At 45.0% G+C, this 72089-nt stretch overlaps 1 protein-coding gene across 1 annotated transcript; it reads left to right on the top strand.

Annotated features, from left to right (window-relative positions):
• Nucleotides 1–12885: 12885 nt before the first annotated feature.
• On the top strand, nucleotides 12886–53039 carry GPR139 (G protein-coupled receptor 139; the record flags this gene model as incomplete). Its single annotated transcript, XM_081256200.1, has 2 exons — nucleotides 12886–13009; nucleotides 52105–53039. 2 exons carry the CDS (start codon nucleotides 12886–12888, stop codon nucleotides 53037–53039), a joined length of 1059 nt encoding a protein of 352 aa, XP_081112326.1.
• Nucleotides 53040–72089: the final 19050 nt, after the last annotated feature.

Here is a 72089-nt window from a genome sequence, read left to right on the forward strand (position 1 = left end):
AGCCCTGGAGTGATTTAGGGCAGGGGGAACATTGGTTTGGTGTGTGAGAGTTTGATAAAGGAAATGATTGGGGGGTATGGGATCTGTATCGGTTGGTTTGTATATCAAAATCACACTCAGAAAGAGTTGTTTGCTATTTCTAGGAATTAGCTAGCCCGGAAGGGGCCATATCTCTAGCATCAAGGCCCTAGATGTCAGAACATCAAGAATATAGAAAATAAGAAAATATAGCCAATACATTACCACATAGCAAGGTTTCCATAATTGATATCTATAGTATTATCTAATAGAGAGATGGGGGCAATGCATCCTATTTTGAAGAATTGTGAGAAATAATTGTGCAATGTATGCAAAGAACCAAAACCATAGGAAGTCCTCAAAATTGTTATTTCTTTCCCTTTCCTGCTACAACACATTTTGACCTCTAATGCTGTATTTAGACCAGAAAATATCCTATAGCAGATGGGTTCTGACCTGCATTTTAAACTGAGAACAAAGTTTCACCTTCTACAAACCAAATCAGCCCTGGCAACTGATTTAAAAAAAAGTGTATTCATCATTGGATGTGTTGCCACCATGTTTGACCCTCTGACAGTCACTTAAAAAGTAGCAATGACAAAAGGACAAGGGAAAGAGAATAAACATGTGTTGAGTATATTCTATGGGCCAAGCATTATGTAAGACAAACATTATCACAATGTTTCCCCAAATACAGTCACAAAAATGCTATGGTCTGACCGTTGTGCCCACACTTCAAATCCATGTGTTGAAATCCTAACCCCCAAAAATGATGGTGTTAGAAGGTGGGAGCTTTGGCGTTGATTAGGTCATAAGGGTGGAAGTCTCATGAATGGAATTAGTGCCCTTATAAAAGAGGCCCTACAGAGCTTCCTAGCCCTATCCCATCATATAAAGACACAATGAGAAGGCTCTGGCTGTGAACCAGGAAGTAAGCCCTCACCAGTCACTACACCAAATCTGCTGGCACCATGATCTTAGACTTCCCAGTGTCCAGAACTGTGAGAAATAAATTTCTGTGGTTTATAAGCTACCCACTCTTGTGGTATTCTATTATAGCAGCCTGACAAACTAAGACAAGAGACTATGGGGAAGATAATTTTAGAGGTTCATATACCCCATACTAAATGACATTGAATCACAAGGAGAAAGAGTTCATTCCTTTCCCATCATTCCAACTGCAGCAAGGGAAAGTCTCAAATGGGTGCTAGAATACCTTTAACACCTCTCTAACACTTAATAACAATCTCCCCTTTCAGCAAAGAATGAGTTAAGCCTTAGACTCAGAGCCTTGGCAGGCGACAACACTAGCTAGAATTCTAATGACATTAGTTTTTTTCCCCTTTGATTTCTTAAGTGATTTCCTTCTTTATGAGCAAGAGAGGCTAGTTTGACTATAAGTGATAAAAATTAATTTAAAAATTAATTTTTAATATCTAATTTTTAAATAGAAGTATTTCTAAGTGAATCAACTTAAAGAAAAATACTATGTAAATAATAGTACAAGCAGCAAAAATCATGCACATGGTACTCAAATTGTTAAATTTCAGGAAATACTAGGTTATTTCTTTTGTCTTAAACCTATGAGGCAGAAGCCTTATTTGTCTCTGGTTTACCTGGAAACTGGAACACAGAGAGGAGAAATGACTCAGCCAAGGTCACATAAGCCTCTTCAAACAGTTCCTTCAGGCTCCAAAGTTTGAAATCTTACAACACTGATAGGTCATGGTGTTTATTTCCAGAATCAGAAGTTATCAATTTGGGAAAGCCTCATATGTATCTCTTAAGGAAGCTCAGGGACCTGCCGGCTTTAGAAATTAGCAGCCAGGTGTCTGGGTAACCCTCACCTGGGAAAGCCTGGGCAAAGCACTCCATTCTCTCTTTAAGTCTGCTGCAGCTTCTCCTCTCACAGCACAGCTATAGAGAAAGGCAGAGCAATATTAGAACCAGACATTACATTGTAAATTTGTCTCTTACATCAGTAATGCAGAGTCCCTGGGATGACAACCCTGATCTGGAGAAGACAGCCTTCAATGCTCAGGTATTCAGGACACTCTGAAACTTTCCCTAGCAGGACAGCTCTTTCCTCTGCCCCCACCTAACCTGGTCCAGCCATTAGATGACCTACCTACTGGCCTTTCTAGCTGCTCTGCTTCTGTGCCCATTGCTGCGTGGTGGAACTGGCCTTATCTGTACATTGATGAGTCATGCTTTCTGTACATTTCAATGTTTTATCCCTGCGGGAAAGATTCTGGTAAATACCTTCACTCTCACTGCTCTCAATACCCTGTGCCTCCCTCTTAAGACTATTTCTAAGGCTCTTAAAGAAAATTGAATTTTTGGCAGTTATAGTGCAGTGATTGGAGGAAAAAAAGCTCAAGAAATAGGGGAATGTTCTCATGATAGATGGCTGGAAAGGATATTCTAACCTTCTCTTCTAGTTTGACAACCTGAGTGCCTGGAATGTTCTAGGTGTTATATGGTGTGTGAGAATTCTTCTCTTCTGTAACTCTACAAATCAAAGGAAAATGACATTTGGTAACTTTTTATTCATACAATACATAGACGTGATGGTAACTCTACTGTTACTGTCTCTTTTGAAGCCAGCTCTCCATCGTGCCAAGAATGGATTCAGCTTTGAGTTTTAAACGCTGCGTTTGTGTTCCAGCTCTGACACTAATACTGTGTGTGGTCATGGACACCGCACTTGACTTCTCTGGACCTCCATTCTCTCAACTGTAAAGTGGGGGAATTGGATAGAATTCTCTCTGTGGGTCCCACAGCTCTCAAGCACCAGGTCATCATGGGCACATTGCTTCCTCTCTCTGAGCCACGGATTTCTCATGTGCAAAATGAGCTAATTAAGCCCTGGCCACTTCACACAGTAATGATGAGGATTCAAATAGGATGGTTTATGTGACCACACAGGCAAACCTGGGCGATATTGCGGGTTCAGCTCCAGACCACAGCAATAAAGCAGATATTGCAATAAAGTGAGTCACACGAATGTTTTTGTTTCCCAGTGCACATAAAAGTTGTTTACACGATACTGCAGTCTACTAAGTGTGCAACAGCATTATGTCTAAAAAAATGCACATACCTTAATTAAAAAATACTTCAGGTAAAAAATGCCAACCAACACCTGAGCCTTCAGCTAGTCGTTATCTTTTTGCTAGTGGAGGGTTTGAAATATTTCGAGAATTACCACAATGTGACACAGAGACACGAAGTGAGCAAATGTTATCAGAAAAACAGCATCCTGGTAGACTTGCTCAATGCAGGGTTGACACAAACCTTCAGTCTGTTAAAAATGCAGTATCTGCGAAGCACAGTAAAACAAGATATGCCTGTACTTGGTTAAAAGTAAAGTCCTATGAATTATGAAGTGTTACTGTAATGAGAACAAAGAATCTAAAAATATGTATATGTATAACTGATTCACTTTGCTGTACACCTGAAACTAACACAGCATTGTAAATCAACTCTAATAAAAATTATAAAATAAAATCTTCGAATTCTAAAAAAAAAAAAATCCTTGGCTGATCAGTGCGTGTCCTTTAAATGAAAGGGAGGGTTTTAGGGGCTTTTTTGAGAAGTACTCCTCACATCTCTACAGAGCCTTATTTAGACCATCTTTATGTTTGGGAGATTTTTTTTTTTTAATTGTGGTGAGAACATTTAACATAAGATCTACCCTTTTAACAAAGTTTTAAGTGTATAATACAATATTGTTAACTATAGGCATGAGGTTAAAGATAATATCTCTAGAATTTATTCATCTGGCATAACTGAAACTTCATGCCCCTTGAGTAGCAACTCTCCATTCCCATCCACCCCCAGCCCCTGGCAACCACCATTCTACTTCTGCTTCTATAACGTTTGTTCTTTTAGATACCCCATGTAAGGGGAATCATGCAGTACTTGTCTCTCTGCGACTGGCTTATTTCACTCAGCCTAATGTCCTCCAGATTCATCCATGTTGCCACAAATGGCAGGATTTACTTCCTTTTTAAAGCTGAATAATATTCCGTTGTATGTGTACACCACATTTTCTTTGTCCATTCATCCATTGATGGACATTAGGTTGTAGCCACATCTTGGCGACTGTGAATAATACTGCCATGAACATGGGCGTGAGGAGATATTAGAGGGCTCACAAGGAAGCTGGAAGCCATAGATCTGGGAATGAGCAGGAAACATGAATCACAGAAATGGACCCAGAGCAGGTGAGTCCTGTTGGGCCGTCCCCACGGAGATGAATGAAATCTACCTCTCCTGCCCATGTTCTACTCATTCAAGATTCTAAGCCCCAGAGGACAGAGTCTAGTTGACCAAACTGAGGATACCTGTCTGCCCCTGACTGTCCTGGCTCAAAGGATCTGGCCTCTTCTGCTTCCGTAAAGGGTTGGCAGGTGCCTGAATTCACTCTCCTTCTGAGAACACAACCAGCGGGGAGGCTCACTCTCTAAAAGGGAATCAGGATGTGTTAAAAGGGGAATAAGATTCTGCACAGCCCCTAAATGTGAAATAACCACTGCCCAGAGACTACTTAAATGCTTAAAAAATCACAATGTGTCACTCTCAGATATGACTTCTTTGTTTTACTTTTTGCCATTAAACACGTTTCCCCACCTGATAGGAAACAGGTTATTTGGCGAGACAGACTGGTTTTGTTTCTTTCCTCCAGCTCCTCTCTCTTTTCTCCTCTCCTCACTCCTCCTCTCACTTCCTGTTCCTCCCCTCCTCTTTTCTCCCTCTCCTCCAACTCACTTCTGTCAGGTAAGGTGACAGGAGCAAAGTGAGTCTTAAAGGCTATTCAGAAGTCCCACGTGTCTCTCTGAAGGAGAGAAAAGACTGTTCTCCTGCTTCAACATTCTGGTCAATTACACCCTCCCTCAATCTACCACCCACACACACCCGTACAGACACACACACATGCCCTCCCTCAATCTAACAACTACAGTCTAACAACTATACACACATACACCCATGTGTGCACACACACACACACATATATATAAAGACATATACATGTGCAGGTACATCACACAGGCATGCGCACACATGCACACACATATAAATACCTGTGCATGTATACACGTGCATGTACATGTGCACAAATACACACACACACACACACACACACTCTCCTAACCCTCACCTCCCTTCCTCTCAGACAAAGGCCCATTTCCTTCACCTCATCAACAGCTATTCTTTGCCTGCTGATGAAATTTACCCAGCTGTGACTTGGACTCTTTTGCCCCCCCGCTGGGCTGTAGGGGAGAGAGAGGCATGCAATTGTGGAAATATTCTCTTCCTGCTCTGTGGCAGCCCCTGACCACTTGACAGGTCAATGACAAGCAACAAAAGACTTTATCCAAATTCTAAGAATCGATGCGCCCCTCAAAGAACTTAGCGCATGGCTGTTACAAGCAGCGCTGGAATGAATCCTCAGCAGCTCGCCAAGACGGCCTCAACCACAAGCCATGCCTACGGAGTAAAACCAACACAGCCAAAGAATGCAAGGAAAGCAAACAAGAGGCTGCAGACAAACTGGTAAGAGCTCTAGCAGAGCTGGACAACGGCAATGGAGAACCCGGAGCATCAGGGGAAAATGCCAGGTACCATTCTGACAGCTTAATAGCAGGGAAGGAATGGTCTTCTGCAACATCTCTAAAGGCTGGATGTCTAAAGAGCTGCAACACCACCAGGTGGGGTTGGTTTCAACAATAGCTTGTAATAACCTGCTTGGCCAAGAGACCTTACACAAGATATTTTTTCCTATATTTTACTATTAGAATTTTCAAAGATATGTAAAAAATGAGAGTGAAAACTCATATACCCATGACCTAGACTCTACTATTAATATCTCCTGCTTTAACACATATCTATCCTCCCTTCTCTCTAGTCACCAATCATTTCATTTTTTTGATGCATGCCACTCACAGTGACACACTTCACTCCAGAATTTCAGTATGCATGTCACTAACTAGAGTTCAGTGTTTCTTTATGGTTCATATACAAGATACTTTTGACATAAAAATAAAAGGGGGGTGGTTAGGGAAAGGGAGAGAGGAATAGGTGGAGCACAGAGAATTTTTAGGGCAGTGAAAATATTCTTTATGATGCTACAATGATGGCTAATGTCCTTATATATTTGTCCAGACCCATAGAATGTGCACCACCAAGAGTGAAGGCTAATGTAAAATACGAATTTTGGGTGATAATAATGTGTCATGTTCATCAGTTGTAACAAATGTGCCACTCTGGTGCAGGATGTTGATGATGGGGGGGGATCTACACGTGTGAGGGCAGAGGAGATATGGGAAATCTCTCTGCCTTATGCTCAATTTTGCTGTGACCTAAAACTGCTCTAAAATATAAGGTCTGGTTTTTAAATTAAATAAATCATTTTAAAATGAAACAAAACCTATGACTTAGCTATGACAGAGGACTAGCAAACTGGCATCCCATGGGCTGAATTCAGCTTGCAGATGTGCTGGTTTTACCTGCCCAGCATCTATTCCCATTTCTCCTGTTACAGAATTCCAAGTTTCCTTTGGATAAATGGTCTACCTTATCTCACAATCCATGTGGTTTGGGAAGAACTGACCTCTTCTTTTGGCTCCATCGCTGGACCCGTGAGCCCCACCCGGCCAATTAGTGCATTTGGGTCTGGCTTCAGAAAGCCAACTCAACTCGTGAGTTGGATTGAGATGGGCACATGAGAAGGGCTGGTCCAACAAGAGCAAAACTTCTATTTTAGCTCAGGTTACTAAGCTGTTAGGATACATCCAGGGATGCTGGAGTCCATCTTTTTATGATGTTGTAAGAGCCGGTATAAGAATGTGGCTAATCCAAAGCAAAGCAGAGCCCATTGGTGGAAAGGGACAAATACTTTTTGCTCCTGGATCCAGCAAGTCCTAAAGTTCAGCAAACTTCTATATTTTTCAGTTATGAGTTGATACATTCCTTTTTAAAATTCAAGCTGGTTTGAGCTTTGTTATATTGATTTCAATAAAAAGATTCCTGATGAATACACAGTAGTGAGCTGATCTGGGATTCACGCCCAGGTCTAGGTTCAAGGACCCACTACACAGCCCTCAGTGAGGTCCTACATTAAGGATTCAAAAAGGAAGGAAACTGACCTTGCCCATGAGGGGATCTGAATCCAGGAACTGCAGGTAACAGGTAATGCCTGAGCAGCAGTAGGGTGTGGTGTTGTAGAGGAGGGGGGTCTGTGCAGGGAGCTACAGGGGGTGTGCAGACTAGGAAAGGCTTCGAGGGTGAGAAGTCTGGAAAAGTGAGGAGGGACCAGCGGACAAGTTACACTCTTATGGGAGGTGGGGGACTGGGCAGGTCCGCACCGTGGGCCTAGGGTGCTCCAAGCTCCCTTGCACCAGCCCTTCCATCCTGAATAATTTCAGTCATAATCACTGTGTGTGTCTCTCTCCCTATCAGTCTGCCTGTCTTTCTGTCTATTCATCTATCCCTTGTCTCTCTGTGTCTCTCTCTACTCTCACTGTCTCTCTTTTTCTTTTCCTCTCTGTCTGGGTGTGTCCCCCTCCCCCTCCCCTTCCTCCTCCCCCTCCTCACACACTCGCTCTCCTATAACTGCTGGGAGGCAGTCCACTCCATCACCATCACCACCAGAGTTCAACACAACATCAGTTCTCACATGTCCAACTTGACAGCCTCATAACTTGTCTTCCCACCCCCATTCTTGTCTCCCTTCCATCAATCCTCCACCTCTCTGACAAAGCAAATGTTTTAAAATGCAAATCTAAACCTGGCACTCCCCTGCTGAAAACCAGAGGTAAAGACCAAACTCCTCACCACAGGTCACAAGGCCCTTCCCACTCTCCAACCGCAACCGGCTCCACGTACTCTCCAGCTCACTGCACCCCAGGCTCCCTGGTCTTCTGGTTCCTCAGAGAGTTCTTCTCACTCCCACCCCAGGACCTTTGCACTTGCTCTTTTTTTTTCTCCCTGAGATGCTCTCCTCACTCCCAGCCCCACATCCCTTCCTTAATTAACTATTATTCATCCTTCACATCTTGTTTCAGGTCTAAATATTGCTTCCTCAAAGAAGCCTTCCCTGATTGCCAAACCACATCAGATATCACTAGTATATGGTCTCTCATTCCTATGACTTTTTCTGTAAAACACTTATCTAAGTTTATAATTATATGTGTGTGTGTTTGTCTGTCTGTGTGTTTATGGTATCAGATGGATTAATTCATGCCTATCTTTTGCACTTAAGAGCCAGGAAAGCAGAGACCAACTTTTTAGAACAACTGTATACCCTGAACTCAGTACAGTGGCTGGCAGACAATTCTAGTTTGTTTTAGTCCCCACTTCTCCCTTTTGCCTTCCCAGCACTGAATAAAGTGTTAGTTACAATTTATGTTACATTTGTGCTACTGTTTTTCTTAAAGAATTATTACTTTATACCACTGTCTCTGTCAAAGGGCGGAGAACTGAAAGCTAGACCAAGAAGGCTAGGTGTCACCAGGAAAATGAGAAGTAGCATATCTCCTTATGGAACTGAAGAATGAACAGTGGTTCTGACTCACTCATGTTTATTACCTGCCCAGGCTTATAGGTATTTGAGTTTGCAACCCCCATCCCTAACGTTCTCCATATATTTTTATTATATTTGTTTATTCATTCATTTAAGATTTATCGCTGGACACCTACCTGACACTGTTCTTAGCACTGGGATACAGCAGAGGACAAGATAGATGAAGTCCCAGCCCTAGTGTCACATGGAGCCCACCTTACATTGTGTAACAGTTTTCTGTTGGATACATGTCTTTCCACTAAACTAAGCTCCTTCCAGTAGTTATAGCACAGGCTCTGAAGCCAGACCACCTGGAACCTAATCCCAGCCAGGTGGCTTTGGCAAATTACTAAACTTCTCTGTGCCTTGGTTTTCTCACCTGTGAAATGGGGCTAATAATTGTACCTTCCTTCCAGTGTTATCATGAGGATAAAATGAGTGAAGACATACCTGTTTCATAAGCCCCCAATGAATGTTAACTCTTATTACCCACCTCTGTACCCTAAGCAGGGCCAGGTTCATGGGCATGCTGTCACACAGGCCCCTCGCTTAGAAGGGCTCCATGTTTGGTTTAATGCTCTGCTGTTACCACTCTGAAATGCTTAATTTTTGAACAAGGGCCCCACAGTTTCATTTTTGCAACAGGCCCTGCAATTATGTAGCCAGTCCTGGTCAACACATGTCAAATGTCCAGTGAAAGTCTGTTGAAAATGAATAAGTATATGAATTTCATCAACCACAGTTGTCAGCTCACATACTCCATTGTCTTACAGAGCCAGTCAAGTGGGTCAGCGCTTGAGCAAAATTAAACAGACTTTGTTGTTGACTCATCATGTCCCTCCCCCAGGACCAAGAACACCCAAGGCCTGACCTTGGACCTTAAAGTTCTTCTCTTCCCACCCATCCATTTCCCAGGAAACCTGGACTTTGACAAGCTGCCAAGGCTCTCAATAGAGCAGCAGAGAACCCAGTCCAATTCCCTGTTCTCCAGAACTGCAGTCTGCACTGTCTCTGCTGCTCCACACCATCTCTCCCTGCTCAGCATCCCTAGAATGAGGCATACCTGGTTTCTTTCATCCCCATTTTACAGATGGGGAAATGGAGGCTCAGAAACAAGGCATGTTAAGATTCCCCATGCAGCCCAGTCCCTCTGCCCAGTCAAGTCTCTAGTTTTATAAAGAGTCTCTAACTAGAGCCCCAGAATCAAACCACACAAATTATTTTTAAAGTAGCAGCCATATATGATAATGACATGCTAAACCTACCCCAACCCTATCAACATCCAAAGTTCTGACACTCCACACAGACAAAGATAAACTCATTTTCCCCTGCCCGGCACGCCCTAAGTCAGTTGTGCTGGGGCCCTCTATACTTTCAATGTTTGTTGAGAATCCACAAAATGCACGCTCTGTGTAGAAGCACAGACAAGAAACAAACTAAATAATTAAATTGTATATTGTATGTCCATGGTGCTAAGCTTATGGAAAAAAATTAAGCAGGGAAGGGGCGGAGGAAGTGAGCATTTTGGACAGGGTTTGGGTGAAAATTTCCATTTTAAATAGTATTGTCAGGGAAAGCTTCAATGAGTAGGAGACGTATAAGCAAAGACCTGCAGAAGGTTAATGCAGCTTTACGGAGAAAGAGCACTCCAAGCTGAGGAAAGAGCCAGTGCAAAAGCCCTGAGGCATTATCCATGGTTCGCAAGGTAAGGAGATATCTGAATAGACTGGGAGCTTTGTCAAATCACATACACCTGCCCCTCCCCAGCCCCAGTTTCGCATCTCAGTCTAGTTGCCTGTAGACAAATCTAATCTATAGGTTCTTGAACAATTATTTGCCAAGCCTCTATGATGGCACTGTTTTATTTATCAATGCACTGGGGTTTTTTGTTCTGTTTTTGTTTGGGACAGTCACATTTAAATGGGAGAGTTCACAACAAAATTTCAATATCTAACTTGGCTTGAGATATCAGACCTGGTCTCACTGGGCCCACATGATGTGTAATAATCTAACAACAATATGTAATGATCTAACGATCCTAGCAGTGATGGGAACTGGACACAGGCCCCTTGCTGGGCAGAAGGGGCAAAGGTCCCCTCCATCTTGGGAGACCTGGAGAGGCTGGGGAAAGCCCACCCAGTCCCCTTTCCCCTGCAATAAATGTTATTGGGGGGGTGGCTGTCGGGGTGCAGAGTGGGGTCATAGTCTTTTCTGAGCCCATCACATGCTCCTGGGATGACAGCTGCTCAGCCCCACCTCTCCTTGGGATTTCTGCAGAATCTTTAACTCTCTCACATGCACTGCCTTGAGCCCCAGGTGTATCTCCCTTCCCAATTCTCTTGTGGCTCACAGAAGAGCTGCACGGGGAACTCTCCCTCTGCCTACCCTGAGGAGAAGGGGGTGCCCATTCACCCCAACTCTCCAAGATTGCCTAGATCCCACCTGCTTTACCTCTCTTATCCTTCATTCAACCCTCAAACACTAGACCACCCCCAGATAGCTCCCACGTGAGTCTGCTTGTGTGTTTGGTGTGTCGCATGAGTGTGGTCATTGTGCACTTTGACAAAGATGCCCCTGTGTTTTCACGTGTCTGGATGTGGGATGAGAGGGCTTCCACATGCCCCCTGAGAGTGTGATTGTGTCCCCATGACTGGGTATCGTGTCTGTGAGAGTGTGGATGAGTGTGCCTGAGTGGCTGCAACATCCTATCCCTGGCAGGAGGGCTCCATGTGGAGGGCTTCTGCAACCCTGCCCACATTCCATTCAAAGGCACTCAGCTCAGGGACAGTCCACCGCCAGCCTCCCCCAGAGCCAACACACGCACTCAGATGCACGCACACTTCCTCTTTTTTTTTTTTTTCTGTTTTTTTCTTTTTTTTTAACATCTTTATTGAGTATAATTGCTTTACAATGTTGTGTTTGTTTCTGCTGTATAACAAAGTGAATCAGCTATACATATACATATATCCCCATATCCCCTCCCTCTTGCCTCTCCCTCCCACCCTCCCTATCCCACCCCTCTAGGTGGTCACAAAGCACCAAGCTGATCTCCCTGTGCTATGCAGCTGCTTCCCACTAGCTATCTATTTTACATTCGGTAGTGTATCTATGTCAGTGTTGCTCTCTCACTTCGTCCCAGCTTACCCTTCCCCCTCCCTGTGTCCTCAAGTCCATTCTCTACATCTGCATCTTTATTCCTCCTGCCCCTAGGTTCATCAGAACCTTTTTTTTTTTTTTTTTAGATTCCATATATATGTGTTAGCATATGGTATTTGTTTTTCTCTTTCTGACCTACTTCACTCTGTATGACAGACTCTGGTCCATCCACCTCACCACAAATAACTCAATTTCGTTTCTTTTTATGGCTGAGTAATATTCCACTGTATATATGTGCCACATCTTCTTTATCCATTTAGCTGTGGGTGGACACTTAGGTGGCTTCCATGTTCTGGCTATTGTAAATAGTGCTGCAATGAACATTGGGGTACATGACTTTTTGAATTACAGCATTCTCAGGGTTTATGCCCAGTAGTGGGATTGCTGGGCCATATGGTAGTTCTAAGCTCAGCTCCTCTGGTCCAGGAGAACGGAAAACCCTAGAGCATCCTCGCTCCTACAGCCTCCTCTTCCCACCCCCTGCCCTGGGTGGAGAATCCTCAATATGGAGATGGACTCGAAGCCCTGGTGGGGGGTGGGGCGCGGGCGCTTGTGGGGAAAAGAAGTGGCTGGGGAAGGTTGAGAAAGGCAAACTGAGGACACGCTGGAGGAGTACGGAGCCTTTGCGGGAGAAGCAGGTCCCACCCACACCACGCCCCTCCCACGCGTGGGGGAGATGAGGGTAGTCTGTTCCCACCCAGGCTTCCTCTGGGGTTCCCAGGTCTAACTCCATCTCTAATCCAGAAACCGAAGCCGAGAGAGGCAGCTGGGACCCCCTCCTCCCGAGCACCTCCCCCCCTCCACCTCCACCGCGTCCAGGCACAGCTGATTGGCTGCGGGGAGCGGCGTCCCAGGCCCCCGGCTCCGAGGCGGGAGCCTAGAGGGTCGGAGGTGGGAGGTGCACAATCGGGCTCCGGGAGCCCCTCCCGAGTCCCTGCGCCCTGCGCCCTGCAGGAGGGCTGAGCCGGGACTCCAGGCGAGCAGGTGCGGAGGGAGCAGAGGGGACCACGGCCGAGGGTAGCAGCAAGTCCTGCAGGGAGAGGCGCTGCTGCTCCAGCTGCTGCCTCGGCGGCAGCCACCACCGAGCCGGCGTCCAGAGCAGGGCTGGCAGGCCGGGCGCCGAGCTGAGGCGAGCGAGGGGCGCGCTCATGGAGCACACGCACGCCCACCTCGTAGCCAACAGCTCGCTGTCCTGGTCCCCCGGCTGGGCCTGCGGCTTGGGCTTCGTGCCCGTGGTCTACTACAGCCTCTTGTTGTGCCTCGGTTTACCAGGTGAGGGGCGTGGGGGACAGGGAGGGAAGACGGGAGCCCCAAGTGCGGGGTGACCCTGCCCGGGACCCCCAGGCCTAGCCACCTTCTCGGTGCGATCCCTGACGCCCCCTCTGAAAAAGTTTACGCCTTAAGGGCAACTGCGGACATTTCCAGGCTGGGGGAAAGGAAGTTGCGGTGGCCTGGCGGGGACAGTGCGTGTGTGCGTCTCACGAGTGTACCCGGCAGGCGATGGGCAGGGTGTGAGTGGGGTCGGTGTGAGTGCGCGGGATTCGAGCGTGTCTGTGTGTATTTGTGTGCGCGACTGAAGCGGTCGGCGCCCGTGAGGGGGTCCATAGGGGGCTGTGTGTGACTCGACTGCAAGTCCGGACAGATGGCTTCGCGGGGGCCTCCCCTCTCCCGTCGCCCCCAGACTGGGGGCACCTCTGCCCCTCTGCCCTGCGGCGTGTTGCCGCCTGACCCGAGATGAAGCTGGAACCCCTGATCCTGGGCACTTTCTGGCCCCGGGGGGCGCTGGGATGGAGCGAGGGATGAGCCCCCGCTGCCACCTTGAGGAACGCGTCTCTAGGCCGGCTAGAAAGAGGCGGGGCGGCTCCGGAGCCATGCCCTGGACAGGGCAAGGGTGCAGAGGTACACGCGGGCTGCCGAGGCCGCCACCTCAGGGGGTCACAGTCTCCTTGAGGACATGCCTCACCCCTGGGCTTTGCCTCCTGGTCCACCCACCCTAGGCAGCTCACAGCTGCTGCACATGTCTGGCTGGTCCCACATCCTAGCCTCCTGTCCAAAGTATAGCTGAGACTTGTCCTGAGTTCCTGAAGAGAGCTGAGCTGTTGGGAAGGGGCTTACTGAGGGGAGAGGGGGGAGTTGGTGCTTGCCATGGTCGCCTGAGGTGGGGGGCGGGCTTCCTGAGGCTCCAGCTTGAGGGACCTTTCTTCCAGATAGTCCCTGAGACAGTCTCTGTGGCAGAAAGATTCCTAAAGGTCACTTCCATGCAGATGGGAGAGAGGGACAGAAAGAAACAGGAAAAAAAAAAAGAAAAAATCCAGTCCTATGTAAAGCCTAGAATCGTAGCATCATCAACCCCACTGTCTTTAGCATCCTGGGATCCTGGGAACTTGGGAGCTGGATTTCTGAGAGCCTTGTGAGATTTCCTTTCCAAAACATTCATCTTGGTAGTCACGGACCCTGCTAAGGTTGTTTAAATAAATCCTCCCTCCCAAATTTGGCAGGTTCAAGAAACCATAAGTTTGCTAAGGCTGAGCTTCTCCCCCAGTGAGTGATGGGAATTTTATTACTAACTAATCGCTCTGGCTGCCCTCACAGAGAGGCTAACCTGATTCACCCTGCTGGGGTGGTGGCTTGTGTCCTGTAATTACCTAGAGCTGGAATTGATTTCGGCCCATTTCCCACCTCCCCATGTTGGCCCTCCTGAGCCTCTCCAGAGCTCTCCTTCGGGGAGTGTTTTTGAGAAGGTTGGTTATTTGCTGAACCGGAGAAGTGACAGGGCCCCTTTCTGACTCCTACCCCTCACCCCTCCATCTCCTCTTTGGACTCAAGAGTAACTACTCTCTCAGGCTTTTCTTCTGAAAACCCCTTAAGGGACAGAACCGTAAAGACGAGCAGAGGCTCTAAGGGTCCAGAGCAGGGAAATGGGGAGAATGAGGGAAAGCTCAGACCTTCAAACACCTCAAGGTGGGAGTCAAGGTACCACACACCTTTACAGCTTAACTCCTATGCCAGCTAGGACCTTCCTGACCCATTGATATTGGCACCTATTATATGCCAGGCACATGCTCTTCAAGGCTGAGCTCAGGGCTTAGAGACTTAAAGGAGTGGGGGATTGTGATTAGAACTTGAAGGGCATTGATGTGTTCATACATTCAGAGTTATGACCACCTACTGTGTGCCAAGGGCTAAGGAGGTGTAAAAAAGGGACTCAGAGACCCCTAAGATGCAGTCTCTGAGGTCAAGGAGCTCATAAGTGGAGCTTGTGATGGATGCAGAAGGACCAAACATTCTGGAGAAAATCGATTGGAGAAGCCAGGCTTGCAGGAAGATCATGGGCTTTGTTAATGGCTTGCAAGGTGGTTCAAAAGTGAAATCCTTAAGTCATTCTCTCAAAACCGTAAGGGCAGACAAGTATGTCCTAGTAACTAAGAATGCAGACTGTAGAATGAAGCAGAGCTGGGTATTAATTTGTGAACCTTTCATGTCTCTGTGCCTCAGTTTCCACATCTGTAAAATGGGCATTATGAGAGTACCTACCCCTGAAATTGTGGTGAGAAGTAAAGATGTGGATGGAGGCGAGGGTGCAAGTGAAGCGCACAGCTCAGTGCCTGACACACCACACATTGATTGCTGCTGTGCTGCTGCAGTTGTGGTTATCATGAAGCTGCCTTGCTTATAAGGAGGAGGGGGGTTGCTCAGCCTTGCCTGAGCCAGAGAAGGGACCGGGAAGCATGCTGAGAAGAGCACTCAGCTCAGTGTTGTGCTTCTCTGGCTGAGCTCACTAAGTATTCCCCGCCCTGCCCCTAGCCCCAGCAACTCGCAAACCCTTGCTACCTGGCCTCCGACTGGGAGGCTCAGCTATGCTGGCTGTGAAGTAACAGACCGCAGGGCTTGGTAATATTGTTGAAAACTGAGATTTTAATTGAGTCACTTTTCCTGGCAGTGGACTCACCCCAATTCCAAATTCTCGCCATGGTGGTTGGAGACTGAAAGAGCGATGGGGAATGGCTGTTTGGCAACAGGGGAGCTAGTAACTAGGGGAAAGCGGGGCTGTTTCTTAGCACTTTCAGCCTCTAGATTGAAAGGAAGAGCTTGGGAAAGGCCATGTGGTCCAATCCCCTGCCTCTAAGAATTACCCCAGACAGTCCAATTTAACTGGGCTGGTGTGGGATCCAGAGGGTTCTAATGTGAAGTATAGGCAAAGCTCTGCCACTTAAGAATTCTTATTCTCTGTACCACAATCTTCCCTACCTATAAAATGGTGGTAACCGTAGCGCACAGGCAGTGTGTATATATATATATATATATATATATATATATATATATATATATATATATATATTTTTTTTTTTTTTTAGGTACGTGGGCCTCTCACTGTTGTGGCCTCTCCCGTTGTGGAGCACAGGCTCCGGACGCGCAGGCTCAGCGGCCATGGCTCACGGGCCTAGCTGCTGCGCGGTATGTGGGATATTCCTGGACTGGGGCACGAACCCATGTCCCCTGCATCGGCAGGCAGACTCTCAACCACTGCGCCACCAGGGAAGCCCCAGGCAGTGTATATTAAATAAGATAACCTATGTTAAAATGGCTTAGCATAGGGCCTGGACTGTGGAAAGCACTATCACTCAGTGCTTTCTCCACACTGGATCTTTCCCTGTATTAAATGCTTATATTATTGCAGTGAATCCCCACCACATCCCTGTGACCTGTACATGCCCTGAACGCATTTTACAGAAGAGCAAACTGAGATTCAGAGAAGTGGAGCGTCTCATCTACAGTCACACAGTCCAGCCAGCGTGCAAACACCTGCTCTTTCCATTGCATCCAGTGCCTTCATTACTGCCTTCATTACTACGAGTTCTTTTAACTAACTTCAGTTCGTGCTGTGGGCTCACTGGAGAAAACTGGTGTCCCAGCTGTTCTTAAAACTCCATCTCTTTCTTCCTCCATTTTAAATAAGCAAAATGTTTCCAACTTCTCAAAACACATACAATAAGCCAACAAAGTAGAGTTGGAGACACTGATTGGGCCAGCTGGGACAAGACAGTGCAAAGCAAAAGGCAGTGCAAGAGGAAAAGATGAGCCTGAATGCCTGGGGGAAGAGAGTGGGAGGGAGGACCGGTGAACCCACCTGATAAGGAAGGAGTAGTGGAAAATTAAACTGAGATTTGAAAGATATTTTTTAAATTTTACCTTCTAAAAGGCACAATGGATGTTAAGGGAGACAAAGTGAAGAAGATGAAGCCTGAAACTGCATGCCGCCCGGCAGAAGGGAGCATTTCCACAACTGCCTGCCTGCCTCTGAGGGCTGGTGCAAGATGAAAGGAGATGATGAGTCTGTAGCTTGGCAGGTAGTAAGTGCTTTGACATGTGCTAGTTACTGTTGTTGTTAACCACAGGTGGAAGAATGGTGGCTGCTAAGCTGGGCTGAGCCCTCTAGATGTGTTCTCTTTTGCCTGTAAAATCTTTAGAGAAAATGTAGTAAACAGATTAAGAGTACAATGTCTGGAGCTGGACTTCTGGAGTTTGAGTCCTGGCTTTACTACTTATAAGCTGTGTGACTTTAGGCAAGTGGCTTTAACTCCTCTGTGCCTCAGTTTCCCCACCTATAAATTGGGGATGATGATAATAATGGTACATACTTCATAGAGTTTCTGTAAGTATTAAATAAGTTACGTGCCTAACACAATGCCTGGCACACAGTAAGCACTCTATAAGTCATTTTTTCATCAGTTAAAAATTAGGGAAATCAAGGGAAAATTCCCTACTTGCTTTATGACATCAACTTTACCCTAATATCAAAACCAGACAAAGACATTACAAGAGGGCTTCCCTGGTGGCTCAGTGGTTGAGAGTCTGCCTGCCGATGCAGGGGACATGGGTTCGTGCCCCGGCCTGGGAAGATCCCACATGCCGTGGAGTGGCTGGGCCTGTGAGCCATGGCCGCTGAGCCTGCGCGTCCGGAGCCTGTGCTCCGCAACAGGAGAGGCCACAGCAGTGAGAGGCCCACGTACCGCACAAAAAAAAAAAAAAAAAAAAAAAAAGACATTACTAGAAAACTACCAACCAATAGTCCTCGTGAACATAGTCATAAAAATCCTCAACAAAATATTAGCAAATCTAATCCAGCAATATATAAAAAGGATAATATGTAAGACCAAATTGGGTTTATCCCAGGAATACAAGGCTAGTTCAACATTTAAAAATCATTCACCATAGTAACAATGTGATTCACCATATTAACTAAAAAGGAAAATCCATATAGTCATTTTAACAGATGCAGAAAAATATTTGACAAAATCCAACGTCCATCCATTTGATAAAACCTTATCAAACTAGGAACAGGGAGAGAACTTCTTTAACCTGATAAAGGACATCTATAAATAATCTACAGCTAGCATCACATTTAATGATGAAAGTTGGAATGCTTTCCCCTTAAGATCTGAAACAAGGCAAGGATGTTCTCATCACTCCTATTCAGCATCATACTGGAAGTTTTAGCCAGTGCAATACGGCAAGAAAAAGGAAAAAAACCCAGGTATACAGGAAGGAAGAAATTAAATTGTTTCTATTCACAGATGATATAATTACCTTCATAGAAAATCACAAAGACTCCACAATAAAAGTTCCTACGAACAAACTGAGTTCAGTATGTTTGCACACTGTTAATATGCAAAAACTCTATTGTATTTCTACATATTAACAATGAACAATTTGAAATTAAAAATTGGGATTTAAAAAAAAATAGATTTCCAGGTTCCCTTAAAAAATCAGAACTGAAAACATTAGGCTCATGTTCCCAGAAAGTAGCAATTGGCTAGAGCTGAGTAATAGGCTGCTCTTCCTATGCAGCTGTGTGTGTGTGTGTGTGTGTGTGTGTGTGTACATACACAGACATTAAATAGGTAATAACATTCATATTATTTGAAAACCTAAAAGTATAAAAAAGACACACATTGCAAAGTCTCCCTCCCATTCCTTTCCCCTGCTCCCCAGTTCCCAAATCCACCCCATCATCACCACCACCACACAAGTAACCACTGCATTAGTATCTTAGTTTCCTATTTATTCTTTCAGAGTTTTTAAGTATATATACAAGCAAATATGAATAGAGGATTTCAACCCTCCCCTTTTTTTTTAATCTCTCCAAAATGAGCACATTATTCACACCATCCTATATCTTGCTGTTTTTTCGCTTAATATATCACCTAGAACAGTATATATAATGACTTTTTCATTATTTAATGAAACTGCATAGTATGCCATTGTATATTTGTACCATAATTTAGTGGTTGCCCCCTCAAAAGCACACATGCACCCCAGTTCGAAACACTCCCTACATGGTGCACCTAATTCTCCTCTAAAACCTGTCTGGCCCCTCTTAATGCGCATTTGGCCTTAGGATCCTTGTTATAACAGTGGGAGAAAGAGCACTACATGAGGAATCCTGAATTCCAGGATTGGTTCTGGTAATAACTCACTGTAAGACCCTGGAGAAGTCATTCTTGATGGGTCTGTCAAAGGCCCAGGAAAGCTGGGCTCTGCTTGTGTTACTCAGTTGGAGACGTGGCCCATAGATGGGACATAAGTACAGACCAATGAAGTATCTATGCTGGAGGCTGCCTGGGCTGGCCTTGGGTTGGGGTTCAGAACAGTAGCTTTGTAATCCTTGTCTCTGACTGAGAGTTCAATAAATGTTATTAAACTTCCGTGCCCTGCATTGTTTTGTGGCAATTTGAAATAAAACATGCAAAGGCTTCTTTTGTTTTTTTAATTTTTATTTATTATTTATTTATTTATTTTTGGCTGCGTTGGGTCTTTGTTGCTGTGTGAGGGCTTCTCATTGCAGTGGCTTCTTTTATGGAGGAGCACAGGCTCTATGCGTGCGGGCTTCAGTAGTTGTGGCATGCGGGCTCAGTAGTTGTGGCTCACGGGCTCTAGAGCACAGGATCAGTAGTCGTGGCGCACGGGCTTAGTTGCTCCGTGGCATGTGGGATGTTCCTGGACCAGGGCTCAAACCCGTGTCCGCTGCAATGGCAGGCGGATTCTTAACCACTGTGCCACAAGGGAAGTGCACAAAGGTTTCTCATAGTCCCTCGCACATCTTAGAAGCTCAACAAATAGTAGTTCACATTGTTTTTATTGCCTAACATGTCAATGTGTTCGAGCCCTGAAGCCACACACTGCTTTATACATAGGTCTTTTCCATAAATGCACAATTCCACTCCAAGTGTACACACCAGATATGAAGCTCCATGTCCTGGCAAACTAGGAGAGAATGATCCAATGGATTAAGCCATCAATGCCATCATAAGCCTAGGGAATTTGTACTCCTAAGAGAGCTGCCTGTGGTTCAGTGAAACCTCCAGAAATAATATCAGTCCAGAACACGAAATGGTCTTCAGCTAAAGCTAGTGAAGGGAGTGACAAGCATCACCAGCAAGATCACCCTACATGCTGCAGCCAGGATCGTGCACAGAAGTGGAGCAGGGAGATGAGCACAGACCCTGCCACTGAACCTCCATGTAGATCTGAAATATGCGGGCGATGTTTATAGGGGAAGCTGCCCTGCAATGCTAGGGGTGGGGGAGGGCAGGTGTCTTGAATTCAGATACCTGCACGGGGCAGTCAGAGAGTATAAATGAACAAAATGGGCCAGTTTTAAGAACTGCTTCACTTATCCATAGAATTGTGCTTCCTTGCTGTTTTTCTGAAAATACGTGGCTCTTTCGGTCTCTCATTTTCTCTCAATGATAGAGACGTATGTACCAAAAACACTGCCCTTTCCTCTTAATAATTGCTGGCACTTATGTAGCACTCATTATGTGCTAGAGATTCTTCGAAGCACTTCACATACATTAGCTTATTTAATTCTCACGACGACCCTTTGAGGCATGGATAAATATTATGCTCATTTTCCAGATGAGAACATTGAGACACTTACCCAAGGTCACATGGCTAGAAAATGACAGAGCAATATTCAGTACTGCTGTCCAGCTTTATTTTAAGAAAATGTCAGCACACGTGTAATGACAGCTGACAACTGACACTCAGGCTGGGTTGAGAGGTGGGGGTGATAGACAATAGGGAGGAGGGGGACCTGGGGGAGTTAGAAAGTGCTGCCACCACTCAGCTTTCCAGCCAATGGTCCAGTGTTGCCAAATTGTTCCAAAAACTCTAGAAATCCAGATTTTTATTTGAAATGTCCCAGTGTTTAAATGTTGGCAACTAACTCACAAATTTTAAAAACACTATGTGAGCCAGCGTCACCTGAGCCAAATCAAACAGGTCTGCAAGCTTGATACGGCCCACCAGGCTGCCAGTTCACAAACTCCAGAGTAGGCACATCTTCCAGAAGCACCAAGAAACACCAAGGGGGTAACAGTGAGTGGAGAATAAAAGCACGAAGCTAAAAGGAGGAGCAAGAAATAACAGAGATGGAGACCCAAATAAAATGTGGGTAAATCAGAAAAGCATGCCAACTCAGGAAACCAGGGACGTGGCATAAGCTGGAAGGAAAAGCTCCAAGAAATACCACACATTTCATGTTGATAATGTTTTGAAACACAAACCTACCATGTGGGGGGATGGGAATCGCCTTGAGAACCTGACAGCGTGGGCTCAGTGGTCCTCACACCTGGATTCAAGTTCTAACTTTGTGGCTTCTATTAGTGGGGCTCTGGCAGGTTGCTCAAATCTCTCTGAGCCTCCACGTTTCCGCCTGCAGAATGAGTGGAACAGTGCCTTTCTCACAGGGTTTATGCTATGGACAAAATGAGACAGTTCGCGGCTAGCCAGGGCCCAGAGCCCGCCACTCCATGGCTGCTGGTATTTGGTGAGTCCAAACACTTCCGTTTCACAAAATGAGGAAACTGGGACCTCACCCAGAGTCACAGAGCTGGGAATGACAGAGTCTGAACCAGAACTTAGTTTTTCCAAGTCTCGCTTAGTTCCCTTTTTACAAGATCACATGCTAGTGGTCTCTGAAGAGGAAGCAAAGTGATAAGAGTAAAGGAGCAAAAGGCTACAGAATTTCAGAGTTCAGAGTGATCATCTAGATTTGGGTGGTCCGTTGATGTTTTATGCAGGATTATTTTAGGTGGTACAAGGCTGCAGCATTAAATCCCTTTTCAGTTTTCTTAATCCTTTTGATTCCATCAAAAGGAGAGTCTCAGCTAGGTGCCAGTGTGTTTTTAACACCTTTACATATGTGCTAAATCTCCCTTTTTAACAGACACAGAGCAGACCTAGGGCCCAGCACCTCAGCAGGCAGCAGTATCTAGCTAGAATTTAATGTCACTCTTGTATTGTCTTTGTATTTATTTTTAAGGCTGCCTTCTGTTTACAACAGGGAGGTGGGTTTGTTATCCACGATTGTCATATGTCCATGCTGTCCACTGTAGTCACCACCAGCCACATGTGGCTGTTGAGCACTTGACATTTATTTTTTTTTAATTATTTATTTATCTATGTATTTATTTTCAGCTGCATTGGGCCTTTGTTGCTGCACGCGGGCCTTCTCTAGTTGCGGTGAGCAGGGGCTACTCTTCGTTGCGGTGCGCAGGCTTCTCATTGCGGTGGCTTCTCTTGTTGCAGAGCACAGGCTCTAGGTGTGTGGCCTTCAGCAGTTGTGGCACGTGGGCTTCAGTAGTTGTGGCTCGTGGGCTCTAGAGCACAGGCTTAGTAGTTGTGGCGCACGGGCTTAGTTGCTCCGCGACATGTGGGATCTTCCCAGATCAGGGCTCGAACCTGTGTCCCCCGCATTGGCGGGCGGATTCTTAACCACTGCGCCACCAGGGAAGTCCTGCAGTACAACCTGCAGAACTGAGTTTTTTATTTCATTTCATTTTAATTAATTTACAATTAAAATCTGATACTTGACTCAATTATTAGAAAATAACTGTGTGCTTGAAACAACTTGAGTATGTGAGTCTACTCTTTCAACTGTACATTTTATGACATCTAACCAGAGATCAAGGATTTCCAGTGAAAATTTAGCATCCATAGAGAGATGTGCTGGAAGTGTAAAATACACAGCAGACTTTGGACATTTAGTATGAGAAAAAGTTAAATATCTGGGTAATTTATAGTGATTACATTTTGGATGAACATGGTTAAATAAAATATATTGTTAAAATTAATGTCGGAACTTCCCTGGTGGTCCAGTGGTAAAGAATCTGCCTTCCAATGTAGGGGACGCGGATTCAATCCCTGGTTGGGGTACTAAGATCCCACGTGCCGCAGGGCAACCACAACTACTGAGCCTGTGCACCACAACTACTGAGCCCTTGCACCTCAACTAGAGAGCCTGCGTGCTGCAAATCACAGAGCCCACACACTCTGGAGCCTGCATGCCACAACCAGAGAGAGAAAAACCCACATGACATAACTAGAGAGATGCCCACGCACCGCAACAAAAAATAAATTAATAAAAATAAAATTAATGTCACCTGTTTCTTATTTTTTTAAATGAGGCTGCTAGAAAATTGAAAGTGCATGTGTAGTTCATATTACATTTATATTGGAGAGTAGTATTATATAAAATATAAATTCAAGAAAAAAAGGCAAATCACTTTAAAACAAGATGTTAAGTAAGTAACAGTACAGGGGACATAAGAACATGGCAGAAGTCACAACACTGGTGGGCCAATTACTAAAATCTGGGGAACACTGATCTAGTACAATGCTCTTGATGAAAAAACTGAGGCCCAGAGAGGGCAAGGAAGTTCCCCCAAGGTTTCAGAGCTAATTAGGGGTGACCTTGACCCCAAACCTTCCAGATTCCAAATCAAGTGAGTTTTGGTCATTGCAGAGGGGATAATCCTGCCATCTCTACCCCCACCAAGGGAAACGTAAGGAAGGTAGGGTCAGGGTGTGGGGAGGAAGTGGCTGGACCCCGGTGGGCTTCAAAGGGAAGGAACTTCTGTGTACAGACGACCCAGGAGCTTGGTCTTCCTATCAAGTGGAAGCAGAATGACTGGGGCTTCTCTTGAGGAAAGGCATAACCAGCTGAACTACACTGAGGGGAAGCGAGGGCTCTTAACCCAAAGGTATGTTTTCATTTTGCCCCATGACGAAGAAGCATGAGATGAGAAACCAAAGAGCACAAAATTCAATCCAGAGAGCATCTGCATTCATTGATTCACTTATCCACCCATCCGTCCATCCATCCATCTGACCATGTGCCCGGCAGTGCCAAGTACCAGGCACTGTACTAGGCATATGGCAAACCAAAGAAGACCCCTGCCCTGCCTTTGTGCACACGTGCACACAACTACACACACACCACGCACACACACACACAACCACACACACAGATGGGGAAGACCAGCATGATCAGAAACCCGAATAAATGTAAACAGTCACCTGTGAAAAGATCATGAAGGAGAGAGAGGCACATGGAGAGCCCTTTATGGGGGCCTGCCCAAATGGGGAGCCCAAGGATGGGGACCCTCGAGGGGAACAGCTGAAAACTGAGGCTGAGGCAGGGAAGGATGGAAGGATGAGGGGGACGGGAGCGGGCTGTGCAGCCACCTGTGGCAGGAGGGGAGCTGGTGCCCGCACAGCGGGACAGAAGGAGCGCCCGAGTCTGGGAGCCAAAAGGTGGCTGAGGTGGGGGAAGAACGTGGTGTGAGATGAGAGCCAAGGGGAACAGGAAGCCAGAGCTTCATAAAAACCACGCACGTGCGCTTCCCTGGTGGCGCAGTGGTTGGGAGTCCGCCTGCCGATGCGGGGGGTGAGGGTTCGTGCCCCGGTCCGGGAAGATCCCACATGCCGCGGAGCGGCTGGGCCCGTGAGCCATGGCCGCTGAGCCTGCGCGTCCTGAGCCTGTGCTCCGCAACAGGAGGGGCCACAGCAGTGAGAGGCCCGTGTACCGCAAAAAAAAAAAAAAAAAAACACGCATGTTGACCCTGAGTTGGGACAACACGCTCTGCAGTGTGAGGACTGACGGGTCCACCAGCGACTTCTTTCCTTGCCCATCGTTTGCCATCGATAGAGCTCAGGGAATTGCTTTTCTGCCACAGACATTTCTTACCATTTTCAGCTAAGTGCAGAGCAAACTATCAGCCGCATCACTTCAACTGCGGGCCTCTACACACACACAGATACACAGAGATGTGCATACACAGACACGCACACGCAAACACACAGACATATAGACAGACACACACACACACAAATACCACACAGACACACACTCCACAATCAAAGTCATAGAATGGCCAGCGATCCTGTTCTGGCTGCAGCCCTTGCTTTTAGCATTCCTGGCCTCACCCCACGGTTCAGCTCCACAGAACCGCTGACAAGAACCACCATCTGCCTCTTGAAAGAAAAGCACCGGCTTCCCTGGAAGGTGGTAGAACAGAGCGGTGACTGCAGAGGGAACTCGAGCCAGTGGGACCAGTTTTTGAGGAGGGTGGGGATGGATGTTCCTTAAAGGAATCACACGATCCACGCTCTTGACCTTCATAGAACGTGGTTCCTACACATGTCCGCCCTCCACACCCAGGACCCTTCCAGAACTCCACTGCTCCTGGCCAGAGGGATCAGGGAAGTAACACTGGTTTACGAGTTAAGTTCCACTTTGCTAGCTGTGAGGTCTTGAGCAGGTAATTTGCCCTTCGAGCCTCAGGCTCCCACTGAGCGTATGTATGTGGAGGCCCTTTCACGTGCCAGGAACCCTTGTTGTCCCTGGAGGAAAAGCAGGGGGACGAGCAGTCAGCAAGTAAACCATATGCATCCGCAGAGTTATGTTAGCTAGTGATGCACGCTACGGGGATAAGAAGACGTGGTAGAGTGATGGGGGCCAGGCAAGGGCTCTCCAGAGAGCTGATGTCTGAGTGGAGATTGGAGTGATGAGAAGGTGGAAGTGGCAGCGGGGAAGGAAGGGTGTGCGGGCAGAGGGACCCGGAGGGTGAAAGCCGGGAGGGGGATTGCATGCAGCCTCGGGGCTGGGATGTAACGAGCGAGAAGTGGGGACGAGGGAGTCACCGGCTGGATGCTGCGGGCCCTTCGGTCCAGTGAGGAGCTTGGATTTTACTCTAAGTGTTGCAAGACACACTGAGCAGGTGACATGACCTAATGTGAGGTTTTCAAAGGCCTGTCTAGCTGCTGTGAGAAGAATCGAGGGAAGGTGGTGCGAGGGGAACAGCGAGAAGCTGAGGAGGTGGCTGCCGTGGGAAGGGATGTGAAGGGTTTGGGCACCGGCACAGGGCACGCGGTGGGAGTGCGGGTCAAGGGTCACGTTCACAGCCCTCACATCCCACTCCTGCCCTTTCCGCCATCTCCTCCGTCTCCAAGTAAAACAGAAGCAGCCAAAAGAAGTGAGCCAACTAACGATGTTCTGGGACATGTGCCCGCCCCGGGGCCGTGGGGGGCGCCCGCGTTGGGAGGGCCATGGTCTCGGTCATGGCCATGGGCAAGTCCCGCTGATGACCCAGCTGTCAGCTGCAAGAGTCCTGATCAGAGAGGAAGCAAGTGCCTGGGTGAGAAGAATAGGGTCACCTTCAGCTCTGTCACTTGCAAATGAACGGGAGCGAGTTGTGGCCAGTTGTGGCCAGTTGTGGCAGAGGGACCTTGTCACTGTGACTGCATTCAGTTCTGAGGACCAGGGTCCAGCAAGAGGAAGGGAGTAATGTCCCCAGGACTTAGGTGGAGACACTGAGGACATCTTGACAATGGGCAGAGGGAGCTCGTGGAAGAGGGAAGAAAAGGCTGGTCGCCTCTTGGATCTTCTCGGAATAGACCTTCCGGCCAGAAGAGGTGGGCTCTGAGAAATGAGAGGACTTTTTTTCTTCATCACTGTCAGCACTAAATGCTGGTCAGATGCTTGCTGGTGAACACTCTTCTCAAGCCCCTCATTCACTTTCCAAAGAGGCTTGGACTAGGGGTCACAGTCTCAGAACTTTCAGAATGTGAGAGAAGCCTGTTCAAGGTTTTCTTAAAATGCAGCACCTTCCCTATTAACATTGAGACAAGCTCATAACAATTCAGATTTCTCATGACTCTTGAGAAATTTTAAAGTCTGGCAAAACTGAGCTCTCCCTGACTGTCATCAAGTGCCCAGAACAAGGCAGCTCTGGTCACTTTACATGAAGCTGGTGTTATCCAGCTCACCTCAGCCCCACCTCTCCCTACTCATGCCCAACACAAAGATTTTTTCTTCTGTCTGGCCTGCTTCTTTCACTTATGTCTCCTGCCTTGCCCCTCTAGGATTTGGAATTTTCTGTGTTAATGCCTTTCCTCAAATTTAACTACGTGTACAATACACACACATGCCATATCCATTTACACCATCACACTTCTGGCCTCACAGCCACTTTCCTACCACTCTAAATGCTTTACTGCAAGAAAGGAAGTTGGTAAGACCTGGATTTGAGATCCACTGGACTTTCTAGGTGTGTGTAGTTAATTTCTCTGAGGCTTTATTTCCATATCTATAACATAAGGCTAAGAGTACCCACCTTGCTGAGAATACATGAGACGATGTACGTCATGGGCCTGGCATGTAGCAGGTGCTTGGGGCCAAAAAACCAAAACATAAACCAGAAGCAATGCAATATTGTAACAAATTCAATACAGACTTTTAAAAAGTGGTCCACATCAAAAAAAAAAAAAAAAAAAAAAGGAGAGACTGACAAGGATTTCTCATCTGAGCCCCACTTGTACTCTTAGGCTGCATAAAGGCTCAGGCTCCATTTCATGAGGCCCTGCTCTGTGCCGAAGGTTATAGGGGATAACAATGGGGGAAAAGACAAAGATGATGGCGAAATGGTCCCTTAAAGCACTCACACTCTAATTAGGTAGGAAGGCAAATCAATAATCATAATGCAATGTGACACATTCTATAACAGAAGTGAGGGTGAGGCATTTAAATTCCTGTAGGGACTCAAACTTATCTCTGCCTGGGAGCATCAAAAAGATATTGAGTCAGGCGATGTGCCCTTGACAGTAGGCACAGAGTCTGAGTCCTCTCTTTGACTCCAATGCCCTCTGGCATTGGCGCATGGCATGTGGTAAGAGGCTTGTTAAGTATCGGATGGGTGGATGGATGGATGGATGGATGGATGAATAAGCAGATGACTGCCTTCTTAATTCCATAAGTGTAACTTCCTTACTAATCTTGAAGAGACTGAAGAAAATATCTTGACTATAACCATCATCATCACCATCATCATCATCATCACCATCATCATTATCATCAGCATCATCGTCGTCATCACCACCACTACCATTTATTGAGCACTTACTCTGAGACAAACACTAGATCAAACATTTTCTCCACGATGCCTCATTTAATCCTCACAGCAGTGGCTGTGAGCTTGGAAATCTATGCTCACTTGGCAGATGGGGAAAGTGAGGCTCTGAGAAGAAAGTGAGCTGCCCAAGAGAATTCAGCCACTGAACAGCAGAGCTGAGCTGTGACAAGCCTGTGCACCCCTGCTGGTGCCTGTGCTGCCGCTGGGCCTGCAGTGGACATTGGTATTCAGAGCATTGGAGAAGACAAATGCTGTGTCTACAGACCTCTGCCTCGGTTCACCCTTCCAGCCTGGTCTTTGCAGGCATTTTGAGGGACTATGTCTTCCTTCATGATCAAGGACTCTCCCGGCGTCCGCATTGCCCTTTCCCCAAGCAGATGGTTTAATTACTTGAAATTATTTTTAAGCAAGGACAGGAAGGTGAATTCCCTCTCCAGCCCACACCTAACCTACAAAAAGGAAATTGAGTTGCTTCTTTTTTTTTTCAAGTGACACATTGTGATGAAACAACTCCCTGGAAAACCCTGCTGTCTTCCAGAGCCTTCCAAGGTCTCCTTTATCAGCCAGAAGTGGACTCAATTCAATCAAGTGCTCAGAATTCCAAATCTAGTCCATGGGGTAAATGTTTATTGACCACCTATTATGTGCCAGGCTCTGTTTCTAATGCTTAAAAAGAGTCATCAGTAATAGCCATTAATGTCAATATAGTGTTGGCCAATATGCAAAGTGAATTAAAATTTACAAAGGGCTTTCTCATCCATTATGAAACTGAAGTCAGGAGGAGTCAAATAGCTTTCCCAAGTTACTCCTAGTAAGCAGGCCTGAAAAACCAAAGCCACATCCTTGGACCTCAAACCAAGGGTTCCTTGTTTCACTAAATATACAAAGCTGTTAAAGATAGGAATGAGTCCCCACAAATGGAGCCACCCCACTGAATCCTGCTAGGACTTTCCAGTATTCATTCATTTGAGAACTGAGTGCTTCCTACAGGTGCCACAAATAGATCTGCGACCCTGCTCTCAGGGAGAACACAGTCTAGTTGGAGAGATGAAAAGGCAGATACCTCAGTGTGAAGCCTGGAGTGTGATATACTAGAAGGGAGCCTGTGTACCATGGGGCAGAGAGGAAAGCATCAACTCCCATCCTGGGGTAGGGGCAGTGCTGGGGATGGGGTGTGGCTATCGGGGCAGATATTTGCCCCTGCTCTCTGGAACTCCCCTTCCTCCCTTCTGGGATGGACATGCTATGTGTGTTCTGACCACAAGTCTTTTCTTCAACTCACACACACACTGAGCACTTCCTTCAGCATCGGAACCATTGCCAAGGACTGGGGACCAGAAAGAGGAATGAACTTTGCCCAGGTTTTCAAGACATACACAGTCCAGTAGGCAAAACAAGTAAATTGAAAATGATTAGGCCACCTTTTGGCCACTTCTTGCCTTTTAAAATGCCCATTTTGTATGGTTCAACCTATTACCCTATAAATGTAATAACTTGCTGTTCTGAAGAAAAACTCAGGATGATGTGAAAGCCCCACATCTTGAGCCAAATAAGTCACACTTCCTCCTCCGCCACCCCCTGCGGCAGTATTCATGGCTGAAGCTTAGAGAGCATGACCGCTGAAGCCTCGATGGTAGAATCATAATGGACATTAATTGAGTGCCTGCTACCTACTGGGCACTGTTTCAAGCACTTTCCATGAATTAACTAATTTAATCCTGATAGGCCCACAAAGTAAATTCTATTATTACCCCATTTTACAGGTAAGGAAACTGAGGCATGTGGTAAGTTGTTAAGTGGCTCAAGGTCACACAGCTAATGCTATGGCAAAGACAGTTTTCTGACCCGGACACTGGGAGCCAGAGCCTGTGCACTCCTTGTTAGCTGCAGCAAAGGATGGAGATTTCCATAGCGCTTTCCATCAGTTTTGTGAGAGACTTAGGGAGATTTCAGGCACAAGCAGGGCTGCTTCGGGACCCAGGAGACAAAGTACAACCCAGAGTCATTGCAAAGGAGGCCATCCTCCCCACCTGTGGGCGCTTAGAATGCTGTGAATGGAATCTTCTTCCCATTCCATTTTCTGATCAGCCATTGCTGTTATGTTTGGGCTTTGATACTCTTGAGGTCTCACTTGCTGGGTCCAATAAAGTTTTGACTACTTGTCTTGAGTTCTCTAAGCATACTATTATATAATCGGCAAATAAGAAGAATAATAATTATGCTTTCTTGAATAGTTTCACCTCTTTGTTTAGTTTCCTACCTTAGTGTTTTGGTTAAACTGTAGATTTGGACTCTTCATTAGTAGCATTAGTATGTAACATTAGTTAAGTTAGTTTTACGAATAGTATTTCATTAGACAGGAAAATGAATTGAGGTTTTGAGCAAATGTAGACAAATGGCTTCGGGAACAGAGGGACAGGGGCCAGGGTGGAGCTAAGAAGTCCCTGCAGTAACTCAGGTATAATATGATGCCATTCAGACTTGGATGCTGCACTAAACAAATATTTATCAAGTGCCTACTATCTGTCAGACACTGCGCTAGTGACTAAGAATATGTCCCAAAATGAAGGAGACATAGACCTCTCCCCTACTCCTTTTCAGAGGAAAGAGAAGAGACAGGGTGCATCTAAGAAGTATTTGGATAAAGAATTAGCTGGATGTGGCCTTATGGGTGGGCAACAAAAATTCCTACAAGTCTCAGAACCTGCTAGTGTAATTGATAATGACCAGGAAATTGACTGAATTTTTATTAGAGTCCAAAATCTATTACAATTTACTAACCTGAAAAAAAGATGAGAGCAATGAAATGAGAATTTTTCATTTATGAATTCTTTTGAGAATGTAGATTCAAGAGAAGTTAGCAGGTATTTTAATTTTCTGCTCTCTCTTTCCCAATACCAACGAGGCTCCTCCAAAATATCTTGTGATAATTAACATTTGCCTAACGTGCAGTGTCTCCTTTGGTCCCCACGACAACCCTGGGAGTTTGCAAAGCAATTTCACTGAGGTTATCACACTGGAGACTTGAATTCTCAAACCTCATTTCCCTGCGGTCCACATGCCAGCCAAGCCTGTCATTTTACAGTTCTGCAAACACAGCATGGTTTCATATTGGCTTGATTTTGTACTTGTAGTTCCCTCTGCCAAGAAAGTAGCCCATTCCTTCCCTGTACAACCAAGGAGTGTCCTCTTCATTCTGGAAAACCCTGGGCAGGCAGGGAAAGGCCTTTTTCCCTGGGACACCCTGGAGTCAGGAGCACCCAAGGATGGGGCCCATGTCAGAGGCAGACCAGCAGGCCAATGAGCACAGGGCCTGTCCTGCAGCTGATTTGGGTGTCATTAGAAGCAATGGTCCCAAGGCCTTCTGACTTCTTAAAGAGTGTAGCAGTTAACAATTTGAAGTTGGACAGACCTGAGTTCAAATCCTGGCTTTGTGACTTACTAGCTATGTAAACTTGTGCAAGTCTCTAAACCCAGTCCTGAATTCCCTCCTTTATAGAAAGGATCTGATAATACCCACCTTTAAAGTGAGGGGAGCAGCAGTGACTATTAAGTGTAAAACACTTATCACAGTTTTTAGCATATAATAGATTGCTAAGTGGAAGCTATTCTTTTTATTATTAAGACCACTTCTGTCTGTGTCTTTGTTCCTGTCCTGCCCCTAAGTTCTTCAGAACCTTTTTTTTTTTTTTAGATTCCATATATATGTGTTAGCATATGGTATTTGTTTTTCTCTTTCTGACTTACTTCACTCTGTATGACAGACTCTAGGTCCATCCACCTCACTACAAATAACTCAATTTCATTTCTTTTTTTGACTGAGTAATATGCCATTGTATATATGTGCCACATCTTTATCCATTCATCTGTCGATGGACACTTAGGTTGCTTCCATGTCCTGGCTATTGTAAATAAAGCAATTACACTCCAATAAAGATGTTAAAAAAAAAAAACCAAAAAAAAAACACTTCGGAAATTCCCTGGTGGTCCAGTGGTTAAGACTCCACACGTTCACTGCTGAGGGCCCAGCTTCAATCCCTGGTTGGAGAACTAAGATCCCACAAGCCGTGCAATGCAGACAAAAAATAAAAAAATAAAAAAAAAATACAGCCTGGAGAGCTGGGTTGAATTTTTAAAAATAGTAATATTATTTAAAAAAAAAAAACACTTCCCTCATGGCAGAAAAAGGTATAGGATCACCCATCATCATCATCATCATCATCATCACCATTACTACTACTACTGCTATTATTATTTACATTTTCTCTTATTTCTAAAGGGAGAAAAAAAACCACTTGTTTTTCAACTGACACTTTCCCTGTCCTCTCTTGGAAATGATATTCCTGCTCAGAAAAAAAGGGAGGCAGATTGTTTTGTTATAAGCAGGGCTACAGCAAAGTTTGGGGGGCATCAATCCAGGGGGCTAGACAAGCTGACTCCTGAAGGGTCAAGGACAAGGGTCAACCAGACAAAGTGGGTGAGGAGTGTTCTAGGAAGAGACAACTGCATAAGCAAAGACCCAGAGCTCTAGACAGTGAGGCTTGTTTGGGGAGCTGCACGTGCTTTGGTTCCTCTCCACTGGGACAGAGGGAAGGCATGGGTGGTGAGTGAAATGGGATGGAGAAGGGAGCCGAGGCCACAATTCCAGGGGTGTCGACTATGCAGCCCTAACTTTTGTAAGCACTTTCTATGCATTGACTTCTTTAGTCCTCACAATAGGCTTCATTTCGCAGATGAGCACATGGAGGCACAGAGATGTTAGGTAACTTGCCCCGGGGTCACACAGCCAGTAGGAGTCACATCTGGATCCAGTGCCCATGCTCATCACCTCAGCACTAGGAAGGGCACTGCTTCTTTTCTTCTGTGACATTCAGGTGTGTGTCCCCAAGCTAGAAAAGAAAGAGACCCCCCTCAAAATCACGAGGAAGCAAGCTGACTCTCACCTGCTGAACCCAGCTTGGGCAGAATGGAAGCTACGCTCTCTCTCTGCCACCTCCCAGTGTGCAGAGGTGGGTCTTTAGAAGTTCCCAAACAAATCCATTTCCATATAATTACACCTCCTTGACCTACATGTCATTCGGCTGTGTGGCACAAAAATCAATTTCTCCAACTGGAGAAAATTGCTTCCTGAGGCCCCCGGGTAATTAGACATTGTCTTCTGGGCATGGCCTGTTCCCTGTCCGTCCATGTCCTCTGGCACAGATGCTGCCGCTTCAACCCTGCATCTGCTGGGAGAATGCAGGTCCCATCGTGGAACAGAACAACCACCAGGACGGTGGCCTTGGAGAAAGTGCAGCCAGGTGGTGTACATCAGAGAATTTTCCAGTGTTTTTGAACATCCAGATCCCATGGAACTTTCCCCTGCCAGCCTCAGAGGGGGAGGGGACACGTTTTGCAGGAAGATGGTACCTCTCAGCATTTCTGCTGCTCCTGTCAAATTTTATATAGGAGGAAGCTACAATACCAACCCATGTTTGAAAGTTGCAATGAGTTATATAAAGGACCCTCTGTTCTCCACCACCCCCCTCATCTACCTTCAAGGATGTCTAAATAACAAGCATCTTACTTAGTAAAACCCTTTAATGCTTAAAGCCGTTCAATGAATCTCCATCACCTCAGGACAAATTCAACTCAAACCCAGTTTGAATTATTAGAATCAAGTGCTGTTACTTCTCTACCTCTTCTCCCGCCAGGTCACCCTCCAACTCCCTCCCCGGCTCTGGGCAGGGGCAGGCAGATGGCAGAAATGAGTGAGGCCCATGGGGACTTGTTGAGCTGGAGTGGAAATGTGGGCCCAGTGTGGCCTCCCCTTCTGATTTTCAAAAGAAGTTCAAATCCTCAATTGGACATGAAATACTCCAATTTGTAAACATGGCAACTGATTCAAAAATCTTAAAGACACATCTGCAGCCTGGAATCAGCCCCTCAAGCCCCCAGTCTGTGGCCTCCATTCCATGCTGAGCTTATGAGCTGAGCTGCTGCAACGGCCATCCTCTTTCTCTCGCCTCTTGGCCTTTGCACATTCTGTTTCCTCTTGTTGACACACTTTGCTCCCCAGTCATTCAACTGGCTCCCATTCCTCCATGTCACTGCACATGTGCCACTTCCTCCAAGAAGTCTTCCGTGATCCTGTAGGCTAGACTCGTTACCCCTTCCTAAGTGCTCCCATAGCACGATGCCTCCTGCTGTCATGGAGCTTCTCTCTGGTGATCTATCAGGCTTCTGCCAGGATAGGAGCCACAGAAAGGAAGAAACCATTTTTTCGGGTTTACTATGACATCCACGGCTGTAGCAAGGTAGCTGAATCCAGCAGGGAGTCAACAGATATAATAGAAGGAAGGGTTTGGAAGTCGGCCTGAGTAGTCTTGGCGAATATGCAAAATCCTCCTCACCCCTGAGTCTCTTGGGTTGGGTTGGTGAGCAAAAAAATTAACACTTACTGAGCACTCACTATGTGCCAAATACTCTTCTAAGCCCTTGATTTAATTCCCACAAGAACCCTAAGAGACAGGTATCATTATCCCCATTTTACAGATGAGGAACTTTAAGGCACAGAGTTATTTAAGTAACTTAGCCAGGATCACAAAGCTAGGAAATGACAAACTTGGGATTCAAGCCCACGAAGTCTGGTTTCAGAATCGGTGCTCCCCACTTTCCAACAAGGGCAAGAGTCAGTGCTCTAAGAAAGAAACTATCACACCCAATAGAGAAATGAATAATACTTTTGAGTACATACTAAATGTTAGGCACAGTAATAATGCTTTTATATATGAAGTTACTCAGTCTTCTCAATAAGCCGTTTGGGGAAATGGTATTTTCCCCATTGCACAGGTGAGGAAACTGAGTTAAGATCATGCCTGGACAAGTAAATGGGGAATTTGAGCCCAGATCCATCAGCCATCATAAGAGGAAACGGGAAAATGTTCCCAAGAGGCTACCTAGAGAGACTGGGTTTAGAGAGAAGACAGAGGGAAGGGATAAGGTCAAGTCATCATGGATATAATGGAGTACCACAGAAGTGACAGGCAGCAGATGAATACTCCACAGAGAGTGCCTTGGGTAACCCATTCATCCACCCATCCATCCATCCGTCACACTTTTATTCCTCTAACATTGACGAAGTGCATACTCTTTGACCCTTGAGGGCCCTGTGATAGGCCCTCAAGGTTCAGAGAAAAAAGATACAGTCTCTGCCTTCCAGAGAATGGGTGATAAAGATTTTGAAGGAGATCAGTACCAAAATGTTCTAAGTACTCTACCCAGTGAGGTGCTTACTTCAGTGCATGGAGATCAGGAAAGGCTTTAAAAATAAAATGTCTGCCAGGCAAAGTGGTGTAGGCAGGGAAGGCATTCCAGGCAGAAGAAATAGCCCATACAATGCTACAAAGCTAAGAAAGAGCACTGCACATTTAGGCAACAGCTCGTAAAGTGAAGAGCATTTGCATGGGATGCAGAAGGGCGCTGATGGTGTGGGAGGTATCTGGTCGGCTGTGCAAAGACACTGGGTTTTGCTACAGAGCAGAGGTCTCAAACCCATGGGCCACCCTCTGTGTGTGTGTGTGTGTGTGTGTGTGTGTGTTGCTTGCAAGCCTCTCTTGAAACATTGGATGACCTGGCCACAGTTGGCTCTCATGCCCTCCTGGGAAACCACCAGGTGGAACTGAACAGTGGCTGCTCTCTTGAAAGGGGGTATAAGCTGGGCAGCTCGCTAAAGGCCCCCGCAGGCTCACCTCACACATTGATGTCAACTAACTGGTCCCTTGTGCCATTTGAGTTTATAAGCCCTGGCATAGAGCAATTGAAGGTAGCAGGGAGTTTGAATGACTCCCCATGCTGCCTTGGGATGACTTATTCAGTAAGATCTCAGCACCCTGAGCGCAGGGTCTTGTACTCCTTGAGAGTCTGATCCAGGCTTGGCTACAGAGTTGAGCATCACTAAATTTATGCTGAGCTGAAATTGGATTCACATGGAAGATTCTGGCACAAAACCTCTTCTGGAGAAGCTGGTAGTCTCTAAAAGATCTCACACAGTGAACACTAAATTAATTTCCAATTAATTTCCAGTTACCCTTGATCACATCACCTGACTCATTTTCTGCAGTAAACACTTAGCAGTCTTCCAGTCTATTCAAAACTATGACAAAGCCCTTCTGCATGTCTAAAATGCCATGTTAATCTATGTTCATCGTCATTCATTCATTCATTCATTCATTCAACAGATATTTAGAGCACCTACCATATGCCCAGAACTGTGTAAGATGTTGGCAATATATTAATAGTAATAAGAAAATCAAACACACTTCCTGCTCGTCTAGATTTCTAACCTAATAGTTATGATGGTAAAATTATATAGCCTGGGCTTCCCTGGTGGCGCAGTGGTTGAGAGTCCGCCTGCTGATGCAGGGCATGCGGGTTCGTGCCCCGGTCTGGGAGGATCCCACATGCCACGGAGCGGCTGGGCCCATGAGCCATGGCCGCTGGGCCTGCGCATCCGGAGCCTGTGCTCCACAACGGGAGAGGCCACAACAGTGAGAGGCCCGCGTACTGCAAAAAAAAAAAAAAAAAAATTATATAACCTGTATGGTACCAGGCACTGTGCTCGGTACTTTCCATATATTAATTAATTTAATGCTCACAAAGCCTATGATAAGTGCCGTATCATCCTTTCCATAGATGAGCAAACTGAGGCATAGAGAGGTTAAGTAGATTGTCCAAGGTCACACAGCTAGAGTGGCACAGGCAGGTTTGAACCCTAGCAGCATGGCTCCGGAATCTGTACTCTTTGCCTCTTACCATTCTGGGATGACACTGGGAGTCCCTGAAGTGCCTCCCAAATCATCAAAGTGATGGTTGTGATAGTTGTGGTCAGCACTGGTGGTGTCTATAGCAATGGAACCCTGGGTAAGTAGATTAGCCCTAACAACATGTTCTGGGACCTGTGTATATAATAGTGAGTGTTTTTTTTTTTTTTCCCTGACAGCACATGGCATTGCTTTTCCTTCTTTTAAGTTGGAGACACTTGATGCAGACCTAATACTAGAAAGCAGCTGGAGGTGCGAAGTGACAGCTGATTGCTGCAGTTTATACATGGCCTTGGCTGCAGGGCAACCAGCTGTCCCTAGGAAGTGGCCCCTGGGAAGAGAAGCCTTCAGGCTAGAAAGACAGCTTGGGTCATTAGCTGAAGAATTATTTGTTTACTTTATCTATTATGTTCCTAGTTCTTGACTGTGTTGCCCACCGTCCTGTTTCCTTTGCCCATGTGGCTCCTGGATCCCACCAGCCCCTCCTTCACGCTTCCATGCAACTTTCCCAGGCCCCGAGGTCAGAACTTATTGCCACTTTTCCCGTGGGCCTGAGAAAATGCCTGGGCCACCTGAGTCATGCTCGCTGCTTGGTCGTGCAACCTCTTTCCCTTTCTACCTCGCTTGCTAGTGGGGAGAGACTTGTCTCTCCACACCAGCAACCTCAGTGCTGTGAATGGCACATAGTATATGCCCAGCACGTGCATTTTGAATGAAAAAAAGGTCCAGAGAAATGAGTGACTCACCAAAAGCCTCAGAGTTAGTAGGTAGCAGAGCAGACCTCAACTCTGTCAAAATAGGTCGTAAGCTCCACGTGGACTCACGCCACCTGTGCGTTTGCACATTGCTGCATCCACAGTGCCCGGCCCAGTGCCTGGTGCATGGTGGGCAGCTCAGTAAATGTTTGTGGAATGAGCAAATGAGTGCCAACCTCCTTTAATTCTTCGGTTGTCCTTGCCTGCGTGGAAGAAGACAGCAACAGGAATGAAGGCTTTGTGTTGGCTGCGTTTGCATGCACAGTTGATAAGCTATTTGCCCACAGCTAAAAATACCCACCCCCGAGAGCCAGTGGGAGACGAATGGTGCTTAGTGCAAGACATTTAATCAAATAGCAACAACCCAAGCAGAGCCACAAAAGCCTCTGACACCCCGGTGAACTCCGGATGAAGAGCCCAGAAGCCTCTGACTTCCTGTTGGTCCCCTGACACCCAGTGACCATCACTCTGGGTCCACAAAACAGCAAAACAAATGAGCATTCTGTGCACATGGCAGCCACCAGCTTCAAGTCTGGGGACGGCCATGTGGGCGGAAACCGTGCACCTGGGGTGAATCCCAGGGAGAATTAGCCCGCGCGAGCACCATTCCATATCAGGAAGCGCCATGGAGAGGGTCTCGGTGGTAAGCCCTGGACTTGGAGGAAGCGATTAGACCCTCAGAGGCAGAGATGAACCCCCTGTCTCTTTACCCTCGCTTATTCCCAGGGACTGGGGGTGGCGGGTGTTCTTGAAGGAACTACAACTCCTCTGAAGGGAATTCTTCCCTCAGCTACCTCATGGCACCATACATGCCAGCTGATACACACTGTTAAAAAAGAAACAAAGAAAATATTGACCCATTTCTACTTAATGGTCAGTTCCCTCAAGCTAATGATGGAAGCATCTGGATGAGCAGGTATATTGAATGGGCTCTAGAGTCTAATAAATTGTTCTTGAATCCTGGGTCCAGCATACATTTGATGTCTGATCTGGGCTAGTCTCTAAACCCACTGAGCCTCAGTGTTCTCATCTCTATAATAGGGATATTAATAGCATCTATCCCTTTATGTCATGTGAAGATTAAATTTGATGCCAGTAAAACCTTTAGCAAGTGAGTCACACATAGCAAGTGCCTAATAAAGGGAATTGTTGTTAATAAATGTACCAGTTATTACTGCATGTGCTCAGCCCTTGTATTACAGGCCTGCGTGAATGGAAGAACTGGAAGAGGCATTTGACACTTTTGCATCCAACCTCAGTCAACTTCTTCACCCTCTGAGCCTCAGTCTTTCTCATCTATAATAAGGGATGAAAATAGTACCTACTTTATTAGCAAGGATTACATACTGGATATTTAATGTTAGATATTATAATATTAGATAATGTTTGATATTGTAGACATGAAATATGCTTCATGTACATGAAGAAGTGAGTTCAGAGCCTGACAAACAGCAAACAGTTAGCTGCCCTGAGGACCTTCCTCTTTCCTGCCTTTGAACATGCTATTCACTCTCCCTGGGAGCCTCTCCTTGTCTTGTGTGCCTGTTTAACCCCTGCCCACCTTTACCAAATGGGAGCTATGATACTATTTTTTTAATTATTTCTTTATTATTAACCGGCTCACTTTGCAGATCTGGAAACTGAGGCTCTGAGAAGGGGAGGGGCTTGTTCAGGAACACACAAGCAACTATGTGAGAACTCAGTCTAACCTGAGGGGTCTCCTAACAAAAATGGAAAGGCTAAAGATGCTTTCTTTTTTCTTTCACAGTTTTATTGAGATATGATTGACATACATCACTGTGTAAGCTTAACATATACAGCATGATGATTTGACTTACATATATTGTGAAATGATCACCACAAAAAGTTTAGTTGGCATCCGTCATCTCACAGAGATACAAGAAAAAGCAGAAAGGGAAACAAAAATGTTTTCCTTGTGATGAGGACCCTTAGGGTTTACTCTCTTAACAACTTTCATCGGTAACATACAGCAGCATGAAGGACACTTTCACTGACCGAGTGTGAGAAGCAAATCAGAGGTCTTTTCTACAGCCAGTTCTCCCATCCTCAAGAACTACACCAGGAGAAGCCCCACCTAGATTTGCGGGCGCTGCTTCGCCTGCACCAGGTCTTTGCCTGGTTCAGTTTGTCACCTTCACAGGACTGGTCATCACACTCACAGACAATAACTGTGACTACTTATACTGCACACTCTCCCTGGGCCAGGCGCTGTGCTAAGAGCTTTGTGTGTGTGTGAGATTCCCTCTAATCCTCACAACAGCCCTCTGAACTGGACACCATGGTTACTCCCATTTTATTGATTTTTCCTTGCGTTTACTTGCCCAAGAGTGCCAGCAAGAAATGTGCAGATGTGGGGTGCTAACTCAGCTCCTCCAGACTTCAAAATTCCTGCCTCTCACTTTAAGGAGCCTGTCCTTTCTGATAACTCTTGTTCTGTGTTTGCTGGAGAGCCACCTCAAGCCCTGCCCCCATCTGTCTCTGTGACAAACCCCCAGAGCTGAAAAAACACAGTCGCATCCATCACTTAGTACAAAACTTGACCCAGAATGGCACCATCAAGTGCTTTCCGAATGCTTCTTTGACTTACCAGCTGTGCTGTCTTGGACAGGTGGCTAAACCTTTCTGAATATTAGTTTTTCCTCATTTGTAAAATGGAGATGAGAGCCTACATTCTGCTTGCACTGTCATCTCCTTAAATATTTCTTTAAGTCAGTTCACTTTTTTGATAAAGTTATTTTATAAACAGGCTTTTATCACTATCCTAAATGGAAAAATAACATTCCTCTAATACCATTTAAACTAAATGTATAACTTTGAAAGTAAAAATGTTCATCAGCAAATCTCATAAAATCATCTCATCTATACAGAGCCACCCAGCACACAGTAGGTGCTCAGTGTACGGTAGTCATAAGAAAATGAAGCTTGTCTATTTACAATAGCCCAGAGGTGGAAACAACCTAAGTGTCCATCATCCGATGAATGGGTAAAGATGTGGCACATATATACAATGGAATATTACTCAGCCATAAAAAGAAACGAAATTGAGCTATTTGTAATGAGGTGGATAGACCCAGAGTCTGTCATACAGAGTGAAGTAAGTCAGAAAGAGAAAGACAAATACCGTATGCTAACACATATATATGGAATTTGAGAAAAAAAAAATGTCATGAAGAACCTAGGGGTAAAACGAATAAAGACACAGACCTACTTGAGAATGGACTTGAGGATATGGGGAGGGGGAAGGGTAAGCTGTGACAAAGCGAGAGAGAGGCATGGACATATATACACTACCAAACGTAAGGTAGATAGCTAGTGGGAAGCAGCCGCATAGCACAGGGAGATCAGCTCGGTGCTTTGTGACCGCCTGGAGGGGTGGGATAGGGAGGGTGGGAGGGAGGGAGACGCAAGAGGGAAGGGATATGGGAACAGATGTATATGTATAACTGATTCACTTTGTTATAAAGCAGAAACTAATACACCATTGTGAAGCAATTATAATCCAATAAAGTTGTAAAAAAAAAAAAAGAAAATGAAGCTTGGCATTGAGAAGTATGGTTTGGAAACTTCTGGGTCTGTTGGCCGACTTGAATGTGGTTTCCCAGTTGAGAATCTTGTTGTTGTCATGCTTACCCAAAGAAGCTGAGCCTAGTCAAAAAGCCAGAAGCAATTTTACTGTCAAGAGAAGGCCAACTGATTGGCCTGTAGCCTGGAGGATGACTCACTTCTCCCCATTGCCCTGAGTCAGACTGCCCTGGGGTGGCAGCCATCTTAGCTCTTGCTGACTACTCAACCACAAGGGCAGGCTTGCTAGGTCTCAGCTAGTCCTGGTCTATACTGGAAAACACTACTTTATTAAGTTCTGGGAAAACTGCACCATGTATCCAGGTCCCAAGACTTCCTTGTGGCAAATCCACAGCATTTCTTCCACCAAGGCAGGCATCACCAATTCATTGCAGCACTGCTAAACCCAGGTGTGGTTTTGGAATAACTTTCAACATGGCGCCCAGCAGCCCCTACCAGTCAATTGAAGAGTAAACATTTTTGTCATCCCTGCCTCAGGCTATGCTATCACCCTGGGCAGGAGATCCTAGAAAGGGAGATTCAAAGAAAGGAGGAAACACCAATCCTAGCTTTGAAAAGGATCCACTCAAGTGCTAAATGTGGTGACAAGTAGGGTCTCTACAAAAAAATAACAGTGAAGGTCATGATAGTAAAGCTACAAAGAAAATTAAAGAGCTATCAAATAAGAACTAAAATTTTAAAAGAACAAAAGCTGTTTCAGAGAATGCAAGAAACAACTGAGTTATCATATAGTAATGGCTCTTAAGGGTATAGTTCCATAGATAAAGACCAATGTTTTTCTCCACCAAGCAGAGAAAAATAGAGGGGGGTTGTTGGTGGGACACAGCTGCAGCTAGAGGAATTGGGAATGAAGAATTTCCAGAGAAGGTGACAGGACTATAGTGCCTGGAATGATCCATGGAGGTAAACGAGAATCTTCTATGGATTCCTTGAGAGCTCAGACTCTCTCCTATTCAGCTCTGCTTCCAGCAAAGTGTCTGGCCTCTAGCTCAATAACTGTCGCTGAACTGAACTGGCCAGGTGTGAAAAGTAAAAAAACTAACACAGAGTGCTCACCATGTGCCAGGGGCTGTACTAAGCATTTTACACATGTTATTTCCTCTATAACCTATGAGGGTGCTATTTATATTGATGCTGATTTCACAGATGTAGGAATTGAGGTTCAGGGAGATTAATCACTACACTTCACAACCTCTTCCAGCTATGATAGGTTCTTTTTTTCTTTTTTTTTATTCAAGTGAGAATTTTAAAAATTATTATTATTATTATTATTGGCTATGTTGGGTCTTCATTGCTGCGCGGGGGCTTTCTCTAGTTGCGGCGAGAGGGGGCTACTCTTTGTTGTGGTGCGCGGGCTTCTCATTGCGGTGGCTTCTCTTGTTGTGGAGCACAGGCTTTAGGCGTGTGGGCTCAGTAGTTGTGGCTCATGGGCTCTAGAGCACAGGCTCAGTAATTGTGGTGCATGGGCTTAGTTCCTCCGCAGCATGTGGGATCTTCCCGGACCAGGGCTCGAACCTGTGTCCCCTGCATTGGCAGGTGGATTCTTAACCACTGCACTACCAGGGAAGTCCTACGATAGGTTCTTATGTACTTGGATATGTGAGGTGAAGTTCAGCCTGCAAAGAGCAAAAAGAACAAATGGCCCTTCAGAGCGCTTCCAGGAATCTGGAAGCTATCCCTCAGGGATTGCCTTCCCGTGAGCTGGGGCCCCCCTGCCTGACCTCCACCCCACTAGTTCACAGTCAGTTTCATGCCCCTAATAGCCAACTTCAGCAAGTACATTCCACATTCCCTGGCTTCTGCCCTGGATCAAGTGGAACAATGGGAAACAAGGTTGGCCACTGGCCAGCAGGCAGTGCCTGGGGTTGGGACCACATGGACGGACAGCTGCCCTTGGGAAACCCTTCCCTGCTCCTCTCCTAGAAGCCCTCAGGGCACAACCACCTGAAGACCTCCTGGCACCATCCACAGAGGTCAAAAAGACTGAACACCAAAAGTCTCGTCAGCATCATCTCCCCCCATCCCCTGCTGGAGACAAGAGATCTTAATAATGCTGATGGGGTAGCAAAGGCCCGGGGGGCATGGGAGGCTGAGTCAGTCAGCAAATGCATAAGACCAGGGCATGTGGGAGTAGGTTAGGGCATATTCATCATCCTTGGGTTCCGTGGCTCCTTCTTTGGGGAAGGGAGAGAGCATCTAGAGGGGAACCAGTCAAAGAGCAGTGAGGGAGCTGTTAGGGACTGGACAGCTGAGAGCTCCTAGCCTGAGAGGACACAGCACAGAGGCACCAACGTCTGTGTGGGGAAATGGGGAGGGGCAAGGGTGGCTTCTTGGGGAGGGAGCCAACCTTGGCCTGGGTGAGCTCTCGAGAATACCTGGGGCAGAGTGGAGCAGGACCCAAGGTCCCCTCCCTGTGGGCCTCGTTAAGGAGAAAAAGGCATTCAGGGAGCCCCCCCCCGCAAGGGGTGCTAGAATTGTCCTTCAGGCTCAGCTGGGGGCAGACAAGGCACCAAGGCACACGTTGTCCGGGGTGGGACAGGGGCAGCCTCCAAGCTGAGCGCCGTCCTGCCGGCAGGTCAAGCCCCCAGGTAGCGCACACCATGGATCTGCTCGGCCAGCACCTGGCCCTGCCCTTGAGGCGCCGCAGGTGTCAGGCTGAGCTTTCAGGTCCTTTCTGGTGCCCACCAGGAGGATGTACACCTCAGGGCAGTGGTGACACACTTCCGGATGCCACTTGTGCCGCACGTTCTCTGGCAGTAGAGCCATAGATGACAAAGACGTTGGGCTGAGGGTGGGAGAGTGGGCGAGACGGTCGTGCTCCTGGCCCCACGTCCCACAGGTTCGGGCTCACCGTGCGCCACTCAGGTGCACTTCGGGCACTGTAATCGTCGAGCGCCGCGGGGGTGGATTCCTTGGGGGAGGCATCAGCTGTGTAGCAGAGGAGCCCCATCACCTACCACCACTCGCTTGATGCTCTGCATGGTGGGTGCAGCTGCCGCGTCGAGGCAATGCCTCCCTCCCCCTCTGGCCCCTCTGGACGCAGCGACCTGATGCCCTGCCCACCACGGGGGAGCTGGGGCAGCAGCAGCGGCTTGGTTCAGGGTTCCAGAGCCAGCACCAGCATCTTATTTCCCCTTGCTCCAAGATCCCTCTGAGACCTGAAGTGGAGCAGGTAACAGTAAGGGAGATGCCAGCCCTCAAGAGCAATGCCCCATCACCCAATTCAGTCCCAACTCCCCAGCTGATCTAAACAAGGGCAGTGATCACTTCTTGCCTGCGAGGCTTAGAAATTGCTTTTCCTAAAAATCTGTCCTTGAGGCACCTTCCAGCAGCCATATAAATACCACCACTGGAATGGCTCACAATGTCAGGGGTCGTCATGTGTCTGTAGGACATGAGGGCTGACTCCTCTAGTACAAAAGATAGGCACCTTGAAGGAGGGAGGGATGCATTTAAGTCACAGGGGATGGTGGCTGAAAGGGGTGAATTGCTCTCTTTTTGGAAATTCATGAAAATATAATTTAGGGTGCAGAGAAAGAGGATTTGCAGAAGGTAACGCCAGGGATTTAATCAGCCCAGATACACAACTCTTTGTTCTTTTCAAAGACCTGTGTGGACCAAACAGCTGTGGTGTCAGTGGCCTGCTCTTGTCCACGTAACTGCCACTGTAGTCAGAAGGTGCTTCTTGGTGTCTAAACTAAATCTTTTTATAGCGTCACCTTGAGCTCTTTCCCTTCTTACAAATTCTATTAGCTGCCTTTAAGAAGAAAGGAGGGAGAAAGGGAGGGAGGGAGAGAGGGGGGAGAGAGGGAGGAAGGGAAAAAATGTGTGTTACCCTTTAAGCCAGCATTTCTACTTTTGAGAATTTATTCTACAGAAATATGCAAAGATGTTTAATGAAGCTCTGCGGTGGCCAAAATAATAAAAATAAAACAAAATAAAATAAGTAATGTCCAGCCATAAGTGAATATTTCACGAATATAATTGACATAGGAAAAAATCCATGATTTATTTCTAATTGATTAAAAAACCAACTTGGGCATGTGGGAGTAGGTTAGGGCATATTCATCATCCTTGGGTTCCGTGGCTCCTTCTTTGGGGAAGGGAGAGAGCATCTAGAGGGGAACCAGTCAAAGAGCAGTGAGGGAGCTCTTAGGGACTGGACAGCTGAGAGCTGTCCAAAACCACATGCTGCGGAGCAACTAAGCCCATGTGCCAAAACTACTGAGCCTGCGCTCTAGAGCCCATGAGCCACAACTACTGAGCCCACATGCCACAACTACAGAAGCCCACACGCCTAGAGCCCGTGCTCTGCAACAAGAGAAGCCACCGTAATGAGAAGCCTGCACACCGCAACGAAGACCCAACGAAGCCAAAAATAAATAAATAGATTAACGTTTTTAAAAAAGAAAATAAAAAACCAACTTGCACAACAGTATTAGTGTATGATCTCATTTTGTGGTGATACTCATAGTACTAATTATATTTATAATTATAGGGATATAAATATCCTAGAGATACAAACACCAAATGGTTAATAAACCTCTGTTCTGGTTGCAGCATTGCAAACCACCCTGAAACTTAGAGGCTTAATACAGCCATTTAGGATTATTTGTCCTGGTTCTTAGGCTGACTGGGCTCAGCCGGATGGCTCTTGCTTAGGGTCTCTCACAGTGGCAGCCGCAGGGCACTGGGACTGCAGTTATTTGAGGGTTCCTTGGAGCTGGACATCCAAGAGCGCTCACTCACATGACAGACACATGACACAGACACAGACACATGACAGACAGTTGATGTTGGTTGTCGGCTACGAGCTCACCTGGGGCTTTCAACCAGAGTCCCTACACACGACATCTCCATGTGGCTTGGCCTTCTCATAGCTGGGTTCCAAGATGGAGCATCCCAAAGCAGGTATTCAAAAGGCCCACTTACAACCTGGTCATGCAGTGTCACTCCCACAATAGTCTATTGGTTGAAAGTGAATCACAGGGACTTCCCTGGTGACTCAGTGGTTAAAAATCCGCCTGCTAATGTAGGGGACATGGGTTCGAGCCCTGGTCCAGCCTTGGATGGGGGAAAGTCCCACGTGCCACGGAGCAACTAAGCCCATGTACCACAACTACCAAGCCCGCATACCACAGCTACTGAAGCCCGCAAGCCTAGAGCCCGTGCTCTGCAACAAGAGAAGCCACCAGAGAAGTCACCGCAATGAGAAGCCCGTGCACCGCAACGAAGAGTAGCCCCCGCTCGCTGTAACTAGAGAAAGCCCATGCGCAGCAACAAAGACCCAACGCAGCCAAAAGTAAATAAATAAATTTATTTTTTTAAAAAAGTGAATCACAGGACAAGCTCCAATTCAAGGGGAGGAGACTACACAAAGGCATGAATACCAGGAGGTATGGTTTTAGAAGCATTGACTTTTTTTTTTCTTTTTTCTTTTTTTTTTTGTGGTACGCGGGCCTCTCACTGCTGTGGCCTCTCCCGTTGCGGAGCACAGGCTCCGGATGCGCAGGCACAGCGGCCATGGCTCATGGGCCCAGCCGCTCTGTGGCATGTGGGATCTTCCTGGACCAGGGCACGAACCCGTGTCCCCTGCATTGGTGGGCGGACTCTCAACCACTGAGCCACCAGGGAAGCCCAGAAGCATTGACATTTTGATCATGAAGTTCACGTGGACTTGCTTGGATGGGAGTGGTTGGTTTTCCATACAACAGATTCTTGGGCCTGTTACTTTGAGAAAAAAGCTGAGAAATGGAATTTCAGGTGGTGATGACTTGGGTTTCTTTGCTTATTCACCCTTTATAAATACACACAGACCCTGTCAACACCACTCCTTTTCTTTGGGGAAAAAACTATCACAGTGGAAATGAAAGGATTTTTCAATGTGGGGAATTATAGCAAATGCCAACCTTGAGAGTTGAAAATTCTACCTTCTCATTTCTTTCTCAGAAAATCAATACACAGGCATTGTTCCATTCCCCTCTGGGTCTCTGTGGCTCACACATCTCTCTCATCCCAAGGATGTTCTAAGTGTTCTTGATATTGCCTTGGGAGCAAATCGACCTGCACGAAAGAAATGGGAAACTCAATGCTGCGGGTTAGTTTCTCAAGAGACGCAATTACTAGAAACTTAAGGAAATGTCAAACATGAATAGCTGGAAATTTAATTTGGAGTTGATGACTTGCCTGACTTAAAGCATTAATTAGATGGAGATGGAATATTTTTGAAGAGTTTGGATATGGAAAATTTTTAGCACCACATTACAAACAGGGTTTGATGAGGAAGTAAGAGATGCTGGTGAAAAGTGATTCTCCGCAGAATATATACAGTCAGCCCTGTGTATCCATGGATGCGGAACCCACGGGGACAGAGAGCCATCTGTACTCTACCATTTTATTTAAGGGGCTTGAGCATCCGCAGATTTTGGTATCAGAGGAGGGTCCTGGAAGCAATACCCTGCAGGTACTAAAGGATGACTGTATAACAGTTTTTCTGGGGAGACACCAGCATTTATTCATTCCTACCCCCCTTATAAGCTGGAAAGCAGAGCAGGGACATGAGGGAGTGTGTGGGCATTGTTTAATGAATGGGAAAAAGAGGTTCTGAGAAATGATGGCACTTTTCTAAGTCAGGGGTAACTGAGAGAACAGGAATCCCTTTCCTCCGGCTGGAAACAAAGTGGAACTTGATATGCCATAAAGTCAGAGAGAGCTGGAGTCAACTTCAGGCTCTCCCACTTACTCAGTTTGTGGCTATGGACAGATAACCTAAAAATCCAAGCCTCAGTTTCCTCCCCTGTGAAATAGGGATGATAATAGGACTGATGAGAGTCCTTTCAGTTCCATGAATACCAAGTTCTTTCCTACCTCAGAGCCTTTGCACGTGCCATTCCCCCTGCTTAGAGTTCTTTTCTCACGGATTTTTTTATGGCAGAACTCCTCTCCTCATCCTTAAGTGAACTCAAATGTCCAATCTAAAAAACAACACCCCCCAACAATTTGTCTCATCCCTTGGTTTTATTCTGTATAGCATCGCTATCTGAAATTCTGTTGTACATTTTTGTATTTATGTGTTGTCTCTCTCACCCACTATACTATAAGCCCCATGATAAAAGGGAACTTGTCCGTTTTGTTAATTCCTGCATCTCCAGCACCTCATACAGTGCCTGACACATAGTAAATGCCCCGTTAATAATTGCTGAATGAGTGGATTCTCAGTCAAGAACTAACATTCATTGAGAACTTACCACATGCCAGATACTGTTCTAACCACTTTATAAAAATTATCTCACTTAATCCTCAGAATAACCCTATTAAACCTATTTTATAAAAAAGGAAACTAAGGCACAGCGGGATTGAATAAATTTGCCCAAAGCCAAAGAGTCAATAAATAATAGAGCCAGGACTGAACCCCATGCAGCCTGGCCCCAAACTCCACATTCTAAATCACTGTGCTCTGATGCTCTTGGCTTGATGGGAAAGCATCAGACCTGGTTTTTTTGTTTGTTTGTTTGTTTTTAACATCTTTATTGGAGTATAATTGCTTTACAATGGTGTGTTAGTTTCTGCTTTATAACAAAGTGAATCAGTTATACATATACATCTGTTCCCATATCTCTTCCCTCTTGAGTCTCCCTCCTTTCCACCCTCCCTATCCCCCCCTCTAGGTAGTCACAAAGCACCGAGCTGATCTCCCTGTGCTATGCGGCTGGTTTTACAGTTTGAGTTCCATGAAACTCTGACTGTCAGGTCGGAGTAGCCTAAATTTTGACCCATAACCTCCTCCAAAGCCTTTGCCCTTCATTCTGTATCTATGCACCTGTGGCTCATGTATCACAGTGTGTATTCTTGTTTGTCTCTTTAATACTCAGCCCCTTGCATGCTGTTTCTACACTCTCTGAGTGGAGACTCTGAATGTCTACAATACCAATTTGTATCCATCTTGGGCCCATGTACACAGAAGGAAGATGCTAGATGTTTTCTGAAAGGATTTCTAAATGAAAAAGGCATTTTCGAACACTTTTCAACAGGCTGTTTAATAAAAGAGAGCTATGAAGTATAAAAATGTATACAAAGCAAGTAGAAATCAATATGAGTATTCCTTGCCTTAATAAACTCAACTCTTCATGCTTTCCCCACCTCATGGCCTTTGCACATGCTGTTTCCTTTGCTTGAAACACTTTCTCCAACCACCTTTTTTGCCTATTTATCTCCTACTGGGTCTCCAAATTTCAGCTTGGACATCACTTCCTCAGTAAAGATTCTTCTGATCACTAATAGCACTTACTAGAGCTTCCATTTACATATTTTCTTCTGTGATTCTTCGGTTGATGCTTTTCTTGCATAATAAACTCTAAGCTCCATGAACGTAAGATGGACCATGCCTATTTTGTTCAATATCTCCTTCCAGGGCATAGCTCATAGTAGGTATGGGAAAACACTGTTGAATGCATAAGTAAACTTTTGAAATTTCAGGATTAAGAATATAAAGAATTTTTCTTTAATGGACCTCTTTTCTTAGGTACTGACTTAAAGTAAAATTTACTCATAATTTTTCTTTATTGTGCACGGTGTAACATACTCACATGGTACCCTCACCCCCGCTTAGAAGTACTGATATTGCTGAGTGGTTTAAAGCATGGGTATTGAATGTTCTAAACCACTGGGAATGAATACTGGATAATTAATATAATTGGTACCTTAACTCTCCACCACTTCAAAATGTTATTTCAAAGTGCTTTGAGCAAGAACAAGAACAGCACAGACTTAAACAAATAAACAAACAAAAAAACCTGACAGTGCCAAGTAATGAGAGGTTATGGAGCAACTGGAACTCTCATACTCTACTGTTGGGAGTGCAGATTAGTAAAACCACTTTACAATTCAGCAATTCAGCAATATCTGGTAAAGATGAAGATGCACATATTCTAAAACATAATAAACACCCTTCTACATATGTATATACTACCTGAGAAAAACTGACACATAGCTACTTCTCATGGAGAGTCATATCAAGGTATTAACTATAGCAGTTTATAACAGCAAAATCCTGAAAGCAATTTAAATGTGTATATATATATATATATACACACACATATACACATATACAAACACACATAGATGTCTATATAGTATATGTGTATATATATACACATATAGACAGCTAGATGTATATGTCTACATAATATGTGTATATATACATATATAGACACGTGTGTATATGTATAAATATGTCTATGTATATATGAATAAATAAATTGCAATAAGGTTATTAATGGAATTGCTCTATAGTTGTTAAGATGAGTGAAATAAATCTACATGTATCAAAAAAAAGAGGTCTCAAAAGCAACTTGTGTGAAAAAAAGCAGCATGTAGAGTGGCAGGTTCTGTATAAAAGAAAGTTAAGAGTATGCAAACATGGCCCTGAAGACCACAGCACTGTGGCTGCCTCTGGCAGGGAAAGGGGGAAGGGAAATGATGGGCTGGAACAATTTCAAAGAAGACTTCAACTGCATCTGTAGTGTCGTTTCTTTACTTAAAAAGAACTAAAGCATATGTGGCAAAGTGTTAAAATTTGTTTAACCTGAGTGATGAATACACCAGGGTGTGCATATTAAAGACATTTTCACATGTGAACTATTGTGAAATAATTTTAAAGGCACATGCGAGAAAGAGAGCCCTGGATTCCAGCTCTGCCACTGCACTTCAGACAGGGGACATAAATTCTCTCAGACCCTCGTTTGCAAACTAGGATTAATCATGTTCAAATTTCAGGCTTGGTTGTGACTTAATGAGAATAAATGTGTAGAATGACTTCCAGATGTTATCCATTGGGATATCATTTTAGAGTGAGTCCCTAATGACTTTCCAGATGTATCTTATTCAGAGAGACATATGTTTTTTTAAAAAACTGATCAGAATTATGTGGATGCATTCCAAAACAATTCTGACCCCCAGAAAAATAATCTATTGCTACTATTTTTGCAAAACCTATATACACACATATTATACAGACATGCATAAGCACAGATTTTATTAACTATGATTGCCCTGAGGGAGGGGTATTTGGGTGGTTGCAGAATAAGAGTGGAAGGAAATTTTACTTTTCTATTAACTTTAATTATGTACCATGTGTACCTACTCTAAAAATAAATATAATTTATTTTTAAATTAATCTAAAGGTCATGATCTTCTCCATTCCTTCAATTCTGAACCCACTTAAAAAAGAAAGGTCTTGGGGCTTCCCTGGTGGCGCAGTGGTTGAGAGTCCGCCTGCCGATGCAGGGGACATGGGTTCATGCCCCGGTCCGGGAGGACCCCACGTGCCGTGGAGCGGCTGGGCCCGTGAGCCATGGCCGCTGAGCCTGCGCGTCCGGAGCCTGTGCTCCGCGGCGGGAGGGGCCGCGGCAGTGAGAGGCCCGCGTACCGCAAAAAAAAAAAAAAAAAAAAGAAAGGTCTTAAAATCCTTAAAGTTCTAAAGGTTCTTAAGAGGTTGTATAGTCCAGTGTCCTACTGGAGCACGGGAAACAGGAAATGCTATCCCAGCCCCATATTCTCCATGCAGTCAGACAAAAGAAAGAGCACAGGATTGGGGGTTAGAGGATCCGGGTTTGGTCCCTGTCACCATGAAGGACTAACTCTGTGGCTCTAAGTGAGCTAGCTCCTTAAGTTCTCTGAGACCCAGTTTCATTTCTGAAGTGAGGACAATGGCAGCACCACTGTCATGACTGTGTGAGGGACAAATTAAGTACAATGTGAAGATGAAACTTTGTCAAAATAGTATCCAGATGTTTGTATGAGGTGCAATTGCAGTGCAGAGATTGTCCCTCAAGAGCATGGGTTCAGTCCCTTTGATTTCCGTGGGAGTGCCTGATACACTATGCCTGGGGGCCCCTAGTAGCCAATAAAGTCATCTTGCTTCAGATGTAAACCAGATTCTCTTCTCTCCACAGCAAATATCCTAACCGTGATCATCCTCTCTCAGCTGGTGGCTAGGAGACAGAAGTCCTCCTACAACTATCTCTTGGCACTTGCCGCTGCTGACATCTTGGTCCTCTTTTTCATTGTGTTTGTGGACTTCCTGTTGGAAGATTTCGTCTTGAATATGCAGATGCCTCAGGTTCCCGACAAGATCATAGAAGTACTGGAATTCTCATCCATCCACACCTCAATTTGGATTACTGTTCCATTAACCATTGACCGGTATATTGCGGTCTGCCACCCGCTCAAGTACCACACGGTCTCCTACCCAGCCCGCACCCGGAAAGTCATTGTAAGTGTTTATGTCACCTGCTTCCTGACCAGCATCCCCTACTACTGGTGGCCCAACATCTGGACTGAAGACTACATCAGCACCTCCGTGCATCATGTCCTTATCTGGATTCACTGCTTCACTGTGTACTTGGTGCCCTGTTCCATCTTCTTCATCTTGAACTCAATCATTGTATACAAGCTCAGGCGGAAGAGCAATTTTCGCCTCCGTGGCTACTCCACAGGGAAAACCACTGCCATCTTGTTTACCATTACCTCCATCTTTGCCACACTCTGGGCCCCACGTATCATCATGATCCTCTACCACCTCTATGGGGCACCCATCCAGAACCGCTGGCTGATGCACATTATGTCCGACATTGCCAACATGCTGGCCCTTCTGAACACGGCCATCAACTTCTTCCTCTATTGCTTCATCAGCAAGCGGTTCCGCAAAATGGCGGCCGCTACCCTCAAGGCCTTCTTCAAGTGCCAGAAGCAACCGATACAGTTCTACACCAACCATAACTTTTCCATAACAAGTAGCCCTTGGATCTCGCCAGCCAACTCACACTGTATCAAGATGCTGGTGTACCAGTATGACAAAAATGGAAAACCTATAAAGGTATCCCCATGACCTCATAGGTTTGGCACCCAGTGTCTCTGCATAATCCATTTCCAGATGGGAATGTGGCCCATCCTATGGCTGAACAGCTCTCCTTAAGAGTGCTAACCTGATTTCCTGTCTCCACAGATTGAGCAACTCTCAGAATGGTAGATGAGGAAAGATGGAGGAGAAGAAGGAAAAGCATGAATCTTGTTTTCATTTATGCATTCATTTCTACCAAGTCATGCTGACAGCAAAATTTCCTACCAGTTTGAAGATGTCATTGGAGGCTGTGTCATTATCCTGTGGCCTGTAAGGACACACAGTAGAGAAATAGTCTATGACTTAGCCTTGGCACCATCCACAGTCACTGGAAACTGCTCATTTATGTGACACATCAAGCCACAGTAGCACATAGCTGAGCCCACACTCTTCTTCCAAGAGCTGAGGTCATCCATCATTTCCCTGTGCTGTTATCAGCAGCTAACGATGCTGACCAATTCGGGAATTTTCCAAGGTGCCCTTTGTCCTAGTGAGGGTTTTGGTCTTAAAGTGGCCCTGGCACCCCAATCTGTAGAGTGAGATTCTGGGGGCAGGGGAGGATTGGATCTTGCTCAAACTCTGGTCAGAGCTTCTGTGAAAAGGCTCCTAACCAACATAACCACGACACTCAGACTTGGGGTCTAAGATGCAGCCTTTCTATTTGCCCTTATGTATAGGTTTTAACTAGCTCCTCCAAAACAAAGACCCTGCCTGGTGTGTGGGGATATAGGAGGAGTCCTTGAGCCCAGAAAAACAAAAAAAATAAGCCCACTCTTGCCATTGTTTCAATCCATCCTTGTGTCAGCTGTGTACGGTCTCCTTACTCAAATAGCTTCTTGTTGCGGTGCCACTCAAGCTTCCTGGAGAAGCCTTTATGTGTAGAGTTGCCAACCCTGCCTCCTTGCTTGCTGAAGCCATCACCAAACTGTTTTATTTGAAGTGACTTTGGAACTGGGTTTAACTTTTTTTTTTTTTTTTTTTTTTTTTTAAATTTTATTTATTTATTTATTTATTTATTTATGGCTGTGTTGGCTCTTCGTTTCTGTGCGAGGGCTTTCTCTAGTTGTGGCAAGTGGGGGCCACTCCTCATCGCGGTGCGCGGGCCTCTCACTATCGTGGCCTCTCTCATTGCAGAGCACAGGCTCCAGACGCGCAGGCTCAGTAATTGTGGCTCACGGGGCCAGTTGCTCCGCGGCATGTGGGATCTTCCCAGACCAGGGCTCGAACCCATGTCCCCTGCATTGGCAGGCAGATTCTCAACCACTGCGCCACCAGGGAAGCCCTGGGTTTAACTTTTGAGGGTCAGGGACTGTAGCTCTCCAGGTGTGAAGGGAGACATTCTCAGCTCTTCCCCACTGTCTAGCTGGCATTGCCATTCGGCCACAAGTGGCAGTGGAAAGGTATGCATGTTGTCTGCATGTCTGCCCTTTGATGCACATGGCTCAAAAGGGTGGTGCCAGTTTTTGGTGATGCTATTTAACCCAGATCCTTTGCAAAATAATAAAATATGAATTTATTTATTCTGCTCTTGTCTGTCCAAGGCAAGAACAGTTCTAGGGTGTAATTAATAGAGGCTTCCCTGGGAACTACAACTCATGTGTGCACACACACAGACTTGATTACATTAGGTTCCTATGTACCCCATGATGTGTTTTGAAAGAAAAATCCATGCTGGAGTTTTTGTCAGTTACATTTTTTAAAAAAACTTCTCTCCCAGATTCCCAGTATTTGAACTTATCCCTGTTCTAGAAGAAGTCTTCCAAAATGATTTTGGAATTGTATGATATTTTTGGTGACCCAGCAAAAAGCAGACAGTCCACCTGGAACACTTGGTTCCTCAGGCTGAATTTTTACTGCACTTTTGCCCCTAAATTGGAAGACATGTCTACCCTTTTAAAGGGAACTTGCAATAAATGAGCAGGGTAGAAAAGGCTCCGATGCCACACAATCCCACAATCCCTTCAACCAACATCCTCAACACTAATTCAATACAACTTTAGGTCACATTCATCCTGATGATCCAAATTCCTACTCCTTTTAAATAATTGCAGTAGAGTCTCATCAAAAATCTGGCAGAGCCAAAGTTATTTCTACAAAGTTCTCAGGAAGGAGCCATGTTGGAGACCATATTCTACCCCTTAAAAACTTAGCCAAGTTTTTTTCCAGCATTGGAACAGTTTGCTGTTTCTTCTGTTGAAGACAAGATGGAGTTGGCTTGCATTTAGGGACCATATGGTATGAGTCTAATGTACCCAAGAACATTAGGATCACACTGGTGCAGCACGATGCTCCCACTAGAAGAGGTTCATGGAAGTTGTCTGCTGAGGGACAAGCAGATTCGTATCTCCCAGGTCACACTCTCCCCAGGGCATGTGCACATCTAGTGGAAGAGTGGCCAGATTTCCCCACAGATTTCCCCTTAAGTTGCATTTCCCTCTGTTTCCTTTTTGCCAAGCATGTGTAGTCAGGCACCTGTTCATTAAATGTGTGTATGATGCGACTCCACCACATCCCCTTGTGAATGAACGTTGACCAAAGGTTACCTACACCTAATATATATACATATTTATTTAATTATTTATTTTTAAACACACGGCTCTGAAAAATGCTAGTTTGAACTATACATGAATGAGTCACAGTGCAATATCCATAAAGGTTAAGCAATTCCTTTTTGAGAATGTATGTCAGATGAAAAATATGTATGTGAATCTCAATGCTCTCTGCTCCACGTTTTTAGTTGTATGTAACAATTAATTATTGATGTTTAAAAAGTAAAAACTGGGTGTGCATTTGGAATGTTTTCCTCATACACTCGTTCATTGCTTCTCTTAACAACAGAGGCTGTGCCAAGTAGCATTGTGATCACTCTTCCTTCTGACTGTATTTTATATTTTGATACAGTAATGTTTAAAAGAGGTCTGATTTTTGAAGGCAGCCCAGAGGTGTTGTCTTCTGGTTAAAATGCATACAAATGCCTGTTGGCTTAGGTTGATACATATCTCCTAAAGTTTACTTCAGATAATCTATGGACTTTTAATTTATTCTTATTTATAGTAATAATTGTGGACAAAAATTAAAAGTTTTTTTAAAGAAAAAAACTAACTTTTAAGCCTTTTCTTTCAGGCCAGTTTTAGAAATAAAGGCTTGAATTTTGAAGCCTGTCACATAAACAGCTGCTGTTGATGGCACTTAAGCAATTGCCTTATATCAGGTTTTTGTGATGCCTCTTTCAAAGACTGTTAACGAGCATTCCTCTTGTATGATTTGTGTCCTTGGTTGGACATGCAGTGATGCTACACATGTACACACTGTGTCTTTATTTTTTTATTTTTTTATTTATTCATTTATTTTTGGCTGTGTTGGGTCTTCGTTTCTGTGAGAGGGCTTTCTCTAGTTGTGGCAAGTGGGGGCCACTCTTCATCGCGGTGCGCGGGCCTCTCACTATCACAGCCTCTCTTGTTGCGGAGCACAGGCTCCAGACGCTCAGGCTCAGTACTTGCGGCTCACGCGCCCAGTTGCTCCGCGGCATGTGGGATCTTCCCAGACCAGGGCTCGAACCCGTGTCCCCTGCACTGGCAGGCAGATTCTCAACCACTGCGCCACCAGGGAAGCCCCCACACTGTATCTTTTTTATTGAACAACTCAAGGACTGAGCTGTCTAATAGGAAGGAAATAAGGAGGATGACAGACAAACCATAAAAAACAGACCATGACGAGGCGTGAAGTTTCATTTTGCAAACACACTGCAATTAGAAAAGGTTACTTTGCACAGTTGGTGCCTATTGGTCCAAACTGGGGGCCTATCTGAAGTGAATAAGAGACTCTAGTGTTGGCTATTCCAGTTCAAAGAATGGAATAAAATGTTATCATAGAAAAGTAGTAGATGTTCATATTTTCTTAATTAGATATATTGTGTTTGGACTTGTTTGTATTATAATAAATTCTAAGATGGTGCACACTTGGTGTTTGGTAGATGCATATATGCTCAAGCAATGGCAGAACTCTGATAAAAAATTTTAAATAAGCATCTTCCTTATGCTTTGTGCTGGTGCTAGAATGAGACCTGAGTCCCACCTGTCCCTGCCACCGAGCTCTGCTTCCTATAATCCTAAATTAGGTAGCTTACTGGTTATAAATCTGAATTCTTTTCTGACTACATCGTCTATGCATCTTCGAGACTGTGGAGGCTGTTATCATAAGTGGAAATCTAGCATAATGGCTGAGAGCTTGGGCTTTGAAGTCAGACAATCACAAATTCATGTCCTAGCTCCACAAGGTACTAGACATTTGACCTTGAACAAGTCCTTGAAGATCTCTGAAAGATTGTCCTCATGTAGAAAGTGGTGTAAAAGTCAACTTTTCCCAGGTGCCTGAAAGGTAAGTAGACCCTCTCAAGGTCAGGACACCAAAGTTTGGAGTGAGTTACTGTCAGCTATAACTTTGCAGGCTCTGCCACTTTCTAGCTGTGTGGTCTTGGGCAATGTTTTCAATCTTTCTGAGTCTCAATTTCCTCTCCATAAAATAGGGCTAATAGTAATTCCAGTACGTACTTCATGGGGTGGTGATTATTAATAGTAGAGCTTAAAAGAGCCTCCAATTGTACATCCTCTTACAGGTGAGGATGCTAGGCCCAAAGACTTAAATGATTTTGTCCAGAGTAGAACCCAAGTCACCTAACACTTCATCCTTTCCACTCTACCTCATTGCGTCTCTGCAAGATTCTGATTCATCCCTCCAAAAGTTCACATTATGTTTGTGCCCTTTTTAGAGTTGGTTATATTACACAGTTTTCCAACTCTTCAAACCCAGGTCATCCAAGCATGAGATATAGTATAACAGCATCATAATTAAAACACTTGATTTGACCTCTCCCTGTGAGGTGTAATTTTTGTTTTTAATTGACTCTATCAGGAATCCTAACCACAGCTCTCAAACTAGCTATGCATTTCCCACACAAACCACTGTCAGTTCTGACAGCCACCCCAAAACTATTGCCATAATCTATCTTTGCATCAACTTGGAGCATGAAAGTAACTTACAAGTTGAGAGGGAAGTACAGAAAAACAAAGATTTTGATAAGAAGGCTGCAGACAGAAGCTGGTAGGCATGGCCACACGGTTCTCATTAATTTTGTTCACCAACTCAGGGAGGCAGGATAAAAGTTTGTTGATGGAGGTTGAACTGTTAAATAATAATCCTTTTATTACATTTATTGGCTAAATGTGATGGCTCAGCCTCTGTGAGGGTGTGCAATTAGTCTGAGTACTTGCCAGACACAATAAGGGGGATAAGAGGTTTGTGTCTATGGGGTAAATAGACACAGCGAATTTCCTGGGTTTATTGAAAGAATGTGTCACTGTCATGCCAGAAAAAGAAAAAGAAAACTTTTCTGATTAAAAAGGAGCAAAACAGGGCTACGGGGAAGAGAGATGCCGTCTCACCAACTCTGCATGTGGAGTTACCATGTCTGTGGGGCTTTGTTACCTAGTGAATGGCGGTAACATGATATTTCTCTCCACTGGAGATAGAACAAGAAGGAATGAGACCTAAACTGCAGTATAAGGGATCCAGATCAAACCAAAGAAGAAATCTTCACAGTGATGTCTATTAAATCCACAAATGGTTTTCCATGAGAGTCCTTAGAATCTGCTTCTCTGTATATATTTCCAAATGGATTGTATATCAATCAGAGTCTTGGAGGGAAGCAAATCTCACTCAGATGATTTCAATCAAAAGACTTTAACCAAGAGACTATTAAATAATGGTCTGAGCAAGAATAAGGGAACCAAAAAGAGCTATTGAGGCACCCAGGAACTAGAAACAATAGGAAGCCTTACCTCCCTATGCCTGATGGGGCAACGGGAGGAAATAGCTGTTACTGCAGTTCAAAGTAGGATGTGCTTTGGAGAAGGGGCCTTCCAGCAAGCAGGCGCCCCACCGCTGCCAGAGATATGATGCCAGAGAGGAAGGAAGGGGTACCCCAACCTCTTTTTTCCTTCCCTCTGATATCATGCTGATGGCTCCACTGGCCGAGCTCAAAGAGAAGTCAGCGAGGAAGAGAGTGCAGGTGATGCAGTCCATAGTGGCCAGATCCCAAGGCACAAAGCAGTGAAAAATCAAGGGTGAAGTGAGATAGGAAGTGATTACAGAATAACCAGCAAAGGGTAGATTCTTATTTTACTATCATAGGATGCTGGAGAGAATCTTAGAGATTATTTCACTCAAATATCAAAAAGAAAGAAAGCTAAGGCCCAAGAGATCCCTTTGCCCAAGATTATACAACCTAGATGTTGGTAGGTCCAATTTCCAATGATTTCCTAGCACATTACAGGAAATATATGTTATAGACCTTTACAAGCTTGCTTTCTAACCTTCATCGTTAGAAATTTCTTTTATTAATCTTCAGCATCTCCAGTGACTAGACTATCAACTTGAATATGTCTAGGAATGGAAATGAAGAGCGCCAAGAGAGTGGGCACTCATTTAACAACCATGTGTCCCAGCACTCCCATGGTCATTGATTTATTCGACTAATATGTATTTAAATACACTATGTGCCAAGCTCCATTCTAGGCATAGTGATCAAGACAGATTCAGTGAACAAGACAGATAGGGCCCCTGCCCTAGTAGGAGAAACAATACACAAGGAAGCCAATAAAATCATTTCAGGTAGTGATAAGTTCTAGGAAATAAATAATAGTAAGTGACTAGGGTCAGGCAGAAAGAAGAGCAGACAAGTTAGTCAGGGAAGGCCTTTTTGAGAAGGTAACAGAACTGGAATCCAAATTAAAAGGAAACAGTCATATAAAGAACATTCCAGACTAAGGGGAAAAAAGGACAGAGACCTTGAAATGGGAATAATTGTGAGTACTCAAGGAAAACACAGAAGACTAGTACTGCTGAAGCACAGTGACCCAGCAGAGAATGGTATTGAATAAGGCAAGGAGGGGTGGGCAGGAGCAAAATCATGTAGAGCTCTGTGGGCCCTGGTGAGGAATTTGGTGGTAAGGCAGTGGAGAATTTTAAGTAAGAAATTGATGTGATCTTCTTACTTCATTTAATCGTCGTAACTCTTAAAATGCTGTCACCTCCAGTTTTCAGATGAGAAAACTGCCTCCTGGGAATTACATTAAGCTTGTTCAAGGTCACAGTGAGTAACTTATGAAATGTTATTTAAGCCCAGTCCCGTCTGGTTCCATGAGCCACTTCATCAGGCCACTTTGACACATTTTCCTTGACATCCCAACACTCTCCTGAATTAGCAGCTTGTTCCCATTCACCTTTTCAGTATCCAAGGTTGATATTTAGGCTAAAGTCATCCTCTAATTCCAGTAATGAGGATTCAGAAATCATCAGATCATAATATTAAATGGTTTTATTTCATGATCCAATTCATGTGTCTAATGAAATCAGGCAGAGTAGAGTAACAGCCCCACAAGATTGTAGATGAAATAATATAGACTCTACTAGCAGGAAGTGCATTAAAAAGGTATATACTTTTTAAAACTTTCCCGCACAACCCACAGTAATATTTTCGATGTCATTGTTTTGCAGATGCTTTTGTATGCAGATTTCAAATATTGATCCTTCTCCAGTTTAGGCACTGGTCCTTCAAAAAAAAAAAAATTGCCTGTGCTTCTGTCCAAGGTGCTGAAGCCATTTGACCACGAATTAGACTTGCACAAGAAAGGTAATATCTGTTAAAATTTTATGAATGAAGATTCAGATTTTGCTCCCCTTTTTCATTACAAAAAGGAATTGGGACAGCATTATTTACTTTATGAAACAATTTAAAATACGATTTCTTACAGAAACAAAATTCACTGTCCTTGCTTCTCCACCTAACAGGAGCATTGCATGGGCATCCCCTGGGAGTTTGTAAGAAATGTGGAATCACAGACCCCACCCAGCCTGCTGAACCAGTATCTGAATTTTAATAAGATTCCCAGGAGATTCATACACGTATTAAAGTTTGGGATGCACTGCACTGCTGCACTTTAAAACAGTGATTTTACACCCTTGGCAAGCTTTTGAAAATCCCAATCCCAAGATGAAATCCAGATAGCAGTATTTTTTAAAGCTCCTCAGATGATTCTAGTGTTCACCCAAGATGGAGACGCTTTTTTTTAGTGAAGTATAGTTGATGTGCAATATTATTTAAGTTACAGGTATACAATCTAGTGATTCACAATTTTTAAAGGTTATACTCCATTTATCGTTATTATAAAGCATTGGCTATATTCCTTGTGTTGTAGTCATATTGTGTTGTATTCTTGTAGCTTATTTTATACATAATAGTTTGTACCTCTTATTTCCCTACCCCTATATCACCCCTCCCCTCTTCCCTCTCCCCACTGGTAGCCACTAGTTTGTTCTCTATATCTGTGAGTCTGCTTCTTTCTTGTTATATTCATTAGTTTGTTTTATATTTTAGATTCCACATATGAGTCATACCATAAGTATTTGTCTTTCTCTGTCTGGCATATTTCACTTAGCATAATACCCTCCAAGTTCATCCATGTTGTTGCAAATGGCAGATTTTCATTCTTTTTTATGGCTGAGTAATGTTCCAATGTGTGTGTGTGTGCATATATATATATATATATATTCATACATATCTTCCTTATCCATTCATCTGTTGATGGACACTTCCATATCTTGGCAATTATAAATAATGCTGCTATGAACATTGGGGTGCACGTATCTTTCTGGGTGCATGTATCTTTTTGAATCGGCGTTTTGGGGTTTTTTGGATGTATACCCAGGAGTGGAACCGCTGGGTTGTTTGGTAGTTATATTTTTAGTTTTTTTGAGAAACCTCTGTAGTGTTTTCAACAGTGGCTGCACAAATTTACATTCCCACCAACAGTGTTTGAGGGTTTTCTTTTCTTGGAGATTCTTTTCAAAGAAAACTTTATATCACTACCGTAAGCGAAAACCAGTATCACCTGCCATAAATAGACACCATTAAAGAAAAAGATCAAAGACCATCAATAATTCTTACCTTACATAATTGTCAGAAACTGACATCTACTCTCTTTTTGTTAAAAAAAAAAAAAAAGATAGGTGTTCAGGGCCTACCACCACCATATTGAGACTTTTCTTTAACCTAATCGGAAGAATTAATAGCAGAATAGAAAGGGAGACATTTTTTTCACAATGTGCTTCATTGTTACTGCTATCTCAGCCTACTCACACACCCCTTGTGTTATAAACACTGTACTTTGTGAAACACTGATCTATTAAATAAGGAGGTTTCAGCAGCTTCTTTATTTTAGTGATTCCCAACCTTAGTTGCACTTTAGACTCACCTACAGTGTTGTTAAGCCTATGTCCAGACTCTACCCCCAGATGCATTAAATCAGAACATCTGGGAATGGGCCCAAGGCATCAGAATATTCTAAAACATTTCCAGGTGATTCTGATATACAGCCAGGATTGAGAACCTGCCTGTCTACTTGGTAACACTTGGTTGGCTATAAGAACTGAGAAATTACAACATAACTTTCCCAAATAATCTGTCATCAGGCCAGTTCCCTAATTCAAACTCTCCACAATTTGTTGAGGTTTCCGTTGCATGTGCAGTTCCACTGTTGAAGATTCAGGGGGCTGACAAATCATACCCATCTACCCCCTCACTCTCAGTGTGGAACAAATTGAGAAATAGATTCAAGAAATATAGCGGCAATCAATTATCAGCTCTATTACTGGAAGGGTAGGTTGGAAAACCTCAGTTGAATCCAGGGCCAATGGACTTCCTCCCCAACCAGTTTAGATCTCGGCTCAGACACCCCTGAGGGAGTCTGGAACTGCATAAAAGACAGTTACCCAGATGATTACAAGCAGAATTTCTGTCCCCCCAAGTAGAGTCTTATTAGTGAGAACAATTAGAGATGGACATCTAGACCCTACTCTGGAAGCTAAGCCTGGATCACAAACCAGTTAGGGTTCCTGTATGTAAGATGGGTGCATAGAAAGAATTCCTCCCTTCTAGAGAGAAGAATCGATCAGACACAAAGTAGAAAGAGGAAAAGAGAGGGAAGAGACACTGTGGGAGACATTACTAGGATTCACCAAGATTTGGGGCTCCCCTTTCTTTCTGGGCAGACCCCTCTTAAGGTGAGGCATAGACGTATGACTTTCTTTGGCCAATGGAACGTGAGCACGTGTTACATATATCACTTTTGGGCATTTAAGAGCTACTCGGTGATCTGTCTGCACTCTCTCCCTGCCAAGCCATTGTTGAAAGAATCTAGGCGGAGCCAATATGTGGAGGTCGGGCACCCAAACCCACAGTGAATGAGTAAGAAATGAATTTGTGTTAAGCAACTATACTTTTGGGGACGTTTGTCACTGCAGCATCACTTTGCCTACCCTGAGTAATATGATGATAACTATGAAAGAGTTACAAAGCAGTGGTACCTGTAAAAACTGAAATGTAGGAAACAATGTTTGCATAGATGAATCTATTCATGGATGTCAAATCAAAGAGAGAGGTTTTCACTCTGCTTAAAAAATAGAGCAGCAATATCAACCCTTTTGAAAAGGTTGTACAATGTGGTAGATAAGTGGTGTCTGACCAACCTGGGATTAACTCCGGTCTTGGGCACTCACCAGCTGGGTAGACTCAGCCTCTCTGAGTCTGTTTTCTCATCAGCAACATGGGATTGACAGTAACACTAACCTTATAGAGTGGTTACAAATTTTAAATGATACTTTACCCATAAAATACTCAACGTACCTGGCACGGGATAAGCCCCCAAGAAATGTAACTTATGACTGAAGCAGGAGGCAACAGTTACTGGCAGGAATGAAGAGTATGTTTTCCCCTCCCAACAATGCCCCATGAGTCCTGCAGGGCTTAGCCCGAGACACACGCACACACGCACGCACACGGTCACATGCGCAGGTACATGCAGCCCCACGCACTGCCCTATGATTCTTCTCCCAAGGCAGGAATGGAGATGAAGTCTGCCAACTGTGCAGACTTAATTGCATTTTCTTCCTGAAAGAGGGTCTGGTGCAGAACACCTGCGGTCCAGCGCTACGTGACCGCCAGGCTGTCGTGCAGGCAGCAGTGGCACAGGCAGCGTGCAAATTCGGGGCCTCTGGGACCTGAGATGTAGCCAGACCCCTGGATGCCCTCCCAACTGCTGCACCCACCCCGGAAACAGAGCTTCCTGCGCAAGGCTGGGGGCAGTCTGGAATTTTGCAACTAATCCCCCTCTCAAGGGCCCTCAGGGACCAAAGGTGGAGAAAGGGGAGTGCAAACCTTTCCCCGACACCCTGGAAGGCAGAATACAAACGTGGTGTAGAGAGCAGAGGGTTTTGAAAGGGAAGAGTCAGACCCCAAATCAAGCTCTGACATCACTAGCCGTGCAACTTGAACAAGTGTGACACACTCTTCCAGAACCAGTTTCTTCAGCTGTAAGACCTGAGATGGTAACATTTGCGGGTCTGTGTGGGGTGATGTATCTAAGGTGCTTGGCCAATACCGGACATGTAGTAGATGCCCGATAAACTGTAGCCATTATAATTAGGATGATTCATTCATTCATTGGACGAACATTTATTGAGTTTTACCATGTGTCAGGTACAGTTCCAGCTCAGTGGTTTGCTAAAGCAAACCACTTAGACCAGGCCTCTGCCCGTGCAGAGCTTACAGGGCAGGGGAAAATAATCATGCAAACCAATTAGATAAATTTAGCCCAGGGTAAGTTCTCTGAAGGAAATAACACAGGATGACAGGATAGAAGATAGCTGAGAGTAGAGAGCCCTACTATAGCCACACTCTTCAGGGAAGTCTTCTCTGGGGCACCTGAAGGAGAACATGTTGGCAACTATGAGAAGATGGAGGGTAGTGTGTTCCAGGCAGAGGGAACAGCAAGTACAAAGGCCCTGAGGCAGCCTCTCAGTCATCATGTGGAGAGGTGGCAAAGAATGTCTCATAAACCACAGCTGCCACCACTCATTCAGGTTTACAAGAACTGGGATCAAGCTAGAAGGTTTTCAAATGTTCCAAGGTTCTGAAGCCCAGAGCAGAGGGGCCAGATTAATATTCCATAAAAGGTAGTCTAAGACTGCTTAGACTCTACCAATATTTACGGAGCATCCTCCATGAAGCAGACAGTAGGCTGAATACTGGGGAATACAAAGGTAAATCGGGATGGCTGTTGCCTCCTATACCTGTGACCTCCCTGTATCCCAAGCTCCAAACCCAGGGTCTGGAAGATAGAAAGTAATCAGCAAATATTTGTTGACAGAAGCAACAAGAATAATGATATTTGTTAAGTTCTTATTCAGCTCTTCTATACCATTAACATACTGACTCATTTAATCCTCACAACTCTAATATTAAATACTATTATTATCCCCATTTTACAGAAAGGGAAAGTGAAGATCAGAGTGATCAAGTAGCTTGCCCAGAATCACACAGCTAGTAAGTGGTAGAGCCAAGATTCAAATCTTGACAGTCTGGTTCTACAGTCCATGCTCTTAACTGACAGCAGCATGCCCAACCACCCTGATTTGCCTGGAGCAGTCCTGGGTTTAGTGCTGGAAGCCCCATGTCCTTGGAAACCCCTCAGACCTGGGCAAACCAGGACACATGATCATTCTACCCAGTACTGCCTTTCTAACAAGATATATTGCCATGAAATAAAATAAATTTCTACATGGTGAGCCAAGTAGAACAATAAATGCACGTACGCCTCCAGACTAGCAAAGAGAGGGAACCTAGACTCTTTCTGGATAGAAGCGAGCTTTTGTATACGACTCCTTATATGAAAGGAGGTGGGGTTCCACAATCACACCTGATATCCGGTTTGCTCCTGTCAAATGCCTCTTCTCTGTATTTGAAGGACAACATCACTCACTAAAACTAACTGTTCCCAACTTTACTCACTTGGTCACTCACGCAGTCATCTAATGAACAGTACCTACTCTTTGCTAGGCACTGTACTAGTCATGGGCATTGAGGATTTGCAGCTAACCAGACAGATGTGGTTCCACCCTCCTGTCATTCTTAGTCTAGTGGGGACACAGGTACTAAACTACCAAACATAATTAACTAAAGAATTCTAAATTGTCAGAAACCATGAAGTAAACCAATACCCATAAAGTACCAAAGGAGAGAATAGTCCCAGTTTAAACTAGGAAATCAGGGAAACCCTCCCTGACCCCAACAATGATCAGCAGTTAGCCAGGTAACGGTAAGGCAAGTGAGAATTCCAGGTAGAGGAAGCTGTGTGTGCAAAGGCCCTGAGGTAGGAAAATGCTTGGCTGGGAACTTCAAGAAGACACATGCAGCTGGAGCAAAGTGAATGAACTGGTGAGAGGCATGAGATGAGCTGGAGAGGGGGGCAGGAGCCAAATCATTAAAGGCAGTGAGTTTGGATTTCATTCTAAGTGCAAAGGGAAAAGTCACTGGAGGGTTTAGTTAGAAGAATAAATGGTCAAGTTCACACTTTACAAAGATCTTTCTGACTATTAGATGCAGAACGGATTGGAGATGAGCAAAAGTGGCTGCAGGGATGTGGGTGAGGAGGGAACTATAGGGGTCCAGGCAAGAGATGATGCAGGTTGAACCAGGCTGGTGAGTGTAGACACAGACATGTGGGTACAGTGGAGAGTTATTTAGAGGAAGGTAGAATCTACCTATTTTTAAAGATGACTTTGAGAGGAAGACCTTACCAAATGGCACTACCATCCACCCGGTTTTTTACACTGGGAACTTAGGCTGTCTTTTTCTTGAGAGGTGGCTCTCCACTCATGGGGAATTAATCACGGCTCACATTCCCCTGTGGCCCTGATTTCTCATGGAAAATAAAACCATTTCCCAACAAATTGATCTTCCTCCCCTCCTGTGATGGGTTGAATTTTGTCTCCCAAAAAGATATGTCCAAGTCCTAAACCCTAGTACCTATGAATGTGACCTTGTTTGGAAATTGGATCTTTACAGATGTCATCAAGATGTAAATTAAAACAAAATTATACTGGACTAGGGTGGGCCCTAAATCCAGTCACTGGTGTCTTCGAAGAAGAGACACAGACACAGGGAGACTGTCATGTGATTATAGGGGCAGAGATGCATTTACAAGCCAAGGAACACCAAGGATTTCTGGCTACTACCAGAAGCCAGAAGAGACTTCCCCGTCACCCTCTGTTGGTTTGTCCTCTGTACACAGAGGACAAGGAGAGACCAAAGAAAGAGACAGTCACTCCAGATTGGTAGGGGGCAAGTTTAACAAGCAAGGGAAATTACAGTAATACGAGGCTTGTCTTTGGCACCACAAGACAAGTATACATCTCCACACGTGCCCACCAGAATCTTAACAGTTTATAGAGAGGCCTTAACAGGGTTCACATTTACAAGTCCAGATGGTCTCATCAACACATTACTCTCTCAAGGCTGCATCCTTGAAAATGGCTCCACTGTAGGAACAGTGGGCGGAGTATACATTCCAAGGACAGGGAAGGGGTGAGGAGCCTCCCATTGCCCGGGTCCAGCTCAAGGGTCAGCCAGCAATCATGTCCTCTCCATGACCTCCTCCAACACCCTCCAGAGCTCAGGAAGGCATCCCTTTTGACTACCTTAAATACAAAGAAACAGAAGCAGAGAAGAGCTCTCGTTAGACATCTCACTGTCGCAGAAGACAATGGCAGGATGTACTATAATAGTTGCTACCAGTAAGAGTCAGGGGCTGGCAAACAACAGCCAAATTCAGCAGGCTGCCTGTTTTTGTAAACAAAAGCTTTATTGGCACACAGCTTGGAGAGATGTTGTTTAAAGGCGCAAACTTGCAACTAGTAGATGAATACATTCTGGAGATCCAATTTAAATGCACAGCAGAATGATTATCAAAGTTGCTAAGAGACTAGGTCTTAATTGTTCTCACCACAACAAAGAAAGGATAATTACGTGGCATGATCAAGGTGTTAGGTAACACTATGTGATAATCATATTACAATATACAAATGTATCAAATCAGCATGTTGCACACCTTAAACTGACACAGTATTACACACCAATTATATCTAAATTAAAAAATAAAAATAAATAAAGTAAATAGGAAGGTCCTTCTTTTTCCTCTCTCCCCTCTGGGATATGTACAGTTTCTCACATGGCCCTCAAATCATTTTCTACACATAAATATCCTTTAAATACACACACACACACACACACACACACACACACACAATGATCGCATACTATACCTGCTGACAAAACTTGCTTTTTTCACAGAGTATGTCCTGGATATTTTTCTATGTCAGCACATATGGGGTGATCAAAGTATTCCGTAGTCAGGAGGTACCATAATTTATTGCTAAACTTGCAGTGGCTTTCAGTATTTTACTCTCCAAATGATACATCAGTTGGATTGGTTTTCTCCATGGCCTTCAATGAACAGCATTCAAACAACAGCTAATCTAACACCTGATATGAGCCGAGCACTGTGTTAGGTGCTGGGCTCCAGAAGTGAATAAACCATGGTCCCTGTCCTCAAAGAGCTCACAGTGTCTTCCAATGATAATGTTGATAAATTTAATGAGCATCTACTATGGGCCATTCAGTGTAATGATACTGACATGCATTATCTCACTCAATCTTCACAACAAAAGCAGCTTATGAGGCAGGTACAACTATGAGCCCCACTTTACAAATGAGACTGAGGCTCAGAGAGGTTAAGTAACTTACTTGAGGTCACACAGCTAGCAATAGATTGAGCTGGAATTCAAACCCAGGCTCTTAAGCACCCAGCCTACACTCAGGAGACAGGATTAAAACTAGTGCAAGTGAGAGCTTCGAGAAAGGAACGAAGGACTCAACTAAGGAGATCAGGGAAAGCTCCACGAGGAAGTGACAACTTAGTGGCATCAAAAAGAGCAAGCACTGACACCAGAAATATAGCTACACGCGGAACAACTCCTACAGAACACCTACTGAACGCTGGCAGAAGACCTCAGACCTCCCAAAAGGCAAGAAACTCCCCACGTACCTGGGAAGGGCAAAGCGGAGAGATTCCCGCACAGAGGATCGGTGCCGACCGGCACTCACCAGCCCGAGGCTTGTCTGCTCGCCCGCCTGGGCGCGCGGCGCTGGAAGCTGAGGCTCGGGCTTCGGTCAGAGCGCAGGGAGAGGACTGGGGCTGGCGGCGAGAACTCAGCCTGAAGAGGGCTAATGCGCCACAGCTAGCCTGGAGGGAGTCCGGGAAAACTCTGGAGCTGCCGAAGAGGCAAGAGACTATTTCTTCCCTCTTGGTTTCCTGGTGCGGAGGAGAGGGGATTAAGAGCGCTGCTTAAAGGAGCCCCAGAGACGGGCGCGAGCCGCGGCTGAAAGCGCGGAGCCCAGAGACGGGCTTGGGACGCTGGGGCTACAGCTGCCGCCGCCAAGAGGCCTGTATGCGAGCGCAGGTCACTGTCCACGCCGCCCTTCCGGGAGCCTGTGCAGCCCGTCACTGCCGGGGTCCTGGGATCCAGAGACGGCTTCCCTGGGAGAACGCACGGCGCGCCTCAGGCTGGTGCAACGTCACGCCGGCCTCCGCCGCTGCAAGCTCGCCCCGCACTCCGTGCCCCTCCCTCCCCCGCGGCCTGAGTGAGCCAGAGTCCCCGAAGCGGCTGCTCCTTTAACCCTGTCCTGTCTGAGCGAAGAACAGACGCCCTCCGGCGACCTACACGCAGAGGCGGGGCCAAATCCAAAGCTGAGACCCGGGAGCTGTGGGAACAAAGAAGAGAAAGGGAAATCTCTCCCAGCAGCGTCAGACGCAGCGGATTAAAGATCAACAATCAACTTGATGTACCCTGCATCTGTGGAATACATGAATAGACAACAAATCATCCCAAATTGAGGAGCCAGGAGTCAGTGCTGTGCCTCTGAGGTGGGAGAGCCAACTTCAGGACACTGGTCCACAAGAGATCTCCCAGCTCCACATAATATCAAATGGCGAAAATCTTCCAGAGATCTCCATCTCAACACCAGCACCCAGCTTCACTCAACGACCAGCAAGCTACAGTGCTGGACACCCTATGCCAAACAACTAGCAAGACAGGAACACAACGCCACCCATTAGCAGAGAGGCTGCCTAAAATCATAAAAAGTCTGCAGACACCCCAAAACACACCACCAGACGTGGACCTGCCCACCAGAAAGGCAAGATCCAGCCTCATCCACCAGAAAACAGGCACTAGTCCCCTCCACCAGAAAGCCTACACAACCCACTAAACCAACCTTAGCCACTGGGGACAGACACCAAAAACAACGGGAACTACGAACCTGCAGCCTGCAAAAAGGAGACCCCAAACACAGTAACATAAGCAAAATGAGAAGACAGAAAAACACACAGCAGGAGAAGGAGCAAGATAAAAACCCACCAGACCTAACAAATGAAGAGGTAATAGGCAGTCTACCTGAAAAAGAATTCAGAATAATGATGGTAAAGATGATCCAAGATTCTATTTCCAAGATCCAAAATCTTGGAAATAGAATAGACAAAATGCAAGAAACACTTAACAAGGACCTAGAAAAACTAAAGATGAATCAAGCATCGATTAAAAACACAATAAATGAAATGAAAAATACTCTAGATGGGATCAATAGCAGAATAACTGAGGCAGAAGAACGGATAAGTGAGGTGGAAGATAAAATAGTGGAAATAACTGCTGCAGAGCAAAATAAAGAAAAAAGAATGAAAAGAACAGAGGACAGTCTCAGAGACCTCTGGGATAACATTAAACACACCAACATTCGAATTATAGGGGTTCCAGAAGGAGAAGAGAAAAAGAAAGGGACTGAGAAAATATTTGAAGAGATTATAGTTGAAAACTTCCCTAATATGGGAAAGGAAATAGTTAATCAAGTCCAGGAGGCACAGAGAGTCCCATACAGAATAAATCCAAGGAGAAATACGCCAAGACACATATTAATCAAACTGTCAAAAATTAAACACAAAGAAATCATATTAAAAGCAGCAAGGCAAAAACAACAAATAACACACAAGGGAATCCCCATCAGGATAACAGCTGATCTCTCAGCAGAAACTCTACAAGCCAGAAGGGAGTGGCAGGACATAATTAAAGTGATGAAGGAGAAAAACCTGCAACCAAGATTACTCTACCCAGCAAGGATCTCATTCAGATTTGATGGAGAAATTAAAACGTTTACAGACAAGCAAAAGCTGAGAGAGTTCAACACCACCAAACCAGCTTTACAACAAATGCTAAAGGAACTTCTCTAGGCAAGAAACACAACGAAGGAAAAGACCTACAATAACAAACCCAAAACAATTAAGAAAATGGGAATAGGAACATACATATCGATAATTACCTTAAATGTAAATGGACTAAATGCTCCCATCAAAAGACACAGATTGGCTGAATGGATACAAAAACAAGACCCATATATATGCTGTCTACAAGAGACCCACTTCAGACCTAGAGACACATAACAGACTGAAAGTAAGGGAATGGAAAAAGATATTCCATGCAAATGGAAATCAAAAGAAAGCTGGAGTAGCAATTCTCATATCAGACAAAATAGACTTTAAAATAAAGACTATTAGAAGAAATAAAGAAGGACACTACATAATGATCAAGGGATCGATCCAAGAAGAAGATATAACAATTGTAAATATTTATGCACCCAACATAGGAGCACCTCAATACATAAGGCAAATACTAACAGCCATTAAAGGAGAAATCGACAGTAACACAATCATAGTAGGGGATTTTAACACCCCACTTTCACCAATGGACAGATCATCCAAAATGAAAATAAATAAGGAAACACAAGCTTTAAATGAAACATTAAACAAGATGGACTTAATTGATATTTATAGGACATTCCATCCAAAAACAACAGAATACACATTTTTCTCAAGTGCTCATGGAACATTCTCCAGGATAGATCATATCTTGGGTCACAAATCAAGCCTTGGTAAATTTAAGAAACTTGAAATTGTATCAAGTATCTTTTCTGACCACAATGCTATGAGACTAGATATCAATTACAGGAAAAGAGCTGTAAAAAATACAAACACATGG

Source organism: Mesoplodon bidens, assembly GCF_964165515.1.
Source record: "Mesoplodon bidens genome assembly, chromosome: 15".
Classification (NCBI taxonomy): Eukaryota; Metazoa; Chordata; class Mammalia; order Artiodactyla; family Ziphiidae; genus Mesoplodon; species Mesoplodon bidens.